Source organism: Rhodamnia argentea, chromosome 6, assembly GCF_020921035.1.
Source record: "Rhodamnia argentea isolate NSW1041297 chromosome 6, ASM2092103v1, whole genome shotgun sequence".
Lineage (NCBI taxonomy): Eukaryota > Viridiplantae > Streptophyta > Magnoliopsida > Myrtales > Myrtaceae > Rhodamnia > Rhodamnia argentea.
The window spans coordinates 7,964,149-8,029,915 of NC_063155.1; the positions used below are offsets into that span (position 1 = coordinate 7,964,149).

Here is a 65,767-nt window from a genome sequence, read left to right on the forward strand (position 1 = left end):
GAACATTTCATTCTCGATCACAACTCTAGCTGATGATTTCAATGTATTGTCATAATTAAAACAATGACCATCAAGTGCAAAGATGATTCAACAAACCGTCAATATGCGCACTTGTGAACCATAGCTATCCAACACACAAGTCAGCATTGTACCTCGGGTCTAAGAATTATTTACGCAAGATCAAAGCATGAACGATTAAACATGGACCACTCTAAATGCTTCCATGTCGCTAATCGTTTAATGGGTGTCACGTTCAATGAACTTGTCCGGTACAAGCACCCGTGTTCTAACTCGGGCATCGCAATACGCAATGACTTGTGACTCGTTACTCCCTTAAGTATCCAATATTTAATGGTGAAGTTAAGATCACACCGGTCTTAATATGATCATTGATATACATTCAATGATCCATCGACCGTAAAAACTTTAAAGATTCAATCTAACCGTAAACCCATCACGCATATTCTCAACATTTCAAGAATTGGTCCAAGTCACAAATGATCTTATAAAATTTATTCATATATTTAAATAATTGGACAAATAAATAAATACGTCTTTACCATTAATTAAATAAAAAAATTGAAAGTACAACTGAAATCCCTAACGTTTAACTATTATTCACTCGACCTTGGCAACCCGCCGGAGGTGAGGGCCGGCGAGATCAAGCCTTGCCATGGCTGGGAGAGGCCGGCCTTGCCCAATGACAGCAATGGTCCCCCTCACCATGGGCCACGCCACTTCAATAATTTTTAGTTAAAATTGGTCAAATGAACCGAATTGGCACAAAGATAAAAGGTTACGACTCAAGTGGCCAAAAAAAAAAAAAAAAGAGTTTAAGACTGAACTAACACGATTGCAACAGATTTAGGATTTTTCATCGCAAAAGATAACTTTCTTGGCTCTCAATCAACCTCATCCTATCATATGACTCCTAAGGCAAGAAATCAAGCATTGTATAAACAAATACCGAAAGGAATCGACTGAGTAGTGAGACGAGTCTCATGATCCACTCTCCACTTGATGATCATTCAGAAACAATATGATTGACTTGGCTGTTCTCCCAACGGGGCACGTGATGATAATAGAGTGAGGATCTGGAAAACAAATCTCTGCTTGTCTTTCAGTTGTCCATATTTGTTTAAAGCTATCAGCTGATTTTTATTTCGATGCATTTGTTGCGTGATCCTTCTTTTATATATAGATTGCTTCTATGGCTATTCACTTGGACAACTAGTTGATTTCAAAAAATTCAAAACCCTAATCGTAACTTTTCGGATCTCGTGCCGGTTTTGTCATATGATATGTTACAATTGAATCTGTACGATACCATTTCTAGATGGTTTGACGGAGAACCCACGCTAAGAAACTAATGTAACAATCCCAAATATAGAAGTACAAGGCTTTAATATTAGGGCCATTCATGTCGCACCGGAAGAAACTCCATCCGATCATGACTTTGGATCACAAGTATAGACATTCTTAGGACCATGCATGTCTCCTTCTACCCTAATTGGAGGTAACTCCTTCCAATCATAATTTTGGATAACAAGAGTAGAATTACCCGCATTTAATTTTGATTAAGTTTGCCACGCACAAAATATGCCCCCCCACCCCGGGGGACTAAAGGAAGAAGGAAAAAAAGAAAGAGAAAATTTAAAATTAAAAGATTAAAAAAAATTAAAGAAATGAAAAAAAAAAAAAAAAAACTATCCACATTGATGGCTACCAGCCCAAATAGGACAACTGATGTCCACGTCATATTTTAGTACTGAATTGGCCAAATTGAATGGCTTATAATTGAATTGAACCCGTACAATATGTTTATGAGTTTTTTATAATCCCCCCTCTATCTACATATATATATGCAGGTTGTTTGTGCGAATGATATTTCTACTAATTATTTGGCTTTTTTCTTTAAAAATCTAACGGTGAAAAGAAAAAATGTATAAAATTTGAAAATTTATAAAGGATCAATAAATACATGATTCTGCATCATAATATTTGGCACTTTTCAGGAAGGCTTTCGTAGAATTGACCAGACTAGAGAAGCCCTTTTAAACAACAGTCTCGTGGCATATTATGCAGAAAAGTAATCTTTTGATCGATAAACAAGCCTTTGTTGTTCTCGAGACCATTGCGGAAGAGAACTTTCTTGCCATTCAGTCAACCTCATCATACCATCTGATTTTTTTTTTTTTTATTTTTGTGAGCGGAGTCATAACATCTGATTCACAATTCTTTTATTTATTTATTTATTTATTTTATCGAATCTGATTCACAATTCACAAAGCAAGAAATCAAGCATAGTACAAAAGCAAATATAAAATAATTAATTAAGTATTAGAAGATTCAGATCTAGCTCGATGATCATCCCAAGAAACGATTTGATTGACTCGACCATGATCCAAATAATCCGCTACTCGTCCTTTAGATCTCGATACTTGTTTAAAGTAATTAATGGACTTTTATATCCTCCGAAAGTTTTTTAAGTATTTCCCTCCTAGCCGGGAAATAAAAAATAATTTGGTAGGAATTTGGATGGCTAGAGGATTGATCTCAAACCCACATAAAATAAGAGTAAAGGCTTGCAGCCTGCTCCACTGGGAGACAGACGGAATCAACTTCAAGTTGCAGTGATCTCTGGATACTTCATAAGAAGTACATGGGATACAAGTGTTAGTGTAATCCTTCTCTTCTTCTATAATCCTTCTTCAGGGAATTCCAGTTTGGGGAAAAAAAAAAATTCTCCCTAGAATTCAATGTATTACGGATAGTAGGAAATCACATTCTCCATAAGTCCATCTTATCCCTTCATTCTCCAAGCTCGGGTTATGAAAGAAGGAGAAGAAGGCACCAAGAAGAAGGTATCAGCACCAACTCTTCTATATAGATGGCTGTATGACAATTCATTTGGAAAAAGGTAAAAACACCGATAGGATAAATAAAGTCTCGCCGCCTTGCCATGTGAAATAATCGGAGGAAACTCTCTCCAACCATGACTCTAAGGTACAAGCCCTTATTTGCTTGCCGCTAAGAGTTCACTATCACATTGACTTGTGATTGGGGGAGTTGTATCATTTGCGGAAAAAAGAAGTTAATACCACAAAAATCCAAGTAGATATACATATGACAAATTTTGTTTCAAACTAAATTTTTGGGTCACTAAAAATCCTAAATTGATGTACATGTGACAAATTTACCTCAATAACAAACTTATCCCAAACTCATAAAGTTTCCTCGTCAACTCGCTATGTCAATCGAGTTATTGTCATGTGTAATATATCTTAGCAATTTCGTGGTAAATTTTGTTGGAAGCTCACGGATGGTAAATATATAACTAGCGTACTAATTTGAGATTTTTGGTGACCCAAAAAATTAATTTGGAGTAAATTTGTCAGAGATATACCAGTTTGGAGATTTTGCTAATCCAATAATTATTTTGAAATAAATTTATCACAGATATAACAGTTTGGGATTTTTCGTGGTATTAATAAAAAGAAGGTTAAAAGTCAAATTTACGCAATTGTGACAATAGAATACCAAACATATGGTACAATCCTAAAGAATGATTGAATTTTCTTGGGAAAAAGTACCAAAAAGGTCATAAAATGCTATATTGATATCAATTCAGTCCTAAACATTTTAATTGAATCAATTTAGTCCTAAACCTTTTGGCATTGATACCAATTGAGTCCATTATGTCAATTTTGGCTTAAAATCGCTAACGTGACGTCAACTATTATACGTGACATAATTGATGCCGAAGTGAATATTTTTAATAATATTTTGATATTTTATTTATTTTTTTTTTTTATTTTCTCGTCTTTTTTTTTTTTTTTTAAGGTTGGCGAGGGTCGGATGCCCTCGCCAAATTTGGGCTAGGCAAGGGCCACGTGAGGGCTTCGACACCCAAAATTAGGCGAGTGCTTTGCAACCCTCAGCCCGATTTGGCAAGGGTCGGCCGGCAAGCCAACAACCTTTGCCGGCCTCAACCCCAAAAAAAGAAAAGAAAAGAAAAAAAAAACCAACAAAATTAAAAAAAAACCTAAAAAAGTTATTAAACATTATTAAAAATTGTCTAGGTCAGTATCAATCGTGTCACGTAGAACAATCGGTATCTACGTCCGAGGATTTTCGATCAAAATTAGACGGATAGACTCAATTGATACGCTCGTGACTTTTTTCGTACTTTTCTCAATTTTCTTTGTGTCCCCAGCAAGCCATCTATCTTTCCCTCCAACATCATTGCTTTTACCACCCTCTCGTATCAACACCAACCTCAACTATAAAACCCCATCTCTCCTGCTTCATATACTACTCCAATACTACACCAAAGCACTAACAAAAACTTTCTTCAACCCCACTTTGATTTACTCGTCCTCGTCTACCCCCTCACCCATCACTCGACCATGGTCTCCGAGAAGCCGGCGGTCCAATCGAAGCACGTGTGTGTGATCGGGGCAGGCCCGTCAGGTCTCGTGGCGGCCCGGGAGCTGCGAAAGGAAGGCCACAGCGTGGTGGTCTTGGAGCAAAGCCACGACATCGGTGGCCAATGGCTCTACGAGCCGAACGTGGAAGGCGAGGACCCCTTGGGAAGGGACCCATTCCTCAAGGTCCACAGCAGCATGTACGAGTCGCTGCGGCTCTTGTCGCCGAGAGAGATCATGGGCTACAGCGACTTCCCCTTCTTGGTGAAGAAAGATCGGGACACGAGGAGGTTCCCTGGGCATAGGGAGCTTCTGTTGTACCTTCAAGATTTTGCGGAGTGGTTCGGGTTGAGGGAGTTGATCAGGTTCAACACTAGGGTTGAGCATGTAGCGATGGCGGATTACAGCGAGTTCGGGACAGATTTGAGGTGGGTTGTGAAGAGCAAAGAGATCATCACCAAGGGTGACGATGAGAAAATGGTGGAGGAGGTCTTTGATGCTGTGGTGGTGGCGACTGGTCATTACGCTCATCCAAGAATGCCTTCCATTAAAGGTAACTTCCTTCTTTTGACAGATCTCTTTTTGCTCTTTTGTGTCGCCTTGAGGGAGAACATGCTCATCATTTGATCTTCTTTCACGCTCTTGTCGAGTCAAGGATCGTGAAAGAAAGTTCTTGACTTTCGCCACCTTTTGACTGCACACAAACATGATTAAGACGCCGTTAGTTTACCTAGTCTTCCCCCTTCTTTTCTCCTTGTTTCAATCTTTGTTTTGCTGTGGAAATGACAGGAATGGCTACATGGAAACGGAAGCAATTTCACAGTCACGTTTACAGAGTCCCCGAGCCGTTCCGTGACGAGGTAAGAAGGGAGTTTGGCAATGAGAAAGTTGTTCTTAGAGAGGGCAAAACCAATGCAATGACACTTCTTTTCGATTCCGGCTCACCGTGATTTACAGGTTGTGGTGGTGGTTGGTAATTCATATAGCGGCCAAGACATATCGATGGAGCTCGCGGGAGTGGCAAGGGAAGTCCATCTCAGTTCCAAATCTCCTGACATTACAGAAGGATTGTCCAAAGTCCTTGATAAGCATCGCAACCTCTGTCTTCGCCCTCAAGTAAGGCTTGTTTGATCACGTCTGCATGGTTTCCTTTTCTTTCCTCATCTTTTTTCACGTTGAAAGCATCCTGTAATGTACCCGGCATCGAACTTTTTCCAATGCTCCATCAATGATAATTGCAGATAGATTCACTCAACGAAGACGGAACGGTATCGTTCCTCGACGGTTCATTTGTAATCGCCGACACCATTCTATACTGCACCGGGTAAATTTTTTTGGCAAGGCGAAAGGAAACATTTTTACACGCAAGATTTACTAAATTTTACTCAGTGTTTCTTCTCTTTTCCTTTTGATTTTGCAATACTGTTGATACAATATATTGCTTTACGTAGAGAGATGAAATGAATAATTATAGGGACATACCAAATGAATCATGTGTCGTGTAGGTACTCCTATGCGTTCCCATTTCTTGACACCAAAGGGATTGTGGTGGTGGATGATGATCGAGTGGGACCTCTCTATGAGCACACCTTCCCTCCTTCCCTTGCTCCTTCTCTGTCCTTTATTGGCATCCCTAGAAAGGTATGTACTAGAAATTGTCCCTGTTAGCGTCAGCTGTGCCACGTAGGATGGCCGACGTCCATGTCAGCGATTGCTAGCTAAAATTGGCCGGATGGACTCAGATGAAAATGTTTAGAACTTATGTTACAAAATTAAAAAGGTTTAAGACTGAATAATAGGTTTAGGATTTTTTAGACAATTTTTCCTATCTTCAAGTGTTCTATTTCATCCGGGTCTTCTAAAACTTGGTTTTCGACGCAGATCATTGGTTTCCCTTTCTTTGAGTCACAAGCCAAATGGATAGCTCAACTTCTGTCTGGAAAAAGAACGTTGCCCACATGGAACGAGATGATGCAGTCGATCAAGGACTTCTACAACTCCATCGATGGCGCTGGATTGCCGAAGCACAACACTCACGACATAGCAAATTTCGAGGTAAACCGACAAAAAACATCATTTGCTCGCCATCTTGTCCTCTTCTATGTTGAAATGAAATCCGTTTCGGCAAGGCTCATACCAGTTTGTGTTTTGGTGCAGTATTGTGAGAAATATGGGGACAATGCGGAGTTCCCCCATTTGGAAGAATGGAGGAAAGTGCTTTGCCTGTCAACCGTAAAGAACATTGCGGTGAACCTGGAGACGTTTCGCGATTCATGGGATGAAGGCGATGAGAAGCTGCTCCAGGAAGCATTCCAGAGCCCTCACTTCACTCAACTCGGATCACAAGTCCTAACATTTCAATCCCAACCCGAACGTTGTTGATGATTAAGGCCAAAGGGTGATGCTTTTGTCCCCCTCTCATTACAAGATTATCATTCGACAAGGCAAAAAACTTTGGAGTATATCATCTGCAATGATGCCCTGATCGAATAGAAATTACAAATCTCTGGGGCAATTCCTATTTTTTCCCATATCCAATTGGGAATCCTCGAATATGTTCATTTCGTAATTCATCGATAATTAGTATCATAAACAAAATCAAACAGATAATGAGATATTCTTATTTCCCTTTGGAGAATGCTGCTTCCTCTTGGAGACAATAACTAGGTGCTATTTCTCTACCGGAGATTAGCTGCATTAACGGAATACCAACCAAAAAGTGTCTTTTTGAGATGCGGCTTTGTAACTTCAAGACAGAGCAGACAAATAGCACTTGATTTGCCTTGACTGAGATGACTCATGTGAACTGGCTTATGGCGTGGTCACTTTGTCAGCCATTTCTTCTGTCCCGTCTTTTCTCGGTGCCCGGATTCACGAGGCAAACAGCCTGGAGGGGTGGGAACTGCAGAGAAGAAAGTCTTGCCCGGACTCAAGTCGCCCCGCGATGCATGATAGTCACTGTGTTTGATCCGGTACATCATGGACTGAGTCCTAAAAAGTATTTTCCGTTGGGAAGAGACTCCGATGCCATTGCTAGAAAAAATCTTATAGGCTTATGAGTGCAAAATGTTTACAAGGGCAAAGGTGCGCTCAACTGTACATTAAGATTGGAACACACGATGCGGTACAATTTGAGGGCGTGTTTTGACAAATACTAAGGTTAAAACACAGGAGATCGCGAATATGTACAAAATGTCCATTCATAGCATGCAATAAGGACGCACAAAAACATATAGCGTACACACATCTTGTAAACGACGTGATTGAAAAACTAGTCATGAATGGAAACTGGTGAGGTGAATGTCTTTTCATGGACCTTAGCATAACAGAATATGCTGTGATCAGATGTGCAATAGACTAAATCACTAGATTGGGTCTAGACAGGGGATACTATCCCATCTTAGCATCTATGTTCTCTTTTTCAGTTTTCAAAAAATTTCCCTTTTTAGCTCCATATTCAGCATATATGTTCTTATCAGCAATAACTACAAAAGCAGAAACGCCTGTACTATTATGATTCTAATTCTTTCTGTAGAGGTAAACTAAAGCATGAAGTACAATTATTACCAACAGAATTTGCCTCATCTGGACTTAATAAAGATACCTTCTACAACGTTTTAATATATATATAAAGAGGGGGTGTCAAACCCTCACAAGATCGACACGAATTGGGGAATGAGAGGACATGCAGATGTAATTTGTCTCTCTTAGTCCAGCAGTTCAGAAGTTCCCATGATCCTGTGTCTCGTCTCATACCCTATAACTCCATGCATGCATTGTAAGAAGTTCAAATACAACTTTCTCGACCAACTTGAAACTTCTCATCTCCACACAATCCCCTTACCCCTAAACCTTGCGAGTGAAATACTCTTCAAAAATCCAATAAATAAAAAAAATACTCTTCAAAATGGCTTCTTTCCTCTGCTCCTGTCAATGAGCCCCTCGACCAAGAACCTAAGGGAAATTGACAATCGGAAGATGCTAAAGCCACCACTTTCATAAAATATGAAGAGATTCTAGAAACTCTCCCTAAAGAAAAGGGTTGAAAAACCAACTATTTCTACCAGTACCAGGGTTTTTGGTATTACCCAGTTTTTTCTACCGGAATCATGTGGACTTGAGAACACTTCATCGCCTTCCCCTAATGTGGCACAACGTGGCTTAAGGCTTTTAATCTATGCCATAGTTAGAGCACACCAATTTGATCCCTCGTCACACCCTTTGCTCAAAACGAGTCCTCGTATTTGCGCGCCTTTCTTGGAATTCCAAGCTAGTTTGAATGCCATTCACTCTCCCAAAACTACTTTCGAGTTGTTAACGATAAAAGAGAGATTATTTTATTTCTAAGATTAAAATAAGTACTTATAGACTTAGGGTTAAGCCTAGTACAATTACATATCTAACCCCAACTTCCTAATATTCTAAAGTAATGAACCCAACACCCCTCCCCCCTCAAATTAGAGCCTACATATCAAAAAGGCTTAACTTATGACAAATATATGAAACCCGTCTACATCGAAGAGGCTTTGTGAAAATGCTTGCTAGTTGCTCTTCGGAACTTGTGTGCACCTACCGTATATCCCCACAGTTCACCTTTTCCCGAACAAAATGACAATCCACTTCTATATGCTTTGTTCACTCATGAAACACCGAATTGTTAGTAATATGAATAGCAGATTGATTATCACATTAGAGACTAGATGATCCGGTCATAGATAGTCTAATCTCAGCTAATAACATACGAACCCATTGAAGTTCACCTGTAACATTAGCCATAGCACGATACTTGGCCTCTGCACTAGATCAAGAAATAACAATCGCTTCTTACTTTTCCACAACATAAGATTACCACCAAAGAAGATACAGTATCCCGAAGCGGATCAACGATACCTAGGGCAACCAGCCTAATTTGCATCAGAATATCCTGTCGCCTCCAAAGACTCGGGGTTAGAATAATCAGCTATACGAAAATGGTCCTGATTATGGAACACAAGCCCTTGACCCGGAGCTCCCTTCAAATACCGAACAATTTGTAGAGCGGCTTACTAATGAGTAGTACAAGGAGAGCTCATAAATTGCCTCATCACAAGTAATGGTAAGAAAATTAACTTGCTTACTAATGTGATATCCTAAATTTTCGTCGGTTTGTTTAGTAAATAAGACAGGTTATGTAATGAAGTTTATGTTGTGAGTATGAGATTACAAGAAGCTAAATGAAGTGTCCTTTGAGGTTCAATGCAACAGTGCGAATATTTTGATAATGGTACGAGGTTTTTTATCCGGTTGAGTTAGTCTCGAAATTGAAGCGCAAACGGAACACCACATTCCATGATCGACCCTTCCCCTATATAAACCCCCTCTATTCTCTCTTCTCTCATTCACCCCTTCCCTTGGTGCGAGACACCCTCCTTCTCTCCCTCGTAGGTTTTGCCCAAGAGACCCACGCCCACAACGTCGCCTCTCTCTCGGTCATTCGAACTCGTCTCGGTGGTGACGGCGACGACCACCACTCCTCGACCTTAGCCCTCACTCTCATCTAGCTCCCGTCCCCTCGCTTGAAGCTCGTCGTGTCCTGTTTCGGCCTTGGTGACGCGCGCAATGCCAGGAAGGAGGAGAAGAATCCGAGCTCGTTTTGATGCGATTCGACTCATGTTTTCTTCGTACGTTGACTCTAAGGCAAGTGAAGCCCTTAACTCTCTTGCTTGACCATGGTTCGTCGCCTAATTGGATGCGATGCGATGTTTCGGAAATGGGTTTTCAGAATCACGAATCGCTTGGCATGTGGGGGAAAACTTGATTTCTTGAACAAGCCATTGCTTAAACTAGAGTATGTAGGTCTTGGGCAAGTTGTCTGTGTGGATGGATCGTGTTGAATGTCGTTGAAACTACGTGAATTGTGTGCAGTCTTATTGTGAGTATTCAGCCTTGGAGCCATGTGGAAAGTGAGGTGTACTCTAGCTTGTGCGTTGAAATGGAGGAAGTTTGTGGTGTCTTGTGGGATTGAGAGATCCTACTTTGTTGTCAGGTTGCATTACGTGTAAGTATCCAAGCATGAGTCGTCTTGTCTGATGTGTGTGGACGTCTTATCTGAGGCTGCATCCGAGATTGAGAAAATGTAACAAATCGAGTGTCACACCCCCGTGTTTAAATGAACATGAACATGACATGGCCATCCTCGTACCTAAAGGACGCAACCTCGTATAGAAACCAACATAAGCTTGATATCAAATATATATATATCCAACTATATATAGATATAGACATCTATCTAAACATAAAGTTGGCTTCTCCATCAGAGTTTCTACAATCCTCAAAGATATTTACATATCACCACTCGACTAAACCCAACGACTAACAACATATATGTATACAACTTCTCTTAGGTCATACCCAAAATCTGACTCCCAAAAGCCCCCGACGTTTGCGCTCTCGTTCTACTTGCCGTTGACTGAAGAGCTTGAAAACATGTAAAAGGAATGGAATGAGCAACCACAGCCAATTGAGTAGTACATATCTCTTCTAAGCGGATCGAGCACTCACTATGCACAATAATAATATCAAAACTCTAATTCACATAAAATGAATAATGTCACTTTAGCTTAACGATATATATACATATATATACCATAAATATTTCATTAGTCACCAATATAAAAATCAATGGTCAAGTCCATTGATCAATCTCCATCAAACCAAAGATCAATGGTCCATTCCATTGACCAATCTCTTGCTCATATGAAACCACGATCACAACATAACACCTAGTGACAAGGCGACCAAGATTCCCCCCTTGGTAAGGTCTTCACCTATTATCAGCCGGTGGTTCGGCCCCAAAGGATATCCTGAAACTGGTATGCATACTCAAAAACCCTTAACCGGGTTCATGGCCATAATGAGCATCAAACCGACATTTATTAATAATCCACAAACCAATCCAGAATCCATTTCATAAACCAGAATATATCTCACAACTATTTCGGATAAACCGGGTTCACAAATCGAAACACATTTCACAATTCATTTCGTAACACATTTCTCAAGTGGTTCGTACGTATCAAAACGCAGTAAATGCTCGATCCAGAATTTTTATGCAACAACCATGCCTTTAGTGTTCATAATATATATCAAATCCGTACCGCCTTCAAGTTATGACTTTATAAATTCATAAAAGAGAAAGCATCACTCACTTGATATAGCCTAATTCAAATCTCGAAAGCTAATTTAGGCCCATGAACTCGAATCCTATCAAATTAGCGAAAACCGGTATCACAGTCAAGCAAAAATGCTACCGTAACTACGAATCGATTAAGTTAAGCTCATTCGCTAATCAAACTATTCCTACGTGTTAATAAAATGCCTATTCGAATTGTATAATCTAAACTATCCGTAACGCGTGAGCGTAAAACTTCAACTATATGGCATAACTTCGAAACTATTCTGATCGTACTAACAAGGGGCTCGAATACTTACTAGATGCTGAAAAACGCAATTGATTCGGCTTGATTCTTGACCAAAACGAATTTATTTCTATCGTTCTTCTTCTTCTTCTCTTTACGTTTTCCTCTTCCTATTTTCACGAGTGAATGAAGCACTCGCTCTTTTTTATAATCTTGGCCGAGCACCGTTATTTGAGGCGGTGACTTTTTTTTTTTTTTTTTCAAGTCAAATGGTCTACATACCACATGGCATCACAAGGCCCAATATCGGGCCAAATGTCATATGCACATATTACATCGAGAATCCCATATGCCCGTGTCTTGACAAGGACGTTGACATCCGCATGTGCCCGGATAATACCCCGTGAGAGTCGGAGGGAAATCGGGAAGCCCACAGCCTGTCTCCCTTTAGAATGGGATAAATGAGACCTGTGTCTCTCGGAAGCCTTGGAGTATGGGGAGAATTCCTATGGCCGATGTCCCATGAACGGAAAGCCGAGGTCTATATCCCTCATAATCGAGGCCTATGTTCCTCGGAGACGAAATTAAGGCCTTTGTCCCTAAAAAACCATGGCTTGTGTCCCATGAAAACTCGATAACGAAGTGGAAACCGAAAAGGATGCATTGACTCTCGTGCGTGCTCATTTGCGTGTGAAGTTAAACCGCACAATGTGTAGAGTCATTATTGGTTCTCATGCTTGCCATTCTCGTTTTGCATGCACTTGTGATTATGTGGCCGCCGATTGTTTTCAGTCTCTTAAGTTTCCGCATGCGCCATCTGTTGTATACATAATATCATATTAAACCAGAGCATGTTAGCAGTGATGATGCCTTGGGACATCACCACGGGTCTTACAACTAACCGGCGATACCTCTTTGGATCATGAAGAAGTTCTTCATTTTCATTATCAAGCCTCACTCCAAAGTCCATAGGTGCGTCACGAGGCTTAGCATCATGTAAGCCAACCTCCTTAAGAATGTCAAGAGTATACTTTCGCTAGGAGAGAGCAATACTCCCATTAGCATAGGTAACTTCGATGCCAAGAAGATATCAAAGACGGCCTAAGTCTTTAGTGTTAAACTCCTTCTCTAGAAACCGTTGTAGTCGTTGTACACCGTCAACATCACTTCCTTCGACAATGATATCATCAACATAGACAACAAGAATAATATACCCATTTGAAGATGACGTGTTAAATATTGAGTGATCCACACTACATCGATGCATGCCAAAAGTGATAACCGTATCACCGAAGCCGCCAAACCAAGCACGAGGAGATTGCTTAAGTCCATAAATAGTTTTTCGCAATCCGCACAACTTCTCCCCTTGTCCACCGAGATTGAGCAGCCAAGGTAATAACAATACAGACGTAAGAAATTTTGGCCACTGGAGAAAATGTCTCATCATGGTCAATACCATAAGTTTGAGTATAGCCCTTTGCCACAAGACACTCTTTTAAGCCCTCAATTGAACCATCTGGATGGCATTTGACAACAAAGACCCAGTGACAACCCACCAATTGTTTATTAGCCAGCAACGAAACCAGTTCCTAAGTTTTATTATGATGTAATTCACCCATCTCTTCCTCCATAGCACGAGCCTAACCTAGATAGGCCAAAGCCTACCGCACACTACTCAGCACAGACACAAATGCAAGGGATGACACAAAGACAGGCATCCGAGGGCTTAAGTTATGATAAGAAACAAAATGAGAAAGAGGACACTGAGACCGAGTACGGTGAGCAATAGGAGAATTGATAGGAGAAGGTGGAAGAGGATCGAAAGCCTGGACCAGAGGTGATGGCGGTGGAATGCTCGCGGGTGGAGAGGGACGACCCCAAATAGGGCAAGGACCACATGAATAAACCCGAAGAGAAGTCGGTCTCGGCGATCTTGGATCTAGTATAGCATCATTAGAAATAACAGGCGGTGGCTCTAGCTGAGACGTATGTGTGGAGAGTGGCAAAAGATCCATGGTTAATGGTGCTTGAGGACGAACATTACCAAAAAATGCTTGATCCTCAAAGAAAGTCACATCAACATAAATATACTTCCAATGACAAATAGGACTATAAGAGACATACCCTTTTTGAGTACGAGAGTAACCCACAAATATACATTTTTCAACACGAGGTGATAATTTGTCCAACCCAAGAGATAAAGAATAAACAAAACAGATACCTCAAAATACAAGGACCACAAAGAACGATCGGGATAAAGAAGAGCATAAGGGATAGCTCCTTTCAAAACGAAGGACGAAAGACAATTGATAAGATGACATGTTGTAAGAAAAGCATAGCTCTAAAAAGACTTAGGCTTATGAGTGTGAAGTAGACAATGCGCAACATTCAAAAAATGATGATTCTTACGTTAAGCAACTCCATTTTGTTGCGGAGTGTGAGCACAAGAACTTTGATGTAAAATACCATGAGATTCAAGAAATGGAATGAAGGTAGAGGAAGAAAAATATTCACGACCATTGTCTGTACGCAAACACTTAACGTAATAATTATACCGAGTACGGACTTCATTATAAAACCGGCGTAAAGAGTGAAAAACTTCGGTATGATCTTTTATTAAATATAACCAAGTAGTACGAGTACAATCATCAATAAACCGACAAAATAACGAAAGACCGAATGAAGACTCGACTAGGACCCTACATATCGGAGTGCACTAACTCGAATGGCTGGGAAGCACAACTCAAAACACCAAGGGAAAAAGGCACACGATGTGTTTGCCCAACCGACAAGTTTTGCAATTAAATTGAAGACCCGAACTAGATACAAAAGGAAAACGTCAAAGTATGTCTGCCGATGGGTGACCAAGGTGACAATGCAACTGATAAGGATCATCCACGGCTTTATTATGAACTGTTGTAGTAGTAACAATAATCTCAAGGTCCAAGATGTACAATCCACCATCCTCTCACCCACCACCTATTCGGCGTCCCGTCTTCCGATCCCGAAGAATACACGAAGATGAAGAAAAGATAACATCGTAGTCAAGATCACGAGTAATAAAACTAACGGATAATAGATTGTGAGAGAAGCGAGGAATATGGTAAAAAAAATGTAAGGAGACAGAAGAACTCAATGATACACAGCCCGTACTAGTTAATTTAGACTAAGAACCATTTGCTAAGATAATCGATGTAGAAAGAACGGATGAAGTGGATGTGAGAAGATGAGAATCACTAGTCGTATGATGAGTGGCACCCGAATCAATAGCCTAAGGATGAGGAGAAGCTATACGGGATAGTAGATAGGTAGGATCATTGTTCTGTGCTAAAGTAGCGGTAGGATCGCAGACAACACCACTCACACTCTATCATGCTCTGATCAACTTATCCTATTCTGCATGAGTCCAGTTTACCATAGCCTGTCCAAAAGAGGATCCAAGTGAAGGAGTCCGAGGTTTAGCATCAATAGAGACATGTAGACCCTGCAGCTAAGAATGGAGGTCATAACAATAATCAATAGTATACCCGGAAAGTTGGCAATGAGTACAAAAACGATTCCCTCGACCACCACCTCGAACTCCTCTAGAAGCATTATTACTACCACCACGAACAACACCTCGACTCTAAAAATCACAACCACGACCACGGGGAAGAATGGCCAAAATTCCAATGCCTACAACCATTAATACGACCACGAGTACCTTGACCTCCACAAGCCACCATAGCACTATTGTCCGACATTGCTAAAGTCTTGGGACCGGAAGTGCAACGAGCAGCCCAAGAATATACTTCTGCAATGGAAGGGAGAGTGCTCCGAGAGGTAATCTGTTGTCGAAAGGCATTGTGATATGGACCAAGACCGCAGAGAAAGAGTACGGGAGTATGGTCATCATGTCCGCTTCTTGTTGCTGCATTTGAGTAATCGTGGTAGCCAATGGAAAATAAGACTTAAGGCGCTAATACAAAAACGCAAAATGAGCATAATATTCTATCAACCCAGCATCACCAATTTTGGCTTCAAATAAAGCCTCCCACATATCACAAACTCGACTCATATTATTCTGTCCGTAATATAGTGAAGCGCATTTTATCCATACTTCATGCGTTGTCGCACAATCCATGAAAACATGGCTAATAGATTCAGCAATACTTCCCCATAATAGTGCACGCAAAGTAGCATCAATGAACTTCCATTCTTCTAGACTGATCGAATCTTCAAGTGGTTCTTCTTTAAGCCATCTAAACCGACAACTAGCATAAATAAAGGCGTAAAGGGCCATTGACTAAGAAGGATAATCGATACCATTCAACTTGACCAAGTTATTGTGTAAACCTGTCATACTATGATAGGGGCCAAAAGATCCCGAACTCGAAGAAGCACTAGGGGGAACCAACCCCGAAACAATATACGAAGAACTTTGATGAATCAGTAGACATCTCCACAAACCATCAATCACTAGGCAAATTCACGTCAAAGTATCACTAGGAACTTGACCCGCATGTAATCCAATAACACACACCACCTATCAACGAAATCAGCAAATTTAACCCCACATATCACTTCCAAACTCTCAGCATCCACACAACTCACTCCAAATTCAGAACACCTAGGCTCTTTTCAAGTTTTCCATCACACCAAATTCAGAACACCATTCACACCACTCAGAGCAACAAAATCAACAACAGCACTTCGTAATATCACTTTCACTTAAAAATTACGCACAAAACAGTACATAACAGTTGAGCTTCAGAAACTGACTACCATTCGTGAAGAAGAACCACTTGAGGACACTGATTTCTAGGCTCTCCGACCTAGATGACCTCCGACGATGCCAAAGCTAGGCTCGCCAGCCTAGGAAACATTGAATCTGGGATCGACAGCCCTAGGCAATGTTAGGCAATGCCGGCCCCGGGTTTGCCGGGCTTGGGCCACGCCAGCCTAAGGTCGCCGGGACCTAGGCAACGCCCGGCGAGGTCCGATTTGGAGTCGCCTGGCCTAGGTGATGTGAGATCTAGGCTGGTCGGCAAGATTTACGATGGCTGGAGGCTGGTGGTCTACGGTGGTTGTTGTCGATGGTGAGTCTATTTTCTAGGGTTTAAGTTTTAATTTCGCTCCGATACCATGTTAACGATAAAAGAGAGATTATTTTATTTCTAAGATCAAAACAAGTACTTATAGGCTTAGGGTTAAGCCTAGTACAATCACATATCTAACCCCAACTTGCTAACATTCTAATGTAATAAACCCAACACAACTCATATCTCTTACACTGCACTGTTGGATTCCATCACTAAGAGTGGTTCAAAGATAGTTTATGTAGCTAGATATGTTAGTGATGTTCTCATCTCTCATTGAATTTTCCTGGCAGAGAAGGTAAACAAGGGAGAGAAAGAATCAATTTCTTTAGAGGAGGCGTTTGAGAAATTTTGCAGAGGGTTTCTCTTGCAAGACCCTTTTGGGATCATGTGTTGGGATATTACAGAGCAAGTCTAGAGGAACCAAAGAAAGTGCTTTTTCTTCAATTATGAAGATGTAAAGAGAAACACTTCAGGCCATGTGAAGTTATTGACTGAGTTCTTGGGTTTGCTATTTTCAAAAGAACAAGAAAGAAAGGGAGTAGTTCGGGAGATAATATGATATAACTCTGCAGTCTCAAGAATCTGAGCAGCTTAGAAGGCCACAGGAAAGGAATCTTTCGCGTGACTCCACTTATGAAGAGCGAAGTGTTGGATTTGATGCATTCTTCAGAAGAGGCAAGGCAGGAGAGATAGCAAGGACCGCTTGACAGCTGAGATATGAGTCAGCGTCTCAACCAAATCGCAGTGCAGAAATTGGCCTCATTATGACTTGAAATCATATAGATCAGCAGCCCAGAGTAAGGAGAGGAGATGTTGCAGCAACTGTATGCGTGGTAAAAATTCCAAACGAGCCTCTAGTGATAAGGCCATATCTTCGCTTTGCTTGGTATATACTTCGAATAATGTGCTGTGGAGGATTTGCCCATACCTTTCCAAGTTCATTCTAATCTGATTGTCTACAATCATTATGGCATGTATCTCCCTCTATCAATCTGACTAGTTATGTCTCTTTTTTGGTTCTAACCAGCTGATCACAGTGTCACTCCTAAATTTTCTCAACCTCCATAGAGGATTAATTCACAGCACACATATATTAAGGTCTCTTATTAGGTCCACTACCGAAGTAAGAAATTCTTTACCCATTCACTATGGGATAGTTGACATGTGGAAAGATTTGGTCACACAGCTAGCACACGCTATTAATCCAACGGTGAATGTGAAGGGTATTTTTACATCAGCGGTGGACCAAGGGATAATTCATATATTAAACATAGCAACAGTAGTATCCCGAGTTCTATGAAAATATTTAGCATGCTTACCTGTGGGACAAGAAGAACAAGTCCTCCGAGAGGGCTGAGGGATGGACACATTCTGAAAGGGAGCAATAAGTTCACAATCTTCATCTCATCTCTGCAAAAGAGCAAAATATCTTCACTTCAAGTCCTCACAGCCTGTTATGAACCCACAAGCATAAACCAGATTCAGTGCAAATGGAAGAAGCTCCAGATAGTTCAAGCAGGTTCAATGAACTTTATATTGAAGACAAGGACCAGACTCAGCTACTAACCCCTCACTGAAGCCTCTATGAATTCCACTTTCCGAAAAATACATCTGGTGTAAATTTATGATGACAATAGGTTAAGCTCCATTTACAAATTCCCACCAAATTTCCTGGGAAAAAAGAGGTGGACACAAGAGCAAGCACTTTCTGACATCAGCTGTAACGGGTGGTATCACCAGTGATCTCTGCAGGAACATGAGCCTCCGGCAAAATGATGGAACTGATTTCTGTCTCGAAGGCTGATCTCCCTCTTATACAGCAATGACACTAGCTTAAAGAAGACATGGCAGTCTTGACAGACTCTAAGATTCTTAACTATTCTTATAGTTGATCCAGGAGGAGATTTCGTAAGGCCAAATGCCAAAGCAATTTTCTCACTGTGAAATGCAACGGAACTTTCCTTTTCCTCTTCCTGAATGTCATACAAGGCCAAGCCAGTATTTGCAGCATAACCAACCTGCTTCAGTTCCTTCCTTATGTCCTCTAGCAAGTCACATACCTCTGGTTTTAGACAATCTGCTGCAATAAACTCATAAACTGCATTTCCAATTTCAATTGAGCTGCATCCAGCCACTTTGGCAATTCCTTTTTGGTTCATCACTGCCCTCAATTTCGCTATTTCATCCCACATAGAATCCTGAGCATATATGTTCGAGAGCAAAACATAATTTTCCGCATTTGTGGGCTCCAACTCAAGGAGCTTCCTCGCAGCATACCTGCCCAATGGAACATTACGATGGGTTCGGCAAGCACCTAGCAGAGTCCTCCAAATGATTGGATCTGGTTTCAAGTCCATCTTTTGGATTATACATAGAGTTTCACTAAACAATCCAGCTTGACCAAGTAAATCTACCATACATCCATAATGCTCAAGTCCCGGACACAATCCAAACTCCTCCTTCATGATCCTGAAGTACCTCTTCCCTTCGTCAACAAGACCTTCGTGACAACAAGCGCACAATATGCCCAAAAATGTGACACCATCTGGCTTCAGATTCTCCATTATCATCCTAGAGAAAGCCTGTAAAGCAGCTTCACCACATCCATTCATGGCAAAGCCTGAAATCAAGACATTCCACGTATAGACATTTTTTACTCTCATCGCCATAAAACCCTTCTCCATCTCCATCACAGCTCCACATTTAGCATACATATCCACAAGAGCGGTACCCAAAAACTCATTCAAACGTAATCCATGGCAGTCGATGTACTCATGAATCCACTTTCCGAGACTCAAAGCCCCCAAATGAGCACAAGCTGATAAGACCCCCACCATCGTGACCTCCGTTGGTTCGACCCCATCAGCCTGCATGTCCCTAAACAAATCGAGAGCTTCCACGAATTTCCTATTATGGGTGTAACCAGTAATCAGCGCATTCCAAGAAACAGAGTTCCTCTCACCCATCTCATCAAACACCTTATGGGCATCCCCCATCAACAAACAAGAACTGTAGAAATTAACGAGCGAAGTACCCACGTAAACATCGCCACCAAAATTCGCCTTGGCCACATAAGCGTGCACGGATCTCCCCATCTCTTGGAGGCACAACCGCGCGACGGACTTGAGGACCGGGGCGAACGTGAAAGAGTCGGGACGCACGCCGACTCTCTGCATGTGGATGAACACGAAAACCGAATGAAGGTGCTTGCTCTGGCCCGTGCAGCGTCTTATCAAGTGCCTGCACAGCTTACTATCGATCAAGTCGCCGAACCGGAGGAACAGAGGGGAAGACGAGTCCCACCAATCCGAACGGACGCGACTCTCGACGAGACTCAGCAGAGAGGATTGGACGACGCGCCAAGACGGCACCGGGCTCGTGCGGGTTCGAGCCGCGGGTGGCTCCGTCAAGAGGGTGCTTCCGCATTCCGGCGTTCGCGATCGGGTCTCCGGCGAAGCCGACGCGGGATGGTAAGCGCGAACCGGCGAGCCGCGAGTTCGCCCGACAGTTCCCGCCGCCGGACGACGAAATGGAAGAAGAGCTCGGGAGGTCCTTGTGATGAGGCGGAGAGGCCGGTTCATGCTCTCGGTCCTCGAGTAGAGGAGGTCTCGCGGCGACTCAAGGTTTCGACGACATTTCCAATGAAGACGGGGAAGAAGCTGGGTTGCACGCTATGTGTTTGAATCCCAGCGTCGCTACTTTTGTATTATTGAGTTCTAAATGATCGAATTGGATTTTCGCAACAACCCAAAAAAAAAAAAAGAGAGAGAGAGACAAACACACACAAAATCAATTCTCCTTTTTTCCTGAAATCGAGAACCGGATTGGCGTCCTCGAAAATCGAACCGAACCGGTGAATACGAGCCGATGCAGGCAATTTCTGATTCGGTTGGTCCGTATTACCCATTCCTATCTATATCAACTGATGTTCCTGTGTACAAGAAGAATGTGATAGAACCCAAAGCAAAGGAAGACAAAAAACCAAAAAAGCATCCTCCTAAGTCCTAACATTGCTCAGAAAAGATTTTCGAATCAGGTCAGAGGGAAGAAGGTGGTGAAGAGGAGTGAGAACGGTTGGCCTGACGGCTTGATGCCCTGAACAGCATGCCCAGCACCTCCTTCATGTTCGGCCTGGCCTGTGGCGACTCGGCCGTGCACCGCATCCCGACCCTCAGCAACTCGCACATCTCGTCGGCGCCCTCCGCCAGTCCCGAACCCATGAGCGCGACGGGGATGATGGACCGGGCGGACTGGCGCCCGCTCCCCATTACCCTCTTCGCCCACTCCACCAAGCACTCCTCCCCGCCGTCCACGGCCCGCCTCCCCGTGGCCAGCTCCATTATCAGCACTCCGAAGCTGTACACGTCGCCCTTGGGCGTAGCTTTCCACGTCTGCCCATACTCGGGCGCCACATACCCGATCGTGCCGGCCACCACCGTGCTCACATGGCTGTCCCCGGCATCCACGATCCGGGCCAGGCCGAAGTCGGTCACGTGGGCCCTCCCGCTCTTGTTGAGCAGCACGTTGCTCGCCTTCACGTCGCGGTGCACTATAGGAGGGTAGCATTCGTGGTGCAAGAACACCAGGGCCCGGGCCACGTCGACCGCCACGTTCATCCGCCTCTGCCACGTCAGGTGCACCCGATCCGGGATGAGATCCTCCAGGCTCCCTCCCTCCATGTACTGGTACACCAGTATCTTCTCCGACCGGTATAGGCACCAACCGTAGAGCGGCACCAGATTTGGGTGCGGCCAGTCGAAGCGGTCTCCGCATAAGACCTCCATCTCGGCTTGGAACTCTTTCTCTCCCTCAATGCCTTCTCTTTGGAGCTTCTTCACAGCCACCTCTCTCCCGTCCGGCAACACGCCTCGGTAGACTGTCCCGAAACCACCCTTCCCAATCACTTTCTCATCCGAAAAATTGCTGGTCGCCTTCAGAATGTCACCATAAGTGAATGCTCGCTTGACTAATTGGATCACCGGAACCGACTCGGATAACCAAGGGGACGAACTGCTCGAGCTAGATCCGAATTCGCGGCGGTACTTAATTTCTTCCAGCAGGTATTCGGGGAAGTCAAGCGGGCTCTTCACCGACGAGAAGAGCACGAATAAGAAGATTCCAAATACCAAAAAAGCAAGAACCAGAGCAAAGAGTACTAGAAAGACGCTGAACCTCGGAGGCTTCTTTAGCCTCGGCCTGGATGTCGTGTTGTTCGCCCACGGATAGTGCGATTGATTAGGGAAAGACAAGAGGACCAACAGAGGGTCGCCGAGGAAGGACTCCTTCTCGAAAGTGGATAACTGCCCGGTCGCGGGGATCACACCAGATATCATCGGATTGTAGGAAACATTGAACTCGCTCAGCCCTGTCAAATTGTTCAGGCTCACGGGGAAAGTGCCGGAGAAATTGTTGTAGGACAAGTCGAGATTCTGGAGGCACAAGATCTCGCCTATTTCCGACGGGACCTCCCCGGAAAACCGGTTGATGGAAATGTTCAGAACCATCAGGGGCAATTCTCCTATTTCCTGAGGGAGCTTCCCGGAAAAGTTGTTGTCGCCGATGTGTAACATGCTAAAGTTACGCATCTTGCCGATATCGGAAGGAATCTCACCAGAAAGCCTATTCCCGCTGAGCTGAACATAACCCGATATTTGATACGTCCTGACCAATGTACCGGGGGTGCATATCGCGAACAGCCCGACTCCTTTGAGCAATTGGTTCCATAAGTTCCGACATGTTCTCCTGGAAAGAATGGCATACACGAAACTGAAAGGAGGATAATCTGCAGGAATCCATCTCTTCATAGATAAGCACTCGCCCGAGCCCGGTATGATCCTGTCAGTTTGCTGGTTTGATTCAAAAGCAGCCTTCGGGTTTTGGCCTATATTTGATAGCTCCGGTGGCATATGTCCGGAGAGCTTGTTGTCGGCCAGGTTTAACCATAACAAGCTAGAGCAGTTCCCAATTTCTGGCGGAATCTCGCCTACAAGCTGATTATTCGCCAGCATCAACCACATAAGAGAGCTCAACTTTCCGAGGCTCGAGGGGATCGTCCCAGTCAGTTCATTGAAGGAGAGATCGAGCGCCTGGAGGAGCGGAAAGTCGCCGTACTCCAAGGGTATGCTTCCGTTGAACTGGTTGAAGGCGAGAATCAAGAACTTCAAACTCGGCATTCGCGACACTTCAACAGGTAGCGGACCAGATAGATTATTGTAGCTCAGATCTAATCTGACGATGTTCGTCAGATTAAGAATACCAGACGAATACAATCCGCCAGTGTAGGAATTTGTGTGCAGTACTAGATACTTGACCTGGGTGAACTTCCCAAGAGTCTCTTGTATTTCACCCCCAAAGTTAATCCTGCTCAAGTCCAAGAAAGCCAACCTCTTCAAGTTGAGCAGAGATTCGGGAATATCTCTCGAAAAGCTGTTGTTTCCTAGAAACAATGCTTCGAGACCGGTGATCCACCCTATCTCTGGCGGAATTTGGCCCGTGAAGTTGTTTCCCCAAAGATGTAATATGACCAAGTCCCGGCAGTTCGAAATGTTTCCCGGAAACTGCCCCGAGAAATTATTTCCGGACAAATCCAATACTTCTAAACTGCAATTATCCGTAAAACTCGATGCGGGGATACTTCCGCTCAAATGGTTGTCGGAAATAAGGAACTCCTGAAGCCTTCCAAACCATTTCCATATGTTCCCGCTGAAATCATTCATGCTCAAATCAAGATACCGCAACTTATAGCACAGATCGAAGACGTCCTCGATGCTACCGGTGAGATTATTCTCCGAAATGTTCAGAACCACCAAGCTGTTGCAAATTGCGGGAAAGCTGGTCTGAACTCCGCCACTGATGCGATTCTTCGATAAATCAAGCGTCTGCAGGCTGTTCAAACCAGTCAAGTTCAGTACGCCGTCCAGGATGTTGTGTGACAAGTTGAGGTACACGAGGCTGTTGCAGCGGCTCAAATCAGCTGGAATCTGCCCGCTGAGGGTGTTCTTCGAGAGATCGAGATGGGAGAGCTCTGTCAAGGCGGAGAAATTCGAGAACAGGGTTTTCGAAATGCCATTCTCGGAGAGGTTCACGCCAATGACCCTATTGCTGTCGGAACTGCACTTGATGCCCGTCCAATCACACGGGTTCGAGCTCGAATGATTCCATTCAGAGTAGTAACCTCTGTTCACCTGATTGGACTCCTCAAGGAATGATTTCAGATCCAACAGGACTACTCTGTCCGTGTCCAGAGAATCTCCAAGAACAACGCTAACTGCTTTTTAACGTAGAACAAGAATGCAGTAAGTACTCAATACAGCATCATCCTCGGGAAGCGAAAGAAAGACCTTTTCTATTCCAATCTGCGAATTTCGAAGGAAAGCAATGCGAAAACGCAAAAAAAACACACAAAAAAAAAGCGGGAAATTCAGAGAGATTCATGATCAGTATCTTCAAGGATTCTACAACCCACATGCGATATGAGGCTAAATTCCGAATTTTACCATAAAAGACTGGCAGTTCAAGAATCAGGAAGAGTTTGAAAGAATTACCTCCGAGAAACACCAAGAAAGCAAGCAGGATGATCCTCCATGGATCAGTTTCCTCCTCTAACATGATAGTCACCAGCAATCTCTCCTCCTCCTCCTCTTCTTCTACTTCTTCTTCTTCTTCTTCTTGGTTGAGCTATACAGTTGTGATCAGGTGCAAGAATCTAGTCACAAACATGCCGAAGGCGAATAAACGAAAAAAAAAAAAAAAAAAAACCTCGAGGATGTTTCAGTTCCAATTCAATATCTGTTGTAAAGTCGAAAATATTCGAATTGCCGTTGAAGCCCAGCGCCTGCATGTAGACCAAAAAGCACCCAGTCTTGGAGCAAGTGCATGTTGGCTTCTTCCAATTCTTGCTTTCTTTAATCTGAGGGAATAAAGAACAATTGTTTTCACTATACAAATCAGACGCAAACAATGGTCAATCTCTCATGGTTTTAGCCGAGAAAGAATACAGGGACAGAGCAAAGAAGAGATTTTTTATTTTTTTTTTAAGGGGGGGCAAGGTCGGAGCTGTTGAGCCGCCCACGTTGACCCAGATTCTGATCTGGCTTTTGACACAGCAAATGTGTTTTTTTCGTTCTTTCTGAAATCATTCTAGAAATGGGTTTGTTTTCTTTGAGGCTGTCTGAAATCAAGAAAAGTCTGCGCTGTGTTCATAACGTGGAAAAGAGAAAAAGCCGAAAAGGGAAAGCACAAATCAGGTGGTGCTTGTGCTTGTTCATGCGTTCCTTCCCAAGGACACTAAAGAGGACAATTTTCATTTGAAGACTTCCAGTCCATGCCACTTTAGAAAAGCCACCCCTGGTTTTAGATTTTATTTTATTTTATTTTTTTGGCCGGAACCCCTGATTTTAGAATTGAGTTAAATATTTATGATAAATTTACCTCAGATTAATTTATTAACTACCAAAAACTCAAAATTTGTACACGATGAATTTACTTTTCATTAATTTTCGTTAAATTAGATTAATACTACGAAAAATTTCAAACCGGTACATTGATGACAAACTGCCTGGTATACTCGTCAACTGTTACGTGTTATCCAACTCAATAATTTGAAAGTAAATTTTGACGGAAGAGGGGCAAATTTATCATAGGAGTATTAGTTTGGGGTTTTTGGTGGTCAAAAAATTAGTTCGAGATAAATTTATCACGGATGTATCGGTTTGGGATTTTTCATGATATTAAACATTTACAATTTTCCATCACCATGAATCAAAACTTTGTAAAAAGTTTGGAGAAATTGCAAGATATCCCACTTCAAGTGCGGAATTTTCCAGGTATTAATTCCATGTAATAATGCACGCGTAAAAATTTATCCGAATAGATAACGACAGCTATCGGAACTGCGAAAATTCGTCGATTATCTTTTTTTTCTTCTTTTTTTTTAAGGTAAAATCCAGGATGATCCTTTCGAGTTGGCAAAATGGTTATTACTCGTCGATTTTATTGGCTTCTTTGACGGATTCAGCAGAGCCAACGTCAAAGTGTAATGCAAAAAGGTCCAAAATCCCATGTCAGATATGAATCTGGAAGTCAATTAATCCGTTTCGTTTACGGGCAATTGCAGCAAGATTAACACAGAAGATAAGCCAAAAGGACACGGAAACAGAACAAAAACAGGGGGACAGATCTGATGTTCACCCAGGATTTCTTGGTTTTTTTTTTTTTTTTTGTCGGCACAGGAACGTGCCACGTGTCTGAATCTACAGCACGGGGACAAAGGAGGAAGTTGGTTTGTGGCCGTTTTCAGAGTCAAAGGACATGTTAAACAAATCAAAGCAAGCATGAGATGCCAAGCCCTTGAGTCAATGGCTGACCTGGATTTTTGAATTTGTTCTTGTTATATTCCCTTTATTTTTTAGACTTTTTCCCTTTTTGGTTTACATTTAGACCGCACTTGCCCCCCACTAGTAGCTAACTAGCTCCAAAAAAAATCCTGAATTGATATATCTGTCACAAATTTATCCCGAGTTAATTATCTATGTACCTATGATAAATTTTACCCCAAACTAATTTTTGAATCACTAATAACCCCAAATCGGTACACGCATGACAGATTTACCCTTCGTTAACTTCTATAAAATTTTACTATGAAATTATTGAGTTAGATGACACTTGACAACAACTCAATTGATATAGCACGTAGAAAAGTAAATCTATCTATTCGCATGTGCTTTTGAAGAATGAATTGTAACAGCCTTCGGATCATTAAGCTCTATGAACCAAACTCCACTACCAATAGAAGTAGAAGGTCTGCTCATAAATGTCCGAAAATCTATTTATTCATCTCCCTCATTTTTCTCACGGACTCGCCATATCAACTCGGTTATTGACGTGCGTCATTCAGTTCAGCAATCTCACGGTAAATTAACAAAAGTTAACGGAGGATAAACGCGTCACGCGTGTAACAATATAGAATTTTTTGTGATCAAAAAATTATTTTAGATAAATTTATCATATATGTATCTATTTATGATTTTTGATGATTCAAAATCAATATTGAATAAATTTCACGTTCTTATATTAATTTGGAGTTTTTCATCTTATCATTTAACAATTTGTGGTCTAGTAGTCACATAGGATCAGGTGGCCCTTGATTGAAGAGTACTGCTTCAATGATGAAATGGCCGATATTCTAGTTTGAAGTTTCCATCGCACGACAAGTTGATGTGCAACATCCCTCGTCTTTTGAAAAATCCAATAATTTTCTAAATGATGAACAACCTTTTCTTTGTGATTGGTCGCAATAGAACATGGGCATGTTTTTGAGCTGTCCATTCTTCGTGGTCGCATTGAAGGTCCGAGCACTTTGTGTATATCCACACAAGACCAAGAAAAATTTACATTTATTACCGATAACAATATATATTTGAACGTTATTGTTAACGATAAAAATATTTTTCGTTGGTTAATTTTTATAGTGAATTTTAGGAAAAATATTTTTTAAATTTTTTTATCCTCCACAAAACAAACGAAGCCGTAGTTTTCTATTCATGTGCTTTTTATACTCAATGGTGATGGAGTGATTAGGATGGAATAGAGAGGATTTGGTAAATTTGTTTCCATTTCTAGTCGCACGTCGCGTCATCACGCTCACTCTCGAGATAATCTCACATAAAATCCTAACCTTTTTTCCCCGTGAACACCAATGTTTCAAATTTTTTTATACGTCTCACCAATACCCGTACTCGTACCATTTACCCAAAAGTACTTTTCGTCCATATGGCTAAAGGGCATGCGTGATCGTTATACATCCGACTAGGCTGCTTTTGGTGTCGTGGCAGCCCACGTCCATTGCCACGTCAAATTCGTTTATTTGTTGCTGTTCGCGAAAGCTGCCACGTCGGATTTGTAAGGGATATTATGGATGGAAGTTTAACGGAAGGTATTTTCAAGTCATCGTATAAGTTGGCGAAATTGGCCAATTTTTTTAATTTTTTGCTTTGTTCAAAGAAAGAAAAATTTGACATTTTTTATGGGATTATCTTTTGCCCTCAATTTAGTGTATTATTAGTCATCTAAAAATCGGGGGTGGCACGGCATCTTAGGTGGACTAATTTCTAAGACCACTCTCCACGTCAGCTTTAGATAGGACTCGTTTGGTCTTATCACCAAAAGTGTGCACGCAATGGATACGAGAGACCCACTTTAGCAATTTTTCGAAAAGTTTAAGGGCCTAATTTAGTTTATTCTGGTGACCAAATTGATAAGACCGACGAGTACTTCAAAAAAGCGGACAAGAAAGCAAAAAAGATAAGTATGCTAAAAGTTTGAAAATTTATCACAAAAGTATAATTAATTAAAAATTTTAAAAATTATAATCAAGTCATAAAAGTTATCGTCGAAATTCAATCGAGTTTTAAAATTTTCAAAATGTGCAATCAATGAAAGGATTGGATTTCATCAATTTGACAAATTATAGGATTTGATTGTATTTTTTGAAAATTTTAGGACTCATTATACTTTCATGACAAGTTTTAGGATTTTTGAGGCACTCATCACAAAGAAAAATTAGAAAAAACCTAAACCCCAAGTAATATAATGGGTTAATATCACGGAAAATCTTAAATCGATACACATGTGATAAATTTGCCCCAAATAATTTTTTTAACCACTCAAAATTTCAAATTAGTACACTTGTAATAAATTTACGCCAAATTAGTATACATGTGACAAATTTACCCTCTGATTAGTTTTCGTTAAATCTAACCATCAAATTGCTAAGTTAGATGCCATGTAGAGTTTACGGATACACCAGTTTGGGATTTTTACCTTTTGTTTGTCACAAGTTTATCAATTCGGAATTTTTCATGGCCTTAATATAATTTAACAGAATGTAAATTTGTCACATGTGTACCAATTTGGGATTTCTTTGGTAAAAAAAAAATAGTTTATGGTAAATTTGTCACAAAAGTTCCAGTTTAGGATTGTTGGTGGTCAAAAAAATAGTTTTAAATAAATTTATCACGGATGTATCGGTTTGGGATTTTTCATGATAAAGAAAAATAATTTAGGATAAATTTGTCATGGATATACCAGTTTGAGATTTTTCACGATATTAAGCCTAATATAATATAGTCGCCATGTTAAATAATTACTATATACTTAATAAATAGTTATCCGATCTTCAAAGAATCGATTATATACGACATCAAAAGAACAGCCCAACATAAACTCTAGAGTTTCTTTATTTATCCTCTTAATTGAGTGTTTCGATGATACTTCATTTTGTCCATGTGGAAATCTTGCGAGCGAAGTTTCCATTGGTCGGTCAAATCGACTGGACACCATTTAACCGATTCACACGTGTGTGTGCGTCCGAGCCAACTTTCGTGAAAGCTACTCCGAGCGCAAATTCAGTCCGAAACGCCAAAAACTTAACCATCAAAAGATGGCTCAAGACGTTATTTGTTTTTTTTTTTTCAACATATTAGCGTTGTTGTTATCTTTGCACGGTGATGGCGAACCTAAGCACGCACCGCCTTCCGACAAAACCGTAGCTACTATAAATAAAGGTTTCGACATGTGCACATCGCCGATGAGGATGTGAGTTGCGAGTTTCGGTGATTGACCGCCGATTGCGCTATGATGTTACGACAAATCCGTTTTTCTAGAACGAGCATGGTATACCAAGTTGATCTTATATTTCAAATTTGTACCGGATTATCACACATTGTGATTAGTTCTGTTTTGATGTTATGTACCTTCTTTTTAAATAAAATGAAAATTTTCTTTTGACCAAAAAAAAAAAAATGGTTCAAGCCAGTCAAAATCCAAGTTTGGACCAGCAAAAATTCCCATCTTCATTCCATTAAAGCAACGGCCGGTCGTGAGATCAGATTCGGGGATTAAAGAAAGTGTTGAGCGATGGCATCAACGAGGTTTCCGGGGGTCAGCAATTGCTGCTGGGTGTCTTCTCTTCTGTCTTTGGCCGACAAGATCCTTGAAAATTCAGATGTTGAACCAATGTTCTCGATAGTCCAAGAATTCGTCCCTCGTGTGGGAAAATTTGCTAATTTTTGACCGCATCAACACGCCAGAAGAGCATGAAAAACGAAAGAGAGACCCGTGAAGAACGAGTTGATGACGATCGGACCAGAGCTGTCTTTACTATGGTCACGGTAAGTCAGTCGCTGCGTGCGAAGTGTTCGTCATTTCGAGGAAAGAAGGATAAGAAAAGCGAGGAGGAGACCTTCAGCACACGATGATTCGACTCGGATGGACGGCAGGACAGTCCCTTTTCGAGATCGTCTAGGATTTTTTGCATTCTCGACGTCCCCCTTTATCCCCGCCTCCTCCTTGCCCCGGCCCCCGGGACTCGTGTTCGCCATCATGGGACGGGGGTTTCCGCGACCAGCTACCCATGTCTGGCAATTGAAGCCCCGTTTTCCGGCCGGCGGCCACCACCCTGTTGAAAAAGGTTTCCGAAATTTTGTTGTTTGCGAAAACATTTTCTGTCCACTTTTTCGTCGTGCCAGACGTTCAAAAATGAAGTTATTCTCGGAGTCCATTCAACTCGGTGGAAACTCAGTGAAAGCCTACGTGAGACTAGGAATTTAGATGACAGACCGAGTCCAAGCCCGACTCCCCAACCAAACCCAACCCAAGATCCCTGGGAGCGTTACGAGCTAGAATCATAAGATCTACAGAAAGAACATCAGAAGCACTAAACTTGCGTAATCGAAATACCAAACGCGCAATTCGTTCGATAGACGGATCGAGTTCCCATCGGTTTTAAGTTCGAGTTCGACTCTTCCTGACGCCCTGATTTTTCTCAGCTCACCGCCTAAATTTCACAATATACCCGGCACCGACCGTCTCCAGCAGTCGGATATACGACACCAAGTAAGCCAAAAACTACCTCTCCGTTCTCTTCCCCTTCAACAATTTGCGGATGTTTTACCTTGAGTTTTGGTTTCCCCTGTACCTTTGTATAGTAAAATTCTGTCTCCCCACCGGCTAAGCAACAAGCTCTTGGCACAGGCCTGTCATCTTCATTAAGGCATTATCGTATCTAGCATAACAATGATGTCTTCATCATATCTCCAGCTACATGGACACCAAGAACATGGTGTGATTCGCTAAAAACCGTGCTCGCCCTTAAAAAGAGGGAATCACGCAACTCCAAGACCACGATACTCTCTAGACCTCGTTGTTGAAACAGGAAATAAATCGCACAAGCAGCAGTAAACATCCACTTCTTCAGAAAAAAGAATGTTGATGATGAAGTTTTGGCATAGATACCCATATCAGATAATCACACTTGTGGCACTTATCTGCTACATATGACCAGCAGACCCATATTTCCCTTCGTAACTTTTATTCGGACCAAGCTTTTGTGACTTTCCGAGGCTAGAATTTCATGTTAAGAATCTTGAAAAGAGGAATATGCGAAGTCGGAGTACTGTCGTATGTGGGAGGGTTGAACTCTCTCGAGATTGATTCCTCCCTGAGCGCTTGAACTGCAGCCTTCCTCCTCTGCTTCTGTTCCCGCCACCTCCGGAGCTGATCCTCCAGTGCTGATTTGGCATTCTCAGCGGCCTCCGCCCGGCTGGCTGCCTGTTCGGCCCGAGTCCTGAACTCGCCAATCCTCGAGCTTGCCGCTTCAAGCTCTCTCTTCAGGATCTCCACTTCTTGCTTGCTTCCCCATGCGGCGTGCTGATTCGAGTCTTCCACAGACAGCGTACGCATTTCATCTGCCTTCTTTGCCAAGGCGAGTAAGGACTCGTACTCTTCCAGCGAAATAGTTATGTTGGTGCTGTTCTCGTCTGCTAAACCTTCTTCCACTTCGCTTGATGCGTTTTCAAATATTTCCTCATCCTGAGCACTGACTTCTACTGGGGCGGTAGCAAACGTGAAGCTTTCAGGCTCCTCAGATACCTTATCAGCTTCTTCCTGTAACCTCTGGCATTCTTTCTTGGCTTCGCCTGCTTCCAGCGCCAGCTGCTGTACTGCAAGATAAAGTCCTGATTTAACACTATCCGCTCTAACTTCAGCTGCCTCTGCGGCTGCGACTATTGACCGGGCTTTGTGGAGCTGAGATTTCAGCAACGCCAGTTCGACCTGCGCTTCAGTCTCGTTTTCCTTCATCTCACTCAACTCAGACTCCGCGTTCTGCAAATCTTCGGTAAGAGTTTCAAGATCGCAGCTCATGTGGCAAAGCCTTTCATTCGCGGTTTTCATTTCGCGCTTCATTTGATTCAATTCCATCTGAAGCACTTCGATGTAAGCAGCTTGGTCTGACACTTCCCTTTTCTTCACTTCCAAATCCGCTTTCCACTTCTCCAAGTCGGTTGTGGCATTGGAAGTGGCCCTCTCAGATGAACTGAGCAGCTCCTTCACTTCCCTGAGATCAGATTGTAACGACTCAACATACGTGGACTTCACCAGGACCTGGTTCTCCAAGTCCTCGATCATCCCCAGTTGATTTTTCAGATTGTTCAACTGCTCCTGCATTTGAACCGCCGCATCAGTAGCTAAATTTACCTCGGCATCTTTCTGAGAAATTATGTCCCATTTTTCTTTTTCAGCTTCCTTAGCGGCCTGCTTCGACATAAGGAGAACTTCATTGAGCTCCTCTACATGCTTTAGGAGTACTCCAACCTTTCCTTTCTCTATTTGATTATCAGCTTCCAGCTCCTCCGTTCGCGTTAGAGCCTTCAGCCGTGCCTCTCTCTCGACGGCAAGCTCGGTCTCCATCCCAAGCAACTCGACTTGGGCAGACTTCAGCTCGTTTAATACGTGAGAAAGCTGCTCACGGATCTTCACGGTTTCTGATAGCTGATCGGCCATTTCCTTGGTCTTGGACTCCAGCATGTTGATACTGGTCCTGGCTTGCATGCATTCCCTATCATATTTGTCCCTCTCAAGCTCAGATTTCATCAGCTGAGAGGAAAGTTCGTCCACTCTTTCACTGTATTGTTGTAGCTTGAGGAGCGCTTGCATGTAGGCAGATTCCTTGGCTTCAATTTGCACCTTGTAATTAGCCAATTCCTTGTGCAGGCCTTGCAGCTCCTCTTTATCAGTCTCTGTCTGAGATAGCAAACACAAGAAACACATGTTATCAGCGAACGACATCTTGCTGCTTGCCAGATGTATATGTTTTTTAGGGACGTGTGAAGATGGACGTATCCGAAAACATGGAGTGAAGAAGACAAGAAGAAAATACGGATGTTTAAGCCTTCTTGATCACATATGCCTTTATGGTCCTCATTGTTAATTAACTAAATCAGCATGAGGTGTTTCTAGTTTCCCTCTATTCTTGACTCCGAAAGAAATTGCGAAACTGTGGAATGAGTAAAACCTCTTAACACCATGGCATCCTGATCAGATAAGATAGGCCATGATCCTCGTTTGCAATCCCGCCGGCGTCTTTCTAGTTTCCACACAAAACAAAAACTCCTCCTGGCTAATAGCATGGACTCCTAGTTGCTCACTCAAATTTCTCTTACAGGACTTCTGACCAGCGAAACATCATGAAGGTAAACTACACATGGATTTCTACATCAGGACATATCACCCTCAATCGCAGACCATACTGGTGAACAACCCAAATGAGGATAGCAAGAAAAAGTATTAATCGTATGACACAAATCTTACGTCACTGCCGGCGGAACGATGCTTCCTATGATCTCCTTTCTCACCGAACAAGGACAGCGCGACTTGGACTGGTTCGATCGGTTTCGTATCGATTTCACCCATACTTTGCTATCTGCAAGAAGCCCCTGGCAAACTGAGTCTTGTTGCGAATTTCCCAAAGAAACCTGCACCAAACGAATGTCGAAAAACAGTAAACATGAAAAGAAAATAAAAAAACCAAAGATAACAGGATCAAGCTGAAACAATGGGGTCTCAAATACACAAATATATAAGAATCAAGAAACCATGCAAAATTCGTAGTTTCGAGCAAATAAGACTTCGGGGGATTCCGCCACCTAAGCCAATCTACTTTTCGATTGTTTTGGAAATCGCAATAAAATACACCCTGCAACCGACAGCGTCACGGCTGGGGAACAGTTCCTCGAGGGACCATCGAAGGGCCGCTCAAGAAACAAAAACCAAAGTCCGACATCACACCACTCCAAGTAATCATCGTTTTCACAGTCCAAACTAAAGTAATCACACAATCGTGACTCAAACCTTCGCCGAATGCAACAAGACCCTCAAGAACACAAGCTTTCAGTGCACTCAAAACCCAAGAAAGTCGAAAACCTTTCCGACCCAACTTTACATTTCCATTTCCACACCCACAAATCTTGCGTACCCAATGAAACCCCGTACCTGATTTCTCCAGATTCCCAAGCGAGACGAGAGCGCGCTCTGCAGCAAAGCGAAGAAAAGCCGCGGGAGATGAAGCGAGTCCGCTGCGGGGAAAGACATGGTTTCGAAGATCGTGGAACCCAATGTGGCGAGAGCTTGTCGGGATCGAAGAGTCTAGTCCCCTCTCAGTGGGGGGGGTTTTGGAAACAACGATCGAAACCCGCCGAACCCTTCGTGGGGATCGACGTTTGCTGAAACAGGTTGTGAATGTTGTTGCCTCCTTGTCCAGGGAATTCTTCTTCGCTTTTTCCGCCGCGGGTTTTTCCTTCTTCCCTTTCGAGATTTAGTCATCAAAATGTCGAAATCGTGAATCCTCTTGGGCACACTGCTAGAAGTATGAACTTATGTGCGTTGTTGATTAGAGAAGGTGTTTCATGCGGCAGCTGCACCACATGCCGTGGACGCGTGGCATGACAGATCAATAGAAGAGCGAATTATTTCAAAGTTTGAATCTTTCGTTTATTAAGCCAAAAATGAATAATTTCGAACAATATTCTCATAAAAATTATCGATTGTATTGATTAGTTAATGAAAATATTTTTCATTTTTTTGTTTTCACCAACAAGTGTCCCAATCGACAAATGACTTCCGTTAAAATTGGTTCTCCGATTTTATTAAGAGAAGACGAGTTCTGTGGCGATTTCGGACAAGAGTCTCAATGAATCACAAGGAAGATATACACTCCGTCGGGATTTAATTGACGGCAAAGTATATAACACTTTATCGAAATTTAATGGACGACTGAGTAAGATGATAAAGCGATACAACGTTGAAATTTAATCCACGACAAACACCGAAAACTATAAATAAAGTATCGGGATTGAAAGTTGTGAAAAAGTAAACGTAAATACAAAGAACGTCAAGTTTTATTATCGATATAGCTGTTACTCATCATTAATGTTAGGGTCAATCGTCAACCAATTACTACCGCGTATTGAGCAACACTTGGTCATCGATATCCAGAAATCGATCGGCATTTTCCTCTTGCCGGTAGTTCTATCCATAATTGACCAAATGGAACAAAAAAAACAAAAAAGAGAGAAAGAGGAGGGAATAGTGAGAGGAAGATAAAAAGAACGAAGAAAAGTGGGACTCTCGTTGAAAAAACAGGAAAACTAAATGAAAAAAGAGAGGAAAGAACACATTTGACCAAATAAAAATAAGAGAATAATACAAAAAAGTGTGTCGGATAAGGGACAATATAGTCAAAATACTATGATAGCATGGAAAAAGACCGGTGCTGGGCCTGAGAAAGCGACCCAAGCTCGAAAGCCCATGTCCAGGCCCAGCCCGCATATGTACCGGTCCAGAGAAAGCGACCCAAGCCCGCCCACTGGCCAGACGGGCCGACCCGATTCAACCAATGAGTAATCAATGGTTAAGATTGATGGTAGCGTCCGGCAAACGCGAACCCCACCCGAGTCCGATCGAAGCCTCAAAAGGAAAAAATTTAAAAAAAGGGAAAAAGACAAAAAGGGACACGGGAAAACGGAAAGAGATGAAATCGACGGACAGGAATCGCTCCGGCCCCACACCCAGAGAAACAGAGAAACCCTAGAAGAGCTCAAAAACGAATCATCGCAGGACCTGAGGAAAAAGAGGGGAGAAGCGAAGACCTGCGACTTCCTAACATACGAGAAGCTCCTTATCATCTCTCTCCACCGTCTTCGAGCCCCGAGCTTAGCTCCGATCGCCGCCATGTCGGACGAGGAACACCACTTCGAGGCCAAGGGGGACGCCGGCGCCTCCAAGACCTACCCCCAGCAGGCCGGGACCATCCGCAAGAACGGCTACATCGTCATCAAAAACCGCCCCTGCAAGGTGGAGTAACGGATCTGCTTGCTTGCTCTCCTTCGTTGTTCTGCTCGGTTTTCGTGATTGTTCCGTTTCTTCTGTGATATTCCGCCGCTCGATTCGACTTCGGTCTCGGTTGAGTTATTTTCGTATGCCGATTTGGCTGTGAGATTCGAGCCCACGCGTTTACGTATTTAGCATGTGATTGCGCTGGAGCTATTTGAATTCGGATTCGACGGGGCTGTCCTCGTTTTCCGTGCGGTTTCTGGTTCTGTTCGATTGGAGAGGTTTCCACGGCCTTGTGCATGTAAGGGTTGATTGTTTTCTGATTCGTTAGCGAATGAGCCTCCAGAGCGGGTCGCTGATACATACCTGAAGGAGCTGCTTATCATTTAGTTCTGCTCATTGTTCTCACGGACTCTGGTTTTCATCATTAGCTGCTAAATCTTATCCTGAAATCGGCCGCCTGGTGGTCATGAGCTCGCTTAGCTACTAGATGGTAGTCTGAATTTAGGTGCGTATGTCCGTATTTGTTCCTTAGGGATCAGCAATTTTGCGATATGTTCCAGCTTAAGTTGGCTTTATGGTCCTTGCCTGGGTATGTCGACCAATTGATCTCATAGGTTTTGCTTTTGAGTACATGGTGGGAAGTTACAATTGGCAGTTCATACTTTGAGTTATATACATGTGTGCATTGTCACTGGAAGAAGGCCATCTGTCAAAGTAAGTGTCTTGGACCAGACTAAATTCCAAAGTACACAGTCCACTGTTTGGTTGGCTTTTTTCTCAGTGTCTGTGAAACACCCGGATTTGATCGGAGTCATTTTTAGTGAGCCGTGGTTTATCAAACTGAAATAGATGCTTTACTTGTTCGGTATCTTTTGTGACGGATCATTGTTCATTGTCAGGATGGGTTTTTGTCATTTGGGATGTTCACTTTTGTCCTTTTTTTTGCACCACTTTTGGTATATACATTCATGCTGGCCCCTAGTGCAGACTAAAATTTTAACTTGCTTTTGACAGGTCGTCGAAGTTTCCACTTCCAAGACCGGAAAGCATGGTCATGCCAAGTGCCACTTTGTTGGGATTGACATCTTCAACAACAAGAAGCTTGAAGATATTGTTCCATCATCCCACAACTGTGATGTGTGCATCTTGTCTTTTGAGATTGACCTCATACCCTTATGATACTGTTATTACTGCAACTGTCAATGTGATTCGCCTTCTTTACTCTCCCTTCGCAGGTTCCACATGTCACTCGTACTGACTATCAGCTGATTGATATTTCTGAAGATGGATTTGTATGTACATCGTGACAGCCCCGAACCCTTTCTCTGCGAGCCTTGTGTTCTCAGTTCTTAACTAGATTAAAATTTTTCAGGTTAGTCTGCTGACTGAAACTGGAGGCACCAAGGATGATCTCAGGCTCCCAACTGATGACAATTTGTTGGGACAGGTTCGTTGGATAGTTTTCTTTAGTACACCGATTCTTCTTATTACTCCCTATGCTAGTAGGAATGCATCTCATATTATTGTGAGTACTCTGGCCTGTGTAAATGATGTTTACATGCCTCATTCCGCTCTAGGACGGTGGAGCTCACTTATTCTTTCATTGCAGATCAAGGATGGCTTTGCTGAGGGTAAGGATCTGGTGGTGACTGTTATGTCCTCTATGGGAGAAGAGCAGATTTGTGCTCTCAAGGATATCGGTCCCAAGAACTAACCTTACAATCCTCTCAGTGTTGTATTCGAGATTTTTGTAAGCTCTTCCTAGCTTGCTGTCTTCAGGTTGTGGGAGACGTGCTGTTATTTGTAACTGTTTTTCACCTTTTTGTAAGTCGACTGGAGGCCGAGTCACTCTCTGGACTTCAGAAATTCACGTGCTCTTGGTGGTATACTCGCATCTTAGTGGGAAATGGTTTCCAATGTCTCTAATATGGTGCCAGTTGATGATCTTCGTTCTTAATATGGTGAAGTCTTCCTGTGCAGTCTCGAGAGTTGAAGGTGATAAAATCATTGAAACTTGGGTCGGAATGTTTCTGCATTCAGATGACCAAGTGGAACTGACTTTGATTCGTGTATCTATGACTGGTGCTACCGATTGCTTTCTGCATTATTCTCATGAATGAAACTGAGCTGAGGAAGATGCATGTTGTAGAACTAGGAGCCTAGGATTTGCCCTCGCTCCACCTGTCCCAGCTGCTGTAGCTTATCCGACATTGTTCGTTTCATTTCTCGTCACTCTTTGCCCCAAGTTTGTAGGGCTTATATATAGTATGTGGCAATCTTTGGATTTGATGAATTGGGCGACCGGTCATGGTTCGCATTTGAGATGCGGCACGGCTCAGGGCTTTGGTTCTCCAAGTATTGGCAATGTCGAGTTGTCTTTCCCAAGGGAAGACAGAACAGTTTGACACTTGAGAGGTTTCCAAGTATTGGCAATGTCGAGTTGTCTTTCCGAAGGGAAGACAGAACAGTTTGACTGCGCGTCGAGCTCTGGTAGTTGACTAACATGATGGTAACTTTTGTTCGCATTTACTCTTGATTCTATGAGAAGGAAAGACAAATCCCTTCTTGAAGGAAGTTCGCTTCTACTCTTGATTCTATGATCAGGAAAGACCAATCACTTCTTGACGGAGATTAATACTTTCAGCCCTAATCTAATGCGACGACATCAAAAGCCTTTGAGTTGGGATCCAAACTCTTGCATTTGTCGAGTTTCCTTTCGTTTTAGCTGTTAAAAACCAATGCGCCATTGTCGCGTAGTGTGTGCACCAAGGATGTCGTTGGGTTTTCCCTTTCCTTAAGTGATGATGGAGAATCTCAACGCAATCGCTGCGATCGGAGAAAGCAGACGGGGTCCACGGCGTGCAACGTAGCGGCTGCGAAGGAATCAATGGATTCAATGCATTTGGCCTCCAAGAAGAGCTCGGCGAGTATTGACTCTTCATCTCTGTCCTTCCCGAAAGCCCGAAATGCCACCCAAGAAGAGGCAAAAGAGAGTGATGGGGGTGGAGCCGCCAAGCACGTTTATTGCTGTTTTGGCTGGCTACCCTTGAAAATTGCAAATGAGAGGAGAAAGGCTATAATTTCGCGAGATAAAAAAAATGAGCAATATAAAATCTTAAATTTATTGTACGGCAGTTAATTTTGTTATAAACCTTTCAATTATTTTAATTACTCCCAAATTTTTTGACAACTTGTCAATTTAGTCATAAATATTTTTTGTTTGTCCAAAGTCATAAACATTTCAATTATATTATTTTGTATCAATTTAGTCATATGCCTTTTGAGAATCTGCTAATTTAGTTATAAACATTATAACGAATTACCAATATAGTATTTCCAGCTAATGTTGGGTGAAAATCACGGATGTGGCAGTCCAAGTAGCCCCGATCATCCTATGTGGCGTTGTCGGTCCTCATATAGATAATTTTTTTTAGTTTAAAATTTTTCATTCTTCTTTTCTTTTTTTTCTTTTCTTCCTTTTTTTCTTCATAGGGCCATTGACTTCTATTCAAGGGCCGCGAAGCCTTCGTGGTCTATAGTGAGGGCGACGCGGCCCTCATTTGCCCTCACTATGGCCCGAGAGGGCCGCGACGCCCTCTCCTCGTCGGTTTCGGCGCGAGTTGTGGCCTGCGAGGGTGTTGGGAGCCCTTGGACCCCCCCCTCCCCTCCAACCGTAGTTAGGGAGGGCTTTGATGAGGATCGCAACCCTCGTTTGCGATCGGTGAGGGTTTTGCTGCCATCGCCCTAGGTTGGTGAGGGTCGTTGATCCTCTAAGGGAAATAAGAAAAAAATTACAAAATTATATATATCAGCACCGATTGTGCTATGTAGAAAGGTCGGTGCGGACTAAACCGTCACGTCGGTGATTTCTAACTAAAATTAGCAAGAATGACTACATTGATAATTTGCTACATGATCTAGGATTAAATTGGCAAATATTCAATAAGGTTGGGGCAAAATTGGTACAATTGAAAAGTTTGTAATTGAATTGGATTGAATTAGCGGACATACAATAGATGTAGGATTTTTTGGACAATTTTCTCCTTAAAAAATGTATGCTTTAATTAGAGACTTATCTTTTAAAATGCCAAATGAAACTCTGATCTCTTAAGGCGTGTTTTTTGAAATTACAGATGATTCTGTTGTCCCAATGAGATATCATGCGGGTGCGTAACAACCATTCTACTTTTCTATTTTTATTCCAAACTTATTTATGAAACATGTTTGGAATAGAAATTCATTTGGTAACGTAATTCTATTTTTCTATTTCTAAAACAAAAAATTGTTCCAAAAACGGATTCGGAGAAACAGAAATCAGAAATAATAACCCCTCACTATTTTTCAAGTACTCGCCACCACCGACCACTACCCGTCGTCACCCTCCGTCTCACCGCCGGCCGCCGCCACCCATCGCGGGTCGCCACCGACTACCGCTTGCCGCCAACCACCGCCGAGCGCCTCACCATGGCCGGCCACCGATCTCCGCTAGCCGCCCCCAACCACCGCCCATCGACGACCTTTGCCTTCGCCAATCACTACCCTCGGTCTTCCTCGTCGTAGGCCGCCACCACCCGCCACTACCTCCATCCGTCGCCTACAGGTGAGACCGCCGCCAACCACCACCAACCTTAGCCCCCCCTCACCGTCCACCGCCGCCACCCACCACTATCGCCACCCACCGCCGATCCTCGCCGGTTGCCGTTGCCCACAGCAGTGACCACCGCTAGCCGTCGCCGCCAACCAACGCCCACCATCGACCTTTGTCACCGCCAACCACTATCCTCGGTCACCGGCCACCGCCCGTTGTCTCCCCCCACCTCACTGTCAACCGTCGCTACCAACTTTATTGCCACTAACCACCGCCTGCTACCAACTATTGCCCACCGCCAACCTCTATTGCCTATCGCCACCCTCTGTTGGTCGCCGCAACCATCGTTGATTGTCGCCCACCATTGCCGACCTCCGCTAGCGCCCGCAACCGCAACCACCGCTGCCGCCAGAGTAAAAAATAAATAATAATTTTTTTAAATAGTAAATAATAATTTCTAGAAGTATAAATTTTCAACTATTGTTAAACGAACTTCTCTTCCATGATCAAAAATTTTATATCGTTATTAAACGCATTTTTTTGCTCAAAAACTCGTTCAGAAAATGAAATAGAAAAATCTATTTCTAGCTAGAAATCTATTTCGGAAACATAATGGTTGTCATGCACCCTCTTAATCTCATCCATTAAGCATATCTCAGCTTGGACTATCATGATTTTTTTATTTACAAGCTAACGATGAAAAGATCGGAAGGCATGGTACCCGATGAGGACCATGGACCCACCCTTAAAATTACGAGCTAATTCCCTAAAAAAGCATCAATTTTAGGTCTAATGACAATTCTAGCTCGAACTTTTTTTTGCCTCATAAAAAGAATCAACTTTATGTCCCATGACGATTCCGACCTAAACTTTTTTTATCTTATGAAAAATCACAAACTTTAACTTGAGTTCCAAATCCAACCTTCGTAAATTTGAAACCATTAGTTGTCCAGCTTTGTAGTTCCCCATCATCAATAAATTCATGTGGCTTGATGACGTGGATTTAAGGCACTATTCATTATCTTCTTAGCATGGAAATTCGAAGTTGTTCATCCACTTCACATCAATCTCAGCTTGATGGATGATGGTTAAGTTATTCATCGTCTCCTTCATTTCACCCGCAAGCATCCGTTGTCTTCTTGGAATCCGAAGCTGTATATTACCACCCCTAGAGAGACACTATGGATGAGATCTGCCAAGCTTATGACTAGAGCCTTTTTTTTTTTTTAATAAGCCCAAGCCCTCTCATGAAGGTTCGACACAATAAGCCAAGTTTCTTCCTTTTCTTTTGTTTTTTCACTTTCGTCATTGTTCATCATTGTTGTGGCCACAGCATCATCAGCGGCTTAATGTTTTGATGCTTCAGGGAGGGGGTGTGGGGTGGGCTTCTTAAAGAAAGAAGGCTTTAGTCGTGACCTTGGCGGATCTCATCCATGGCGTCTCTATGGGTGGTAATACACAGCTTCGAATTTCAATAAGATAGCTGATGCTTGCGAGTGAAGTGAAGGAGACGATGAATAGGTTAACTATCATCCTTCAAGCTGTGACTGGTGAAGCGGATGAAAAACTTCAAATTCCGTGCTAAGAAGATAATAGTGCCTTAAATCTGCGTCAACAACCCACATGGATTTATTGATGACATGGAATTGCCACATTAAACAAGTTGGTTCCAAATTTACAGGGGCCGAATTTGGGACTCAATTAAAAATTGGTGATTTTTTATGGGATAAAAAAAAATTCGGCCAGAATTGTTATCGTACCTAGAGTTGGTACTTTTGTATGAGACAAAACAAAAGTTTGAGCCAAAATCGTTATTAGATCTAAAGTTGGTATTTTTTTTTTAAGGGAATTAGCCCTTAAAATTACTCGTGAAAAAACAGGGGTAATTATAAGCCACAGAGAGGGTTAGACTTGTAATTATATCTTCGACATTAGTTTTAATAAGAAAAGTAGGAAAGGCTCGCGAGAAGGTTTTGCGCATTCAAGTTCTAAGCGGCGTTTCCGCAAATACAGAGAGGGCGCTTCTTGCAAAATACACAGCGCCATGAGCTCTCCATCCTCACCTTCTCGCTCCCGCGCCAACAACGACGACGGCAACAAGAATGGCGACGAGAGGCCGAGGTTCTTCAGCTCCAAAGCGAAGAGCAAGTGCTGGGCGGCCGCCGCCGTCGTCCCCGGCAGGCACCCCGAACGGTGGCGCCAGGACGCCGCCGGCAATGTCGTATGCAAGCGCTTCTGCAACTGCCAGGGCTGCCTCTGCTTCGAGTACGACCACATCGTCCCCTTCTCTAAAGGTCCGCCTCCGTTCTCATCTCTCTTCTTTCGTCTGGAAGAAGTAGCAATGAGCTCTGAATTCCGGAGGGATACGTATGTCGTTCGCTATTTTCTGTGGTACTGCCGTGGGAAGATCATGGGTTGCGGGATTTGTGTCTGCAGGCGGTGAGTCCACTGCTGAGAATTGCCAGATTCTTCAGACGAGGGTGAACAGGTTCAAGTCGGACAAAGAACTGGTGGATGCGACTCAACTCAAAGGCTACTCTTGTGACGTCCAATTTACAGGTGATTGGACACTTTTCCTTCTTGCTGTCATGATGAGCTTTCATAGGAGAAATAATAGACATTTATGACTGTTGCAGCTTGCACTTTGCAGGCTAATGTCATTTTTGTTTTGAGAGCTAATTGTCCAATTCAATTCGAGGTGCCATATGGGAAAAAGACAGAGGTATTGGAGAACTTCCAAAGATGATTCATGCGGTTGTTTATTGGTAAACAAATAAAGTTGCTCTAGATGTCTTTGTTTGGGGGGGGAGGGGGTTCTGGTTTGGTTTTAGCGAGCATGGTGTTTGCTTCATTTACTTCACTTAGAATCCGTCCTGTCCACTGGCTCCTGTTCGGACAGTTCAGGTTTACAGCAAAACAACAATCATAAGTCTGTTTCACACCCTCCAAGAATCAAAAGCCAACCATTCGTTCTTCCTCCGCTCAAGACTCCTTCATGCGTTTTATTTGAATAAATCCTGTGCATAGTCAATGATCTGTTAGGATGTCCGCCTAACGTTTTGGAGGTTTATGCTTTTGACAAGCGATATATAAGACACAATTTTTTGGACTCAGGGTTTAAATTGATAAATGAGTTTCTCGTTTTCTGACCATCAATGGAGAAAGGATGGAGATAAATGCAATGTGGCACTTTCATATCATTTAGTCGAAGAAAAGCTTTGTCATTCCTTTCTGATACTTTTTGGCGTACTTTTCCTATTTAGTCCTTTGCTAGAGGTTCAGAGAGCATGCCTAAGTACATGAATTCTTTTGCGAGTGATAGTTTGATTATTTTTGCAACACTCACATTGCTGGTCCATTTTATCAGTTATTTCATGTGAGGGCTGTCGCTAAAGGTCTGTTGCCCAGCCCGATATTGCACAGGTTTTAGGGGATCAATGGAGGGACAATCTCTGGTCTCTTAGAATCCTGATGGGTTTGCTCTTGATACTATAATGGCTAATTAAAGAATCTGATTTTAGTTTATTTAGCTAGGTCGTTGAGAGTTTGATTAGTGCATCTGCATGTTGCCGAGAACAATGTGGCAGTTGTGCCTTCTCAAGGAGAGAGAAGGAGCATAATAAATTCATAATATGTGTTAAATAATGTTTTAAGTTTGAGGACGTGTACGAAGCCCGATCCAAATTGGATGACGTAAATTGGAATTACCGACCGAATCCTAGTCGGTTGGAGTCCTCATGGCTCTTGGAGTATAGCCAATATAAGGATCGATGCTTGGCCTTATCTATTTTTTTTATCCAACTTTGACCTTGAGAAGTTGTTGTTGACTTCTCCTTGCAAAATGGCTTGGATCGCACGTGTGTGTGGATAAAGGGGAGCTCTTTGTCTTGTAGCCACACAAAAAAAGGACGCCTCCTAGATTTGCTAAATAAGAAAGTAAAGCTTTGAAGAAATAAATAGTTGCATCTTGGAGTCCACAGTTTGTAATTGGTCAGTAAAAGAAAAAGAAGTGCATTTATTGGACTTCTTGTGGACCGTACAATGGACTCTTGCTAAAGAGCACTTTCTTTTGCTGCACAATAGGAGGTAACACGGTGATTTGAGTTGCAAGTTCTACATCTAAATTGAGTTGTTTTCTTTGTAAAGGCCATGGCTTTGAGTATAATCTAGGTTTGGGAAATACTCGAGCGTTTGAGCAATTGCAAATCTTTATTTCTCCGATTGAAGCGGATTATTTACGATTGGCTCTCCCTAGGGAGTACATACTGAAATTCGGACCAAACCATGTAAATTGTTTGTGTTCTTTATTGTTCCTTGTTGATTTCTTTGGTGATTTTGTTATCTTGTGTTGATTTAATTGTAAGATTTCATTAGTTTCTGCATTATTTTACAACAATTGGTATTAGAGCTAAGGATAAAAATTTTTGGATTTTGATTTGGGGTTTTTGTTTGTCTGGTTATTGTTTGGAAATTCTGCTGTTGCAATTATATTTGGAGTGAAAGTAGAAATTGAGATGTTTAACGGGAGGAACGACTTTGGATTGTGGAGCATTAAGATACGTGCATTATTAACAATTCAAAGTTTGGACAAGGTGTTGGATGACAAGGATAAGTTGCCGGATACGATGAAAGAGGCTGATAAGATAGAGATGATGGAGAGAGCAAAGAGTATAATCTTGTTGAACTTATCGGATGAGGTGCTAATAGAAGTGGCCAAGAAGAATGATGTTGCGGCGTTGTGGGCAAAACTTCAAGCTCTTTATGTGAGGAAGGGTTTAAATAATCGCTTATATATGTTGAAGAAGACGTTCTAGTTTCGATTTATTGAAGGTACTTCCATCAGAGACCATGTAAATGAGTTTAATAAGCTCATGATGGATTCAAAGAATGTCGGAGAGACCCTAGATGATGGAATGCATGCCATGATGTTGTTAGCTTCTCTACCGGAGTCATGAGAGCATTTTACTGATTCAATGTTACGGAAGCGTACCGCAATTAGCTCAGAAGAGGTAAAATTCGCCTTGTTCTCTCGGGAGTGGCAAAGGACTGTGCGAGATGATGGTCTGGCATATGATGTAGCACAGGAACTAGTGATTCAGAGTAGAGATCAACATTGGTGGTCTTACAGCAGTAAAGGTAAAAGCAGATTGAAGTCGCACCATCAAAAGTCTAAGAGTCACATGAAGTGTTTTGAGTGTCAAGAGGAGGGGCACATGATGCGAGATTGTCCTAAGCTGAGAAATAGAGATGATAGGTAGAATGCTGCGAGAACGTTGCCAAGGAGAACATCGGTGTTGTGCAGGCCATTTTGTGTGTGACTACCGGCTTGTTAGGTGACAAATGGATGCCTTATAGGAACTAGTTTACTACCTATAAAATTGTACAGGGGGGTAGAGTTTTTTTATTAGGAATAATGCAGCCTATAAGGTTGCGGCAATATGGACACTTTGGATTCAAATGCACGATCGGGCAATGCATACATCAATAAACATGAGACATTTGCTGAAGCTAAGAACCTTATTTCTCTAGGAACATTCGATTGTAGTGGGTGCAAGTACATCGCCAAAGATGGAGTGATGAAGAACTCTTGAGGTGCCACGGTAGTGATTAAGGCGAAAAAAGGAAAATTCTCTTTGTGATGAACGAGGAGAGATCGTGACAGGAGCTGCTGCAGTTTCATCAAGTGGGTTAGACTAAAACTTAACTCAGTTATGGCATATGCGTTTGGGGCACATAAGTGAGGCAAGTATTAAGATACTAAGTGATGAGGGTTGCCAAAGGGTTAGTAGACATGGAAGCTGGACTTGTGTGAGCACTACATCTTTGGGAAGCAGTGCCAATTTAAATTTAGTACAGCTATAAGGTATGGGTGAACTTTATGAAGCGCAAATTCGACTTGTTTGGTTGGTTCAAGAGGCACTAATTGAGAAACAATCAGATAAATAGATCTAGTGTTTGAGAACCGATAACGGTATGGAATTTTGTGGTAAAGAATTTACCAAGTTCTGCCAAAAAGAAGGGATTGTAGGAAGCTGCATAATACCTGAGACACCACAGTAGAATGCCGTTGTAGTTTGACCAAGATACTGGTTGTCCTTGGCCTTATCTATTTTCTTTATCCTAGTTTGACCATGAGAAGTTGCTGATGACTTATCCCGGGGAAAAAGGCTCTGATCTTGAAAAGGGACTCTTTGCCATATATATTGAAAAGGGACTCTTTGCCATATATATTGAAAAGGGGAGTTCTTTGTCTTGTAATTGCACAAGAAAAGGACGCCTCCTGGATTTGCTGAAGAAGAAAGTAAAGCTCTGAAGGTATAAAAGGCTGGATCTTGGAGTCCAGTTTGTGATTGGTCAGTACAAGTAAAAGAAGTGCTCGTGGTTTATTTGACTTCTTGTGGACCGCATAGTGGACTCTTGCTGAAGAGCATTTTCTTTTGCCACACAACAGGAGCCAACACGGTGCTTCTTGCTGTGAGCCCTATATCCAAATTAAGTTGTTTTCTTCGTGAACATTGTGCGTTTGGGTGTAATCTAGGTTTGGGAAATAACCAAGCGTGTGAGCAATTGTAACTCTTTAATTCTTCGATTGATTAGTGGATTATTTGTGGCTGGCTCTTTTTGTGGAGTTATACCTACTCACGTAAATTTTTTGTATTTTTTTTATTTTTCCTTGTTGATTTCTCTGGTGATTTCATTTTCACGTGTTGATTTAATTGCAACATCCGATTAGCTCTCGCATTGTTTTACAACTATAGTGAAACGGCGTTCCATAGATTGTGTTTGCTGTTGTAATGGTAGGAACTGGGGTTGGTGAAAAGGGAGAAGAGTTGTGTGTTAAGATGATCGCATTGTGATTCACGGTGATAATACAATTGTGGCTGCAGTAGCCTCTGCACAACAAAAAAGTCAAAGAAAAGAAAATTCATCTTGCCCCATTGCCCCAGAATGATTAACATGTGTTGATATAATGCAAAACATGCAGATAAAGAGCTTGACATAATCGAGATGGCTGTTTATGGGGATGTAATCCGGCCAGGAAACCAATGCAGGTGTAGAACTGTTGCAGAAATGCTGGGTGCATACAGGTCGAAAGATCCCAAGGCTGCTTGCAAGCTTCCGTACTCGAATGAGACGATGTAGCAGAAGAATATTGAAGCCCTTCTCAATTGAGTGGGGCATCGGAAGGAATACCATATTGTTTGCAGACATTTGCACCGACCAGATTGACGAAAGATAATGCTTTGATGAGCTGTTGATTGGAATGATACGATTAAGTTGGCTGCAAAATATAACTTATGCCTTCTCTACGCTTAGATATCTCTATCTCATCTGAATTTGAATCCAGTTGTGATGCCAATTTGAGAGTGCTACATTCTAGAAGGGCCTAACAAGGAGTGATTGCAACCAGACATCACCTCGTCGCTTTCGCGGTCCAGGTTTAGTTGAGGGTGGTTTGATATGTCGAACATGATGGTAGACCACTTGGTGCTCAAGTCCTATAAGTCATTGAATATGTGGACGTTGCATGGACTTTTAGCAGACCAAAACAAATGAACCATGCTTGTCAAGAAAACGTGGACGTGGGGCTACGTCATCTTCAGTATTACCCTTAAATTGCAATAACCTACATGTCTTAGTCTGTCTTGATTAGGTCAGCCATCGACTTCGCAGGCAACGAATATAGGAGTTGAAGGACCATGTCATTTCGTTTTCTTTCTAGGACTGAAGTAACATCACCCGAGCTTCTACGCTGGGAAAAATTCAGTGCTGCTACATAGGATGATGACCACAACTGAGCATTGCACGTAACAAAACCTTATTCTACTTCCAACCTTCGACTTTGCGACATTGATTCTGGTGTTAGCGTAATTTGGTTGCCCTTAGCATTTACTCTAATGTAAACAAATGATTTTTTTTTTTGGTCCAATGTGAACAAATGGTTGAGAGAGAGCAAGAAATCCAACATAGGAGCTGTGTGGGGACTTTCCATTTCTATTTGACTGGTGATGTCAAAAGCCATGATTCTTGCATGTTGGATTTTCTTGTCGAGGGTGATCATTTTGCTTTGACCTCGTTTTGCTCTTGCAGTGATGACAAACGACAACAGAGAGCGTCGCCTAAAAACACAAAGCTACCTTATTGACCAAAACCATATTGATGCAATTTGACAAAGCAAAGCAAGTTCAGATCGAATGATGCGCTTTTAGTCTTTACCTTTTGGGGGTGATGTGCGGTTGATCATTGTCAGGTCTGGGTACATGAAAAGATGGGCATCAAAAAGTTTGTGGAAGCATCTCTATGCATTGCATTTTCTCATGTCATACCACCTTCCTGTTATCGGTTAACAAAATCCTTGACATTATCTGCTTTGTTGAGATGAAAAATTCATCGATGTGTCTCAAGTAGGGGTGATTGGTTTCTAGTCCGGTTCCCAGTTTCAAGGATCGGGAACTCATCCGGTTCACATTTTTTTTTTTTTTGTGATTTGTCGTTAAAATTTTCTAGTTAACAACATATTCATCGGATCATTTCTCGTTAATTGCATCGCATTGTCGCTAAGCTTGGAAGTCATGTTAGGTATCCTAAATATCTTAGGCTTATGCTTAGGTTCACATTTAAGAATGAAAAAAAAAAACATATTTAATCAATCCGGTCCTGCTCCAATTTTATGGAACCGTGAACCGGACCGAAGCCCACGAGATCCAGACCTAAGCGGCCGGTTCAATCATGTCCGGTTGGTTTCCGGTTCGGTCAATCCATTATGCTCAGCACTAATCTCAAGCATGATTTTTTCTCATCAAAGCATGCAGTTTGTTGCATTTGTACGGGAAACTTAATGTAACATGATCTGTGTCATCTCTAGCATATTTGTAGTTAGATCAGTGCAAGTTATTGAGCATGGCAGATTTCTATCGTGGGCAGTTCCCCCCATTTATGCTAATGAATGCTCATTTAATTTATATATCTAGGGAGATGAAATGGGAGTTACTGTTGGTGTTGAGCAGAAGCATGGATGAGTGTAGTTGTTGGACAATGATTGGAATGCGACACCACTAGACCAACCTTTGACCTGTCCCACCAAGCACTTTTGCTCCTATCTAATCCCACTATTGCACTGTCCAACTTCTATTGATTCTGGTCTTTCTTCTTTTGTGTTTGGTGAAACTATCAAAGAGATAGAATCACGTTCCAAATCCTTGTGGTGCCTCTAAGAACATGTTGGGTGCAAGCTTGTTATGTAGAAAGTGATGAAGGGCTCCCAGTGCCTACAAAGATGCCTTCACAAGTGAAAGCGAAAAATTATAAAAAAAGTCTTAAATTTATTATAATTATGCCAATTCAATCATAAATTTCTTTTTTTTTGTTAATTCAGTCATAAGTCTTTTGTATTAGTGCTAATTCAGCCCTTCCGATCAACTTTAGCCTGCCGACATTGACGTGGCGCCGCCAATGATGACGTGGCAATTTTTAATAATATCAATATTTTTTAAAATTATTTATTTTTTTATTTCTCTTTTTCTTCCTCTAGCCGGTCACCGAATCAGCGACCATCCAAAGGTTAAGACCAATGTTGGCATGGTAATTTTTAATAAACTTTTAATATTTTTTAAATTATTTTATTTTTTTTTTTCTTTTTCTTCCTCCAGTCGATGGTCGGACTGGTGCAAATCCAGCTGGTTGGCCTCGCCGGCAAGGGCCAGACCCTTTCCTAATGCTCTCTATAGGCAGAATTTGTGCCGGTTGGAGCAAGCAATCTGCCTCAACAAAGCCATTACTCACTGGCACCCCCTCCACTACTGTCTTCACCAAACATATGCAAGACATTAACTTTCTAAAAACCTACAATGACCTTTAGCCCTAATGAAAGTTACAATTCATAATTCATGTCCAATGATTTCCCTAATTGCAGTTCATGCGCTGTGAAAGATAGAGGGTCATATGATGTTCTCTTCCTCTTGTTGTTATCATTATTATTATTATTTTTGAAGGGGTCATATTTAATGGGATATTTTTGGTGCATGAGTGCTATTGAGTGCTCTTTTGTCTACTGCTGAGGAGGGGTCCTTTGAATAGATCATGGGAGGCAACAATCATGGCATGAAATGAGATGAGTTCCAGTTGTGATTGTTCACACCGCATGCAAATTGCACTGAAGTATCAATAAGCCAAAAAAAAAAAAAAACAGATATATATTTATTTATTTATTTTAAAAACGCCTCATCAACCCCAATGGCACCAAACAAATTCTCAAAAAGAAAACTTTATGGCAACAATGATAATGGTTGATGTCCCAAGCCCTTTTCTTTATGATGCTGCTTCTTGCATGTGAGGTCTCGAGAATTACATAGTTGTCATTTTCAGACATATAAATTACAGATTTTATTTTATTTTTATCTTATTTTTCCTTTTTCCCAGGTATTGGTTGGATTTGGACCATTCAGGAGCAGGTAAAGAAATAATGTGCCTCTTCAAAATTTTCTGGTTTCTTCTTTATCGCTTGTTGATGCTTTTTGAAATCTGATGTTGATGGCTCGAAGCTAAAGGCAAGAATTTTCCCCAAAGTTCATAGTGAACTGAAATTGGAAATGCAATAAGTTCAAAGGCTGTGCCAGTAAATAAATAAATAACCCCAAAATTGTTTTCAGTTTGCAAGCGTTGTTAGATCCAAGGATGCCTTGGAAGCTGGGGATTCAATGTGTTCGTTGGGAATAGTTTCTTAAAGAAGAGAAAAAAAAAAATAATGTCAATCTTGTGATTTCCTACTCTCATCTACAAAAGCAAAATTAGCGAAAAACTCGCTCGTAATTTTTGTTTCAATTTTTGTGCCTGCAAGAATGATATATTACTGGACGGACCGGACCTATTCAAAGATGACAGAAAATGGAAAACATAAAAAGCGATTTCTTAACATTGTAGCTTTTGCGAAATTTTGTTTTGGTAAATTGATTTGGATAAATGTCGAGTTCACGAAACTAATTTTCAGAAGAAAGGTCAACTTTTTAATAAGTCTCATTTGGGATGGTATTGAATTAGGACGCCTTGCATAAACGAAACTGTGCACAATGTCATATCCATGAGAAATCTAAAAATAAATAGGGGAAGGAAGAAGAGGGGAAGGAAGAGAGGGGCAAACTTTAAATTTGAAAACGTGAGAGGTTTAAATGCTACTAGTGCTAGCTATATAGTATTTACTCCTTTGACATAGAGGGTCCCAACCTTCAACTGTAGTTCCTACCAACTTCAATTTTGCACAATTTAGCATTATTAGGAGCCCCATTAGTCAAACAATCTCCCTTTGAATAAAGAAGCCCTAGAAAATTTGGAAAATTGGTCAATGGGGACCCCCCCTTTTTATATGGATGAAATAGATAGATTATAATAATAATTTAGAGGGCATTAAACCACTTGGATTGTTAAATGTGGACTGATGTAGCAAAAAGAGGAAATTCAATAAATTATGTGATTTGTGGACATTTGGGAAGAAAACAAGTCAAAGCTCTCAAAGCATAGAGATTCTTCCGGACAAATCTTATCAAATTGGACCCACCAAACTCAATGAGTGGGGGACTGAGAGTAATGAAAATGGAGGAAATTGTCTGAACTCTGTAAGTTTGGGGGCAAAAAGGGAAAATAAAGGAGAGTGGAGAGTGTGGAAATGAATTTGAAAAAAGTTGAGGGCATGAATTGATTGTGTGTTGTTTTTTTCTTTTTTCATTTTCCTCTTTCATTTTTAGCCCTTTTCACTTTCCCTTTATTTTTTTCCCCTTTTACTCTTTAATCAGTTTTCATACCTTTGTTGCTGCTTTCATTATCTTCCTTTCGTCAGCTGAGCAAATTGCCTTCAAAGGTTTTCAAAGAGTGCCTCTCTCATGTGGATAATCTCAATAGAACAAGGTTTAGCCAAAAAAGGAAAAAAAAAACTCTCTTAATAATATGATACGAATTCTCCTATTTACAAGGGGACTTTACGTGATGTATATATATACTTTCTTGTGCTTAATTATAAACTCATAAGAGGGGTTTCACAATTATGCTAGAGTAAAAGAACATACAATAATTGTATATGTTTATCCCGATCGTTCTTAGAATTTTTCAATATTAAAGATATTGCATAAAGTACCTTGACAAGAATGTATACTTTTAATTATGCGACCAAAAGAGAACAATCATAGCATAAGTACATCCAAATGAAGAATCAAAAAGTTTAAATCTAGCTAGACGTTATGTAGTGTGAACCAAACTTAAGAATGGGAAAGGTTTCATGCTAAGTGATACTACATCAATCTCCATAACAAAGCCCTCAGACAATTGATCGAGTGACAGCGCATTCCTTTTCAATGCAAAAGGCAGGCAGGAAATTACATCGTTTTAAATTAGGAGAATTGCATTGAGAAGAAATCGATTAGGGATACGCTAATTTCAATTTATAGAAATTTGAAATGTGATTCCTATAGTTGCGGCCAAACAAATAAAAAAATTTGATTTATTATCTAGAGCGTTGACGAGAAAAAAGTTACATGAGACTTAGAAAGTGAATAAATATGAACGGGAATTAGAAAATGTCAAGTAAATGAACTAGAAACATGAGTCATTCCAAAAATGCATCTTAAATATTAAATTTTGAAATTACGACAAGAAGAAGAAGAAGAGGAGGAGGTCCAGACCAGAACCAAAGGCGCACTTTAGTCAAAATCCAAGCGACCGCCCCAATCTTTGCAGATCTCCCCACGCGCTCCACGCGCCTCCCAACTGGGCTTGCCACCACAAACGCAGACACACTCTCTCTCTCTCTCTCTCTCTACAGACCAATTACATGCAATACAAGACAGACAACAGTTGTATTTGTAGGCGAATCCGAACGACGTTTACACGGCAAACAAGACTCCAAGAACAGAGAATTTAGAAGTCGCACGAAAAAAGCACCCGGCAAAAGAAGAAAAAAAAAAAAACACTTTCATCCCACCACATTTCACACCCCACAATCGCCATTTTCATATTCGATCCTATTCCACTTTCTTTTCGGCTTTTTTCATATATTTCCCGCTGATTCCGCTCGTTCTGTTCTTGCGCCAACCCCATTAAAATCCCCGCTATCTACCCCTCCCGCGATTGTCGCTGCTAAGCCGAACGTAAGAGAAAAGGTCGTTTCTTGAGAGAGAGAGAGAGAGAGAGAGGGGGAGAGGGAGGGAGGGAGAGCAACACGACATTGACAGAGATTGGAGTCATTCTTTCTATCTTTGGATAGGTTCGTATAAAACCCACGTTTGTTTCCCACCATCGTTTTTTGATCCACCACCTGTTTCTGTTCTTGCCCCCGCGTCATTCGTCCTTTGTTTTTTGTTCTTTTTTTTCATATTCTGAGCTGACCCAGTTCCGAGCTCGCCGGTTCCGCCCCCTGCTCGATCCGGGTCGGCCGGAACCCACCGGAATTGTGCGAATGCCCATCTCCGGATTTAGGCTTAAGCCTTGATGGGGTGCGTGAGCTCGAAGCAAGCGGTGTCCGTGACCCCAGCGGTCGACCACTCGGGGCAGTTCAAGGACAATGCGGGGAAGGGCTGTGGCAGCTCGGGTCGGAGCCGAGTCGCGTGGGTCGAGTTGGAGAAGAAGAAGAAGGGCGAGTCGGGGGTTTGGGTGGGGCTGAGCGGGAGCGAGCTGGGCGAGTCCGGGAGGGCGAGTTCGAATGGCGATTCCTTGAGCTTTAGGTTGGGGAATTTGCAGAAGTACGTGGAGGGCGAGCAGGTGGCGGCTGGGTGGCCGGCGTGGCTCAGCGCCGTGGCCGGCGAGGCGATCCATGGCTGGGTGCCGCTGCGAGCCGACGCGTTCGAGAAGTTGGAGAAGGTTGGTGGTTTTTATCTTCATTTTTTTTTTTTTTTTTTTTGTGTGGTTTGGGCGTAATTCTGTTTATTGTATTCTAGAATTTGTATGTTGTGAAAAAGTGGGAAGAGAAGAAGTTTGTGCATTTCCATTTTTGTTTGATAATCATGATCATAAGTTAGTTAGCTTGCAGAGTTGTATTTTATTCTTGACTCTTGTGATTTCTCTCTTAGCGATTAGGATGAGCATTTGTGAATTTGACATTGGTGAGTTTTAATTCTTTTTGTCCTATGGTGTTGTAATGGGTTTTTTCATACTGATCAGAATTCAAAAGTTACATTCTCTCTGTGGATTTTTGTGGTTCTTTTTCAGTTTTTTTTTTTTTTTCTGATGCTTGTAGTAGAGAAGAAACTTTTCAAGCCATAGAAATTATGTTCTTTGGTGGAAATCTCGTGTTGAAGAAATTACATTTCGACTATGCTTGCCGTGAGCCGGACTATGAAGTCTTTACTAGAGAATGCCTGAAAAGTAGGCAGGACTCTATTTAAGTCAAACTTCAATGTAGTTTGGTCATTTAGGGGACATCGAGTGCTGAGAGAATATACTTTTTCAGTTATCTAGCTTCAGTGTTGAGTCTTTTAGAAATGGGCATCTCTTGAGTATTACCTATTTTGTGGAGATTCTCTTCCACGTTTGAGCAGAGCATTGTGGCCAAATGTAAAAAGTAGCTTCGACATAAGAAGGTAATCCAGTTCCCTTGCCAACCCATCTCATTAAGGTTGAAGTTAACACTATCATGTCTTTGTTACTATGAGAGAGCCAATGAGCAAATTAACATACTAAGCCATGCAATTTTATCTGTCGGTATGCTGTAACTATCATGGATGCAACCTGCTTCTATATGATAACTCCTATTGAATTTTCTGTCTTAATACGAACTTACATCTCCCGGATGTATCACTAATATTGGTTGTTCTTAACTTCTACTGTGGGGATAGATTGGACAGGGTACATATAGCAGTGTCTTTCGAGCACGAGATCTTGAAAGTGGAAGGATTGTTGCTCTAAAGAAAGTTCGGTTTGACAACTTTGAGCCAGAAAGCGTCAGATTTATGGCACGAGAAATTTTGATTCTCCGCAGGCTTGACCATCCAAATATTATGAAACTGGAGGGGTTAATTACTTCTAGATTATCATGCAGCATATATCTCGTGTTTGAGTACATGGAGCATGATATAACTGGACTTTTGTCTTGCCCAGAGATCAAATTCAGCGAGGCGCAGGTTCGTTTGCTTCACTTTTGATATAATTATCCTAGCATTTAGGGGGTTACACGATGTTCCCATTTTCAAAATGATTAAACTTTCATTTAATGAAACTTGATTACGCACTACAATACCATAAGCCGTATTCTTATACTAGGAACCACAGAAAATATGCTATCATAAACATCTAGCAGGCTTAGAACTGGCGAGTTGTTGATCAGGTGGAATTACTTTCATGCTCTAGTGGCACTGGTAGCATCCAGCTGGGGTTTAGTACATAATTTGCTGCTTGAAGGCGTACTTATTTTTTAATATGGCTTTACTGCGTAGATCAAGTGCTACATGAAGCAATTACTGTCTGGACTTGATCATTGTCACTCGAGGGGTATAATGCATCGGGACATCAAGGGATCAAATCTTTTGGTAAACAATGAAGGAATTCTGAAGGTGGCTGACTTTGGATTGGCCAATTTCTGTAGTTCTGGAAACAGGCAGCCCTTGACTAGCCGTGTTGTAACTTTGTGGTACCGACCTCCTGAACTTCTGCTAGGATCAACAGATTATGGAGCATCAGTCGATCTTTGGAGTGTTGGCTGTGTGTTTGCAGAAATTCTCCTTGGAAAACCCATTCTTCAGGGAAGGACCGAGGTAAGAATCTATTTTTTATTTTTTTTACTGTTGGCCAAAGAGGTTGTAATCGGTTAAAGATTGTGATGGTTCTGAACCCATAGACTTATCACTTTGGTGAAACTCTCATTTATAAAATCTGTTTAAACTTGATCATTGATCACTCAAAGCATGATCATGCACAGAAGTCTTTAACGATATGGCGTGATGAAAATAGGAAAATTCAAGGAAGAGGGCATTCAACTTTTTTTCTAGAGTATTTTTAGCTTTATTAAATGGTAATAGGCATCTTGCAGCTAGTTGTGGCATTCAAAGTACAAGTTTTGTCCTTTCTTTTTGAAATTTCTTCAGCGAAAGAGTACAATAGATTTTGCCCCTACAGCGTTGCTGTTGGCTGGTAATGGATGAAAAGTCACGGGGGAGGTTAGCTAGTAATTTCGTTTGTCAGTGATATGAAGGGCCTGAAAAGATGTTAAATATAATCTTAAAGAGGCTTGCACGTTCAGTATTAAAAAGCATGTTGCCCAAGCGCACAAACGGATTCTTGTAGCTGACCTCATCAATGAAGTTTCTAAGGATTGTCATTCTAGTTAGCAAGAATATACAGAGAATCTATGTAATCCTTCAGTTATTTGACACTTGTGACTTCTCCGCAAGTTTATCTATAATCTCTGAGGAGCTTATTTTTTACCTACAGGTTGAACAATTGCACAAAATTTTCAAGCTGTGCGGCTCGCCACCTGATGATTACTGGAAGAAATCTAGACTTCCTCACGCAACACTCTTCAAACCTCAGCAGCCATATGATAGCTGCCTTAGGGAAACCTTTACAGATTTGCCTGTTGCTGCCGTGGATTTGATAGAAACACTTCTTTCGGTTGAACCTCACAAGCGTGGGAATGCTTCATCAGCTCTTGCATCTGAGGTATCAGTGATGAATGATATTTTGTGGTGACCTTTTTCTTTGTTTCCTTACACCTCTCAGATCAGACTAGCTTCATATGTTTTTTGGCTAGTAAGACTTGCTTCATTTTTTTAGGTTTGAAGTTCTGTTCATACAAATGTCATATTCAGTTTCATCTAGACACAATTGCATGTTGTGGGCTGAGAGGGAGTCTGTTTTACAAAACATGAGTCAACATGATGTTGTTCCATGAACTAGATTGAATTTCACAACTTTTATTCTGAACAATGCTTCTAGATATCTACCAGCAAAAGCAAAAAAAAAAAAAAAGATACCTGCAAAACTTAATTGATTTTTCTAGGTGGCAACAGCTCTCCTGATCCAATTTGTTATGCAATCTCCAGTATTTCAGAATGAAGCCTTATGCATGTGAACCGTCAAGCTTGCCGATATACCCTCCTAGCAAAGAGATTGATGCAAAAAATCGTGAGGAAGCGAGAAGGTAACGGTTCTCGTGTAGCTTATTTGATCAAAAGATCTAATCAGTCTCGTTGTCTTTCGAAATTTATGGTCTAGCAATTATTGCGTCTGGATGTCTATTTATGATCTTATGGAGGATACTGCATTAAAATGGGGCAAAATAGCTTTTGTGGCAACCCTGCTAGTAGCAAAAGGAATTTCTGTTGCAGTTGAATTTCCAGTGACATCTATGATTTTATTAGTGAAGAACACACAAAGGGCTACGAGATGATTATTGCAAACACTCTGAAATTGAAAAACAGAAGGCATTGTACTGAGACTTTTGAGCCTTCATGTCAACATGTGTTGGATTTGAGAAACAAAAGGAGAGTGATACTAGCTGAGGTGTGACTGACTTGCAAGGTGTAGGAGGATATATGTAAAATTCTGAAACAAAAGAAATGGACTATAACTCCTTTGAAAGTCATCTCTAAATGCGCCATCCATGCTGGAACGTTTATGGGTCATGTACAAGCTAGAAAATAGGCTTTAATGTTCTGTGCTTGGTTTTCTTGAACTTATGGCAAATTACAAACTCCATCTAAATAACAGGAAAAAGGGTGGTGGGAGAGTTCGTGGACATGATACTGCAAGAAAACAAACTAGAAAACCCCATGGAACCAGTAAATTGGCACCAACTCAGGTCCTCTCTCTCTCTCTCTCTCTCTCTCTCAAACATGCCGTTGTTGCCAAATGCAGCTGATATTATACAACCTTCGTTCTTGTCTTGTAGGATTTCGCGCCCCAAGCTAAAGTTGCAGACAGAATCGAAGTCAATGGCAGTAAGCTGCACATCCTTAAGGAGGGCAAAGTCATGTCAGGCTGGGACGCACCGAAGCCGTCACTAGATTTACCCGAAGAGGCTTCTCACGCGAAGAATGCATCTCAAGGAGACATTCCTTTCTCTGGCCCATTACAGGTATCTTCATCAAGTGGCTTTGCCTGGGCAAAAAGGAGAAAAGAGGAGGCTCCTGTTAGATCCCACACTAGATCCATTTCTAGAGGTCACATTTTCAATGGGTTAGAACCTTCTATTACCTTGCTAGCAAGGAATAACGCCGACTCGAAGCGTCATGAAAACGGTAACTTACCATATGCGGCACGGACAAACTCCAGAGGCCATTACTCATATGACATTGTGAAGAATGTGATTCCGAACCAATGGGGTCACTTTGAGCGTCCAGATTCCTTTGATGCTTCTGATGAATACCACTCCCAAGAACTATCTTTGGCACAATATCAAAAAGAGGAAATGGCGGCTAAGAGAAACAATTTGGTGAGGAATCAAACTCATGCATGCATTGTTGTCAGATATGAATCACCAACATCATTAACCTACACTGAATGTGAACTACAATTGGTATTCTTGCTGTTTTCGTGTAGAAAGTCGTGTGATCGTTGTAGTCTTTTTAGCATTCGAATCATTAAAAGATGTGGAAGCTAGTTAGGCTTGGTAGGAGGATGATGGTACTTCAACTGAATCTGTCAAGATAAGGAAGTTTTACAAGGGCAGTGTCAGGAAAATAGTGAAGGCTTGAGCTGGGTAAACTGTTGAATCAGTGATTTTTCTCATGTTTGTTGTAACTGTGTCAATTCATATCCAATGGAGTATCTCTGTCATAATTGACCTATTAAATAAGTCACATCAGGCAAAGCTGTGTCAAAATTTTGGTCAAGTGTAGTTTGTTTCTCTTTTAGGTGAGACTTTGAACATTATTTGTGAAATCCTCCTTTTACTTTTCCGTGATTAGTGAGCGTTGATATTTTTCTTACGTAATTCTTCAACCCCACTTCTTTTTACTAGTTTTATTATGCTTGTGGACAGGATTACAATGGGCATGCAGACAAAGTTGAATTTTCAGGGCCATTATTGTCTCAGTCTCACAGAGTTGATGAACTCTTGGAAAAACATGAAAGGCACATTCGTCAAGCAGTCCGAAGATCATGGTTCCAAAGAGGTATTCCAGAACAAATCTCTCTATTACTAGCTGTAATAAATTGTGCTTATCCAATTCAGGTCATGTTCCTTTTGTCTTTAATCACAAGTGGTGTGCTTCATCATATCTCATCTTTAGCCTGTCAGTGCACTCCATCAGATTCCGTATTTGGCAGAGCGATTTGATGGCCATAAAAGGAGCGTTAAGACAAGTATGCTGATTAATAGCTTAGGGATCTTATAGTAACGCCCAGAGAGCGTCGCTGGCGCTGGTCGACCCTCTCTGCATTTTATTTGTAGGGAAAAAAGATTAATTGCTATGGGGGGAAACTACATTCACTATGACATAGGGCAAACCCTATCATGGGTTAATGATGACTTGTGGTATGAATGTCTAAAATGTATGTCAGTGTCTGTTTTTCCTCAATTTATGTGCCAAATGCATATCATGGAAATAATACAACATTTTCTTCCCAAACTGTACTAATCGTGTGATTTCTCAACTGGAGGTAAGAAGCAGGATAGATAACAAGATACCACTCCTGGAACATTTGGAGCTAGAAAACTTCAGTGGACGAAATTGGTAATATGACGTTCGGCTTCTCAAACACAAATTCAGATGGACGCTGCTGAAATGCCGATATTTACGAGTCATTAACTGACTATGCTACCCCAAGAGACGCTGGCCATGGAGGGATTGTAGAAAAAGAGAGATTGCATGTGCAGGGACTTACAGTTATCGAGTGACAGAGCAGGAAGAGATCAGGAGGAAGCAAGGAACCAGGATGTTTCATTTTTGTGATAATGGCTCATCTTTTTGACCTTTGTGTCCTTGTCCATTTTTCGCTCATCTCAATTACATTTGCTTTCGGACGGTTTATCATATCCCTGGCAGCAATGTACAGATGAATGGAGATGGATTTCGATGGCCTTTGGTGTTCCAAATGTTTCCCAGGACTTGCGCTTATTCTACCAAGGTTGCCTTTCTATCTCTAGCTCCAATATTTTTCAAATCGATTCATTGAAATTTGGCTGAAAGGCTGAGTCCCAGGTATGGAATGAAGCTGGTAGCACGCTCTCTCTCCTTTAGTTCGTTTCATAGGCAAAAACTATGTCAGGTTGCTTTAGGTATCATACTTCGCCATGGAAATGCGGTGGTCGGAGTTTTCCGGACTTGTAATGTCTCTATTAAGTTGAGAAAAAACAGTCCATCAACTTCTGTATCAGTGGCTATAACTCGTGAAGATGATATGACTTCTCATAGTTTTTGTGTCTTTGAACTTTTGCTCTGCATCAGGGGAGGGTCTCTTTTCATGTGGCTTTCTCATCTTCCTTTCTTCTTCTCTGAAAGAAATTGCTCTCTCAGAAAGCTCAAATTTGCTGCGGCTCCAGGCCCATATCACCTGCGTTGGTCCTAGTGAGGAATCACTTGAGGCCTTCAATGACTTTGAATATTTTACATCTTTGTCAACTAGTGGGTATTCTTAACTTAAGGTTCCTTTCATGGATGTAGCTATGCAATTTGACTATAGATTGTTTGCCACTGAAGTCGGGATCAAAGCAGCCTCTCCTTCTCTGCACGGAAGGCCCGCTGCGACATTAAATTTTCCTAGGAACTAGGCCAGGTTGTCCCAACTCGATACCATCAAGAGTTCCTAACTATTACATGGCAATAGGTTAATATTCGAATATGAGAGCCGGAGATGCAAAAACCGTCACCGATTTATTGGTGGCTCCGGTCGTGGAACTTGATTAGAATGATTATTGTTGGCTAAAGCCTAGAATTGGGGTTCCATGAAGAGTGTCCGCGGGAAATTGTCTATGGTACGTCAATCAAAACCACTGATGCAATTTTACGTCCCCAAATTTGACAGACCGCTTAGCTCCATTCATCTTCGGATGAATAATGAGATGACGGATCAAAAAGCCCTCAACCCCTTCCTCTCTCCTTAATAATGTCTAGAGGTATCTGCTGTCAATTTGCATGTCTTGTCTTCTGCAACTGACACTGAACCTGCCACAGATCTCCATATGAAACTTTGCCATGGCAATTTCTTGTCCTGGCCCTCCAATCCCACCACGATTACACTTGTTCGTTTCCCAGGAAAGTGAAAGAAAGCAAAAGAGCACGGAAATTTTTGCATGATGTACAAGGAGTTCATGCCAACATTGGATGGTGATCCGATAACACCCGATTTTCAGACCAATCAACATCAAAGCTAGCAGTTGCCTAGAAGACATCAAACGGGTGGTTTAGGAATATAACCATCCATGAGTGATCCTGCCCTAGATGTTGTGCAGGAAACTTTACAAAATTTTGACCAAACTTTTCACTTGGGTATTATCCTATTGTTGTTATTGAAAAATTGGAAGGATAAGGTGGAGGAAAGGAATGGACGGGACTTGCTTGTGTGAGTGAGTGCCTTGAAAAAGTGCATGTGCCTTGTCTTCTGAATTGTGTCCTTTAAAGATGGACCCTTGTTTCTGCATACGACAAGGCCTGTAGAAGTCCCAGAATTAATCAATCATTCACGCCCGCTGGCAATCCATCAAACTCACGCGACAATATCAAATCACCATATTGATTTGGATTATTGATTTGATGACGAATTTTTCCCTAATCTTGTGTGGGGATGAATGCGAATTTACGGATAAAGGGATTAGGGGCGGAGACGTTGGTATCGTAGGTGCGGAGGTAGACTCCCGCGCTTTACAAAGCGGCGAAGCTAAAGTGAGAGAAAGGAGGGCTAGAGCTAGGACAGATCAAAAAAATATTATAGCTTCTAAGCCTCAAATGTACCTCTTGCCTTTATCTGTTGATATGCAAATGAAGGAATTTTTCACAAGATACACGTTGTGTGCAGCATACTTGCATATGTGATTTTGACTCCGACACCACACGCATCAAGTAATTACGGTGATTTCTTACTTCTCGGGGGCTCCTCTATTGCCTAACTTTACTTTCTAAGTTTGGATGGACGGTTCGAAGTTCTTAACACGCGTCCGGTAAGTGCGGCGATTCTTTTTTGAAGGCCAACAAATTACCCGAATTACTTCGGGTGGACGCCGGTTGTCTTACGTGGCGCAGCTCTCACTCGATGACTCTCACCGACCATGGTAAAAACAAAAATGAAAATAGAAGAAAAAAAGAAAAGAAAAAAGTCAAAATAAAAAAAAACAAAAAGTATTAAGAAATTGAAAAATTATCCACATCAGTGTTAACTATGCCACGTAGGATATCCGGCATCCACATCGGCGATATTCGGTCGAAATTAGTCAAATGGACTCAATTGGAAAATCGTGAAAATATTCAAGATTTAATTAGCATAATTATTCGACCAAATAAAAAGTACAATTAAAAGATTTAGGATTGAATTGGTAAAAAGCACAAAAGATTTTTTACTTTTTTTGATAAATTTTCCCCCTTTATTCCACATGGGAAGGAAAGGTTTCTACATCAATTTACTAAATTGCTTCTTGATACCACCCTAGTAATAGGTAAAAGCATAACGTGAAATCTAGAACGAGAGCCGTAGGCCAGCCTTTGATTTGAGAATAGGAAGTGGGCCCCTCCCGCAACTGGTTTAACATTAATAAAGGCGTTTCCAAAAGTAGCAATCGTGTCATTATCGCGGTCTAACAACCACATCATGAGCATCTCCTCCTCTACCCCTCTCGTTCTACGGTCCGGTCCACTTGGGAATTTTGGGTTTATTTACCCGTTGGAAATTTTACCACGTTGGAATCGGTAAAAAGATAAGATGGGCGTTGTCCCCGGTCGATATCATTCCCCCCATGCAAATTCCAATCTTTGACCCAACTTAGATGGAATTTAAATTTAAGCCCTGGGAAAAGAAGTCGAATTAAGGACGTTGGGTCGGCATTTGTCCAGATGGCGGGTCGACCCGCATTAGGAAACCTAACACGGCGAAGCACCTATTAGGTTTCGGCGCAAAATCGCAATGAAGTAAAGTTCAAAAGCAAGAAAGAAAAATCGAGACACGAAATTTTATCTCGATTCATCTTTAAATTAGGGCTACGTCCAACGGAGGATTCCACTATAATTAGCACCTCGCACCTTTCGTTACATCCCTTAATTACAAGAGAAAAAGAGCATATATAATAGAAGTATTCATGAGCCCAATCCTAAACTACTAAAGAAAAAATATAGGCTTAAATGGTAAAATCTCTCTGGTATCCATGTGGCACTATCCCGTTGAGACCCCATTCGAGATGGCTCCCTCGGACCCTCGTCCGCTCAGCGTGGAGCGGGACCCACGTGTTTTCCTATCTTTGAAGAGTATGAACCAAACCCCAACAACAGTTAGTGAAGCTGTTGGTTTCTTGTCTTCCTCTACACCACGCATTTATCCAACAATTCAAGCTTTTAGAACAATTGAGAATGTTTATTTAAACTGTTAGATAAATGTATTGTTTATGGGAAATTTCAAAAAAAGGCTCAAAGTGCCTTTATTTTCTCAAATAAGGGGCATTAAGTTGACTTTTTTTTTTTTTCAAATAAAGACATGAAGTGCCATTATTATCTTAAAGAAGGGCCTAAGGTGGTTATGATTATTTCAAATAAAGGCCCTACCTCGCCGGTGGTGGTTCCGACGGATGGCCGCAACCCTCGATCGGACCCGGGCGAGGGCCACCGACCCTCTCCCTGCCGAGCCTCGCCTCCGGTCAGCGGGGTCGTCCACCCTCGCCAAGGTGCCGACGACCCCAACGGCCACAACCGCCGCCCCACCGAGGGGGGGACGGCAACCACAGGCGATGTGTTTCTTTGTTTTTTTTATTGTTTAAAAAAAACTCCAAAAAAAGAAAAAGGAAAAATAAGTTAAAATGTTAAATGACCAAAATGCCCCTAACCGAAAGTGACCTAGGCTCTTTTTTTAGATTAATATAGTCACTTTAGGCCCTTATTTAAAACAATAAGCATTTCAAACCCCTTTTTGACACAATGATAGCACTTCATGCTTTTATTTGAAATAAAGTTCACTTCAAATCATTTATTTGTGAAAACAAGAGCACTTTGAGCCTTTTTTGAAATTTTCCCATTGCTTATTATTTAAATATTATATCACTTCCTCATGCTTAGCTTGATCTTTTTATCTAGCACTAAAGGTGTAATAATTAGTTAGGGAGGTAAATGAGACTTGAAAAAATTTGAACTTAGGATCTCCCGTTCTCACATCATGTGATGCTTCATGAGACATTATTTTTATAATAATTGACAATGATTCCACAAAATTTTATAAATGGAGGTGCCAATCGTGACGTTAGGAGCACTGGACGACTAGCGTCGGGAAGGGATCTTGGGTTGGGGACGGCTCTTGTGAGCTAATCGGGTCGTAGCCGAGCGCATCGTAATCGGTTTCTCGTTACGCATGGTACGGAGGTCGTGGTACTATGTTTTGCAGCACAATCAACATTGCTCGAACTCGACATCGACGTGCGCGCGTACATACTAGACTACTTAGCAAAAGAACACTGGACAAACAGTTAAAGAAGACGGCAAATGATGCAGCACATGTCGCGCGTGCAGTGGCCATTTTAACACTCGTGATGGGCCCCACACACACCAGGGGGGGGCAAGGACCACGTGCATGATTGGCCACGTGGATTTGGAGTTCAGAACGTCGTCACAGCGCCATGTTGATTTCTTAGACCTTAAATATCTCCCCATGACCACTCAATTAATTACGTCGAGTCCATTTGTCCGGCGAAAAATCATTCGTTTAATTTTTCCTATAAGAAAATAATCTCTCATGATATGTGCGCCAAAAATCTTAGAATTCGTCGTGAAAGTATAATTAAATTCTAAAACTCACAAAATGTGCAATCGGATCTTAAAACTTGTCAAGTTTGTATAATTGAGTCATTTCGTTAATTCTGTCCATTTAAATTAGCGAAAAATGCTAATGTGAGTTTTTTTAATAGATTTTTTCGCCTATGTGGCGATAACGTGACTAAAGCATGAAATAAAAGATTAAAACGATGCCATTTTGACATAAATTATAATTAACCAAAAT

At 41.8% G+C, this 65,767-nt stretch overlaps 7 protein-coding genes across 10 annotated transcripts; 4 read left to right on the forward strand and 3 right to left on the reverse strand.

Annotated features, from left to right (window-relative positions):
* The first annotated feature begins 4,278 nt into the window (after positions 1 to 4,278).
* LOC115741911 (flavin-containing monooxygenase FMO GS-OX-like 9) lies at positions 4,279 to 6,944 on the forward strand. The gene is made up of 7 exons (XM_030675939.2): positions 4,279 to 4,980; positions 5,217 to 5,287; positions 5,385 to 5,543; positions 5,669 to 5,751; positions 5,933 to 6,068; positions 6,309 to 6,482; positions 6,585 to 6,944. Exons 1-7 carry the CDS (start codon positions 4,410 to 4,412, stop codon positions 6,807 to 6,809), a joined length of 1,419 nt encoding a protein of 472 aa, XP_030531799.1. The 5' UTR covers positions 4,279 to 4,409; the 3' UTR covers positions 6,810 to 6,944.
* On the reverse strand, positions 6,835 to 20,564 carry LOC115741873 (pentatricopeptide repeat-containing protein At1g08070, chloroplastic-like). 3 transcript variants are annotated; one of them, XM_048281511.1, is made up of 5 exons: positions 18,473 to 20,564; positions 18,225 to 18,356; positions 8,327 to 8,381; positions 8,076 to 8,296; positions 6,835 to 7,460 (listed from the first exon to the last, which is right to left on the reverse strand). In XM_048281511.1, exon 1 carries the CDS (start codon positions 20,484 to 20,486, stop codon positions 18,639 to 18,641), a length of 1,848 nt encoding a protein of 615 aa, XP_048137468.1. In that variant the 5' UTR covers positions 20,487 to 20,564; the 3' UTR covers positions 6,835 to 7,460; positions 8,076 to 8,296; positions 8,327 to 8,381; positions 18,225 to 18,356; positions 18,473 to 18,638. The 3 variants fall into 3 exon arrangements, with proteins under 3 accessions (XP_048137468.1, XP_048137467.1, XP_030531751.1); XM_048281510.1 differs by having other exon boundaries at positions 18,225 to 20,564; XM_030675891.2 differs by lacking the exons at positions 8,076 to 8,296; positions 8,327 to 8,381 and having other exon boundaries at positions 18,225 to 20,564.
* Positions 20,565 to 20,821: 257 nt separating this feature from the next.
* On the reverse strand, positions 20,822 to 24,913 carry LOC115741857 (probable LRR receptor-like serine/threonine-protein kinase At1g74360). Its single transcript, XM_030675878.2, has 2 exons — positions 24,450 to 24,913; positions 20,822 to 24,172 (listed from the first exon to the last, which is right to left on the reverse strand). The coding sequence occupies exons 1-2, from the start codon at positions 24,511 to 24,513 to the stop codon at positions 20,943 to 20,945; spliced, it is 3,294 nt and encodes a 1,097-aa protein (XP_030531738.1). The 5' UTR covers positions 24,514 to 24,913; the 3' UTR covers positions 20,822 to 20,942.
* A 6,227-nt stretch (positions 24,914 to 31,140) lies between these two features.
* On the reverse strand, positions 31,141 to 34,515 carry LOC115741900 (protein WEAK CHLOROPLAST MOVEMENT UNDER BLUE LIGHT 1-like). 2 transcript variants are annotated; one of them, XM_030675919.2, is made up of 3 exons: positions 34,234 to 34,515; positions 33,553 to 33,716; positions 31,141 to 32,985 (listed from the first exon to the last, which is right to left on the reverse strand). In XM_030675919.2, exons 2-3 carry the CDS (start codon positions 33,652 to 33,654, stop codon positions 31,306 to 31,308), a joined length of 1,782 nt encoding a protein of 593 aa, XP_030531779.1. In that variant the 5' UTR covers positions 33,655 to 33,716; positions 34,234 to 34,515; the 3' UTR covers positions 31,141 to 31,305. The 2 variants fall into 2 exon arrangements, with proteins under 2 accessions (XP_030531779.1, XP_030531786.1); XM_030675926.2 differs by having other exon boundaries at positions 33,553 to 34,515.
* A 1,338-nt stretch (positions 34,516 to 35,853) lies between these two features.
* LOC115741915 (eukaryotic translation initiation factor 5A-like) lies at positions 35,854 to 38,019 on the forward strand. The gene is made up of 5 exons (XM_030675953.2): positions 35,854 to 36,093; positions 37,090 to 37,212; positions 37,311 to 37,367; positions 37,448 to 37,522; positions 37,685 to 38,019. Exons 1-5 carry the CDS (start codon positions 35,971 to 35,973, stop codon positions 37,787 to 37,789), a joined length of 483 nt encoding a protein of 160 aa, XP_030531813.1. The 5' UTR covers positions 35,854 to 35,970; the 3' UTR covers positions 37,790 to 38,019.
* A 1,627-nt stretch (positions 38,020 to 39,646) lies between these two features.
* On the forward strand, positions 39,647 to 47,983 carry LOC115741125. The gene is made up of 4 exons (XM_048280627.1): positions 39,647 to 39,796; positions 42,573 to 42,957; positions 43,100 to 43,222; positions 47,649 to 47,983. The coding sequence occupies exons 1-4, from the start codon at positions 39,647 to 39,649 to the stop codon at positions 47,804 to 47,806; spliced, it is 816 nt and encodes a 271-aa protein (XP_048136584.1). The 3' UTR covers positions 47,807 to 47,983.
* A 5,557-nt stretch (positions 47,984 to 53,540) lies between these two features.
* On the forward strand, positions 53,541 to 60,683 carry LOC115742792 (protein IMPAIRED IN BABA-INDUCED STERILITY 1). Its single transcript, XM_030677289.2, has 9 exons — positions 53,541 to 54,505; positions 55,480 to 55,764; positions 56,077 to 56,394; positions 57,071 to 57,298; positions 57,682 to 57,779; positions 58,349 to 58,439; positions 58,530 to 59,072; positions 59,622 to 59,754; positions 60,242 to 60,683. The coding sequence occupies exons 1-9, from the start codon at positions 54,137 to 54,139 to the stop codon at positions 60,259 to 60,261; spliced, it is 2,085 nt and encodes a 694-aa protein (XP_030533149.1). The 5' UTR covers positions 53,541 to 54,136; the 3' UTR covers positions 60,262 to 60,683.
* Positions 60,684 to 65,767: the final 5,084 nt, after the last annotated feature.

What these genes read in the sequence shown, in the direction of transcription:
- LOC115741911 (XM_030675939.2), top strand. Translation starts at nt 4,410, where the DNA reads ATGGTCTCCGAGAAGCCGGCGGTCCAATCGAAGCACGTGTGTGTGATC. An exon ending in AAGAATGCCTTCCATTAAAG is followed by an intron (nt 4,981 to 5,216) that starts GTAACTTCCTTC and finishes TGGAAATGACAG; the next exon opens with GAATGGCTACATGGAAACGG. An exon ending in ACCTCTGTCTTCGCCCTCAA is followed by an intron (nt 5,544 to 5,668) that starts GTAAGGCTTGTT and finishes TGATAATTGCAG; the next exon opens with ATAGATTCACTCAACGAAGA.
- LOC115741873 (XM_048281511.1), bottom strand. Translation starts at nt 20,486, where the DNA reads ATGAACCGGCCTCTCCGCCTCATCACAAGGACCTCCCGAGCTCTTCTT.
- LOC115741857 (XM_030675878.2), bottom strand. Translation starts at nt 24,513, where the DNA reads ATGTTAGAGGAGGAAACTGATCCATGGAGGATCATCCTGCTTGCTTTC. An exon ending in TTTCTTGGTGTTTCTCGGAG is followed by an intron (nt 24,173 to 24,449) that starts GTAATTCTTTCA and finishes GTTAAAAAGCAG; the next exon opens with TTAGCGTTGTTCTTGGAGAT.
- LOC115741900 (XM_030675919.2), bottom strand. Translation starts at nt 33,654, where the DNA reads ATGGGTGAAATCGATACGAAACCGATCGAACCAGTCCAAGTCGCGCTG. An exon ending in ATCGTTCCGCCGGCAGTGAC is followed by an intron (nt 32,986 to 33,552) that starts GTAAGATTTGTG and finishes TTGCTATCTCAG; the next exon opens with ACAGAGACTGATAAAGAGGA.
- LOC115741915 (XM_030675953.2), top strand. Translation starts at nt 35,971, where the DNA reads ATGTCGGACGAGGAACACCACTTCGAGGCCAAGGGGGACGCCGGCGCC. An exon ending in CATCATCCCACAACTGTGAT is followed by an intron (nt 37,213 to 37,310) that starts GTGTGCATCTTG and finishes CTCCCTTCGCAG; the next exon opens with GTTCCACATGTCACTCGTAC. An exon ending in ATGACAATTTGTTGGGACAG is followed by an intron (nt 37,523 to 37,684) that starts GTTCGTTGGATA and finishes CTTTCATTGCAG; the next exon opens with ATCAAGGATGGCTTTGCTGA.
- LOC115741125 (XM_048280627.1), top strand. Translation starts at nt 39,647, where the DNA reads ATGGCCCGAGAGGGCCGCGACGCCCTCTCCTCGTCGGTTTCGGCGCGA. An exon ending in GCAACCCTCGTTTGCGATCG is followed by an intron (nt 39,797 to 42,572) that starts GTGAGGGTTTTG and finishes AGAGAGGGTTAG; the next exon opens with ACTTGTAATTATATCTTCGA. An exon ending in TTGTGACGTCCAATTTACAG is followed by an intron (nt 43,223 to 47,648) that starts GTGATTGGACAC and finishes CAAAACATGCAG; the next exon opens with ATAAAGAGCTTGACATAATC.
- LOC115742792 (XM_030677289.2), top strand. Translation starts at nt 54,137, where the DNA reads ATGGGGTGCGTGAGCTCGAAGCAAGCGGTGTCCGTGACCCCAGCGGTC. An exon ending in CATCAGCTCTTGCATCTGAG is followed by an intron (nt 57,299 to 57,681) that starts GTATCAGTGATG and finishes TGCAATCTCCAG; the next exon opens with TATTTCAGAATGAAGCCTTA. An exon ending in CGGCTAAGAGAAACAATTTG is followed by an intron (nt 59,073 to 59,621) that starts GTGAGGAATCAA and finishes GCTTGTGGACAG; the next exon opens with GATTACAATGGGCATGCAGA.